The sequence below is a fragment of the Sarcophilus harrisii genome, chromosome 2 (assembly GCF_902635505.1).
Source record: "Sarcophilus harrisii chromosome 2, mSarHar1.11, whole genome shotgun sequence".
NCBI classification, from domain to species: Eukaryota; Metazoa; Chordata; class Mammalia; order Dasyuromorphia; family Dasyuridae; genus Sarcophilus; species Sarcophilus harrisii.
The window spans coordinates 209,945,236-210,017,324 of NC_045427.1; the positions used below are offsets into that span (position 1 = coordinate 209,945,236).

General features: G+C 35.6%; 1 long non-coding RNA gene across 1 annotated transcript; it reads left to right on the forward strand.

The window, feature by feature from the left end:
* The first annotated feature begins 11,603 nt into the window (after positions 1–11,603).
* LOC111718604 lies at positions 11,604–45,914 on the forward strand. The gene is made up of 4 exons (XR_004231870.1): positions 11,604–11,978; positions 31,403–31,515; positions 32,460–32,575; positions 45,789–45,914. It is a non-coding gene; the product is annotated as an uncharacterized LOC111718604 (long non-coding RNA).
* Positions 45,915–72,089: the final 26,175 nt, after the last annotated feature.

The following is a 72,089-nucleotide window of genomic DNA, read 5'->3' on the forward strand; positions in this document are numbered from 1 at the left end:
TAAGAACACAAAGGAGACAAGTGGTATAGAAAAATGTAAAAATCCCTAGATAGACTTCAAAATCTGGTTTTGGCACTTGTTACCTCCATGACCTTGGACAATTTATTTTATTTTTCTGAGTCTCATCTTATTCATATATTAAACTGAGCAATTTGGACTAGATGCTTTGCAAAATCTCCAAAACCCAGATATACCATCCTATGAAAAAATGAAATCTTGAATTATGCATTACATAGCATAGCCTATATATAACCATGGGTTCCAGGTTGAATCCCAACACAAAAGAATTCTTCACATTCCCAGATTGGGAAAGCAATCTGTCACCCTGTAGCTATGGTAACAACCATCTCCTAATAAATACAGCATGATTTCAGAAGGCTAGGGATGGACAGGGAAGTGCTCTATGGATGGATTGAGCTGGAAGGATTCATGGTCACTTACTTAGGCTTTGAATGTTCATTCCACCTTCCCACTCTTCCAAGTCCCTATGCAGCTATGAACTTTGGTCTGTTCTAGAGAAGCGATTTCTAAAATCAATTAGAGGCCATGTTTGCTCATGTTAGGAGGACTAGAAAAGCAGGAGAAATAATAGACTGGTAATTGAAGAAATTAGGAACTACTGAATATAAAAACTGTTCAGAAATCAGTGTTAAATTGTTAATTGTCTTCATCTTTTCTTTATCAAAATCTTTATATACTTGAGTGATCTTGAGCAAATCATTTGACCTCAGTGGGTCTAATTTTCCTCATTTACACAATGGGGGTGTAGACTAATTGGCCTCAAAAATCCCATGCTGCACTAAAAAAGGGAAGATATTAATAATTGCATCTATGTGAGTATTTAACTCTTTTTTTTTTTTCATTAAATTGCAAGCTCTTTGAAGGCAGGGATCACATAATCTATTCTCCATGATGCTTGACCCATAGTAGTGTGTGACTAGTAAGTGTGACTAGTCAGTTACCTTTGAAATCTCTTTGAACTCAATGTACCTTACCTGAAACTTAGCTTTACATCTACATTCTTACTCAGGCTTGCATCATTACCTGCCTGTTCTCATGGGAATGATGGCTAAAAATACAGCAGAAGAGTTGTTTGCAAGAGAACAAAGAATCTGAACATGGGAAAGATCCTAGAGAATTGGGGGTATTTTAGTAAGAGTTTAACAACTTGCTCTCTGGGAGGGAAATGTATATATCTATATGGAGAGGGGAGAAGAGAGAGAGTATATAATTTATAAATATTATGTTTATCTATTCCAGATATAGAAATGCATGTATTTACATATTTTATAAATATTATATATTTCAACTTATTGTATAACAAATATATATTCATGACACATTTTTAAGTTTAAGCCATATTGTTACATTTTCCATCACTTTCTTTAGTCTAGAAATCAACAGAATATTAAATAAACTCTGATTTGTTGTTTTTGCTGATGTCTGAATTTGCAAATGTTTACACTGAAATTTTATCATTTGGTTCTTAAAGCAGGCAGTAGTTGACTGAGAATATCAAGCTTCTCTATCAACTATAGAGAATGTAAGAAGGAATTGGTTTAGCAAAGTCTTCTGAACCATGTTGATTTTAACAGACTATGCTATGCTATTAAGTCACAAACTTATTAGGAGAAAGCTAGATTTTTACTGGTCAAAATATAGCATCAAAGAAAAGAGTCATTGTAACTGCGAGATACACATAAAAGCAAAAATGTAACTAGGTGGTGTTGTCTGTCCTTTGTTTTGGAAGAGGTTAATGATATCATGGGTGACATTTTGACTTGGGTGTGAATTGGATTAAAGTAAGGCAGAGTCAGACAAAGTCATCAGCTTCACTTTTCCTTACATGGCTAGATAGGTGATGAACAATTCTGGCTCAAATATATTTGCATTCTAAGTCTGTGAGATCCCTTAGGAATTCAAATTCTAAATTATCTGTAAATGATAGCCGAGATCTCCACCTAGGCACAGAGATAGAAGAAAAAAGACAATCTTAATCTAGGGGCACTCTTCCTAGCTTTTGTTCTGGATATGGTTAAAAGAATAGTTAATATGCCCTTAACAGAACCATTATTCCTTATTAGACTAGAGCTAAAATGGTTTACAAGTAATCCTGGAGAGATAAAACCCAGAAACTGGTAACAGAGAGCAACAGAATACCACCCAGCAACTACCAATAGAGCGATGTTCTGCTAAGTTTAAATGAAGCAGCCATGACAGCAATAGGGTCCATTGAAGCAACAAACCAATGAGAGAAACCATATCCAGAAAAGAGTAATCCTACTCAGAACAGCATGATGGAATTCCCATAACATATCAGGGGTCCTATAACATTGTGAACTGTCCCCCCATGTATTTGTCTTGACTGCAAATGTTCCCCACAAGTGTTGGTCCTTCATGTGTGATCCTTGCACATACTCATTCTCTCCACTGATATTGTTTCTTTTTTTGTTTGTTTGTTTGTTTTGTTTTGTTTTTTATTTTTTTTTATTTATTTTATTTTATTTTTTTTTAATTTTTTATTTTATTTTTTTTTTGTTTTTTTTTTCACTGATATTGTTTCAATGAGACAGTATGCTCCCACGTTACTAGGTTGTTAGTTGATATAATAAATAGAGTATTGGGCCTGGGAAAGACCTAAGTTCAACTCTGGTCTTGAACTTGCTAGCTGTGTGTCCAGGGTCACACGGTCCAGGGTCACACAGCCCTAGACAAGTCATTTAACTGCTGTCTGACTCAGTTTCCTTATTTGTTCTGTCATTCAATTGACTATGCTATTTCATGAAATCTCTTTCATGAAAGTGCTGTTTCACAACAGCCCCCCTTTCTCCTTGTTTCCCTGATCTTCCCTGTGTCCACATGCTGTTGTTTCAGTCATGTCCAACTTTTTATGACATCATTTATGGATTGTTGTTATTGGCAGATAATGGATTGGTTTTCCATTTCCTTTTTCAGCTCATTTTCTAGATGAGGAAATTGAGGTTAGTGGGAGTAAGTGACTTGCCCATAGTCATACAGCTTGTAAAGGCTTGCAGCTGGATTTGAACTTAGGTCTTCTTGTTATTGCTGTTGCTTGACTCCAGGCCCAGCACCCTATGCACTGTGCTATCTTGGTGAAAACAGATGGGTTTCAATGCAGACTCCCAGGCTACTTCCCCATAGTGATGAAATTTAACATAGTGCCTAGTAAATAGTAGGTGCTTAATAAATGCCAGGTGACTGACTGAAAACCCTGAACAACACAAATAACTCCTTTGAAAAAAGCAATCCTGTTTTTTTTATTTTATTAATAATAGCTCCTATTTTTCTGGTATGTTCAGTTTTTCAAATCACTTGCCTCACAAAACTCTGTAAATTCTATAATATGAACATCAAACCTGTTTTACAAATGAGGGAACTGCCTTGCCAAGACAAAATGACTTGCATGAACAAGAAATAGAAACCAAGGGATGCATTTAAATATGAAAAACAAACAGGCATCTGAGGGGAGTATGGAGTCCAGGAAGAAAAAGGAGTAAGTTTTTGCAGGTCAGAGTCATATAACAAGTTAGTGTCAGAGCAACATCTTCTAACTGAATCCCAGAATCACAGGAATCTTGATTTAAAGTCAAAAAGGGCCTTAGAATCTATTTAAACCTTCATTTTAAGGATGAGAAAACAGATCTAGAGAGCTTAAAATGACTTGTCAAAGATATCCACACAGTTAGTGACAATCAAATTCTCTGATCTAATAGTTTCCCCAAATCTTGTGGTTTCCCTCCACCATCTTCATCTCTTTTTCTATTACACTACCCATCTCCCTGAAAAGGTGAGAGCTCTGAGCCTCTTTTCCAGAGGCTGGTCATACCATTCCTTAAGCAATGAGAGGCAAGGAAGCTCTGGCAAAGGTAGGTTTCAAGAGGGGTGTCCAAGTTCAGAAAACTGGAATGGGGCCTCCAATTCCCCTTTGGCATAGTTTGTGTATCTTCCTGCTTCCTCCAAAACAAGTTATCCCAGCTGGATCATAAATAAGGGAACAATATAACTACATATTTATAGTCTCTGTGAATCACTAATGAGTGACTAATTTTTTCCCATTTTTGTCACCCTGAACAATTTTTTTCCTTGAAATTTTCAGTAGAGTGACGACATGAGCCAATCATTTGGATGAAAACACACATTTCAAGTTGCTTTTAAAAGTGCTGCTTCAATAAAGGACAGAGTCTACAGATCTGGACATAAACTGAAAGAAGGATGAAATTTTTTCATTAAAAATTATTTCATCTGCACTGGGCTCTAGAAGCACAAACTACATTTAACTTTTAAAACATAGAATCACTCTACTAGAAGAGAACTTCAGAAGGTATCCACACTAATTTCCCGCTCCTAGGTAAGATGCAAAACTATCCTAGACCAATGACAATATAGCCTATGGTCCAAAGTCCCATTAGCTCTGAAATCCCTTAGGGAGCTAGGTGGCCCAGTGGATAGAATGTCACAGCTGGAATCAGGGAAACTCAACTCCTGAGTTCAAATCTGTCCCAGACACTGCTGTGTAACCCTGGGCAAGGCACTTAACCCTGTATGCCTGTTTCCTCATCTGTAAAATGAGCTGGAGAAGAAATGATTAAACCACACCAGTATCTTTACCAAGAAATCCCTAAATGGGGTCATGAAGCATCAGATGTGACTCAACAACAATCTCTAATGAGGAAAGGAATGTAGAGACCTCATATTTTGAGAATCTGCTAAAGAAAAAGCAAATGTGTTAAGGTCAAACATCTCACAGCTTCAGCTACATTTTTTTTTTTAAAGATTAATCACTCTTTTAAAAATTAAATCTCTGGTTTGGTTTCTGTAGACTAAATTCCTTTGTTATCCTACCAAAAGACTCCATTGCTCATGTATTTCTCAGTTTATCTATTAATTTTCCCCAAAGAATTCATTTCTTGGTGTTAAAAAAAAAAAGGAAACAAAAACAAAACATAATCTAATTCCAGTATTTCTATAATTCACAAGTAGGGAAAGAAGAGAGAGAGGGAACTGGTGAAAGGGGGATCAGGGAGTTAGAGGTCATAAGGAAGGGAAGGTAAAAGGATTTGACAAGAAAGCAGGTTTTATGGATTTGCAGAGGCAATATGCTATGGTGATCTGTGCATTGGACTTGAAATCAGTAAGACCAGGGTTGAAATCTTACCTCAAATATTTATCCGTGTGACCCTAAACAAGTCACTTAATCCTGTTTACCTCAGTTTCCTCATCTATAAAATGAGGGGAAGAAGGAAATGGCAAACCTTTCCAATATCTTTCCCAAGAAAATCCCAAATGGGGTCAGACACAATGGAAATGACTAAACAACATGTGTGGAATGCTCTTCTAAATTTCTTCTGCTTCCCAGCTTCCTTAAAATCATAAATAAAATCGTATATTTTGCAAAAAACCTTTCAGATTCCCCTTAATCTGAGCACTTCTCTGAGATCACCTCCAAGTTATCCAAGTTTGTTTATATATGGGTGTTTGCATGTTGTCTTCCCCATTAGAGTGTAAGCTCTTAAAGGGTACAGACTGATTTTTTTCCTTTCTTTGTATCTCTAGCTCTTAATGCAGTATCTGGTACCTGGTAGGTGCTTAGTTAATAAATGCTTTTTGAATTAACTTTACAAATAAGAAACTCAAGATTGAGAGAAATCAAGTATCTTGCCTGGGTTGCATAGATTATCTCTGAGGTGGGTTTTAAACCAAAGTGCTCCTACTTCCAGGTCTAGCTGTCTGCCCTGGGTATTATGCTGCCTGTTGAATGGAACGATGTATCATCCTCATCTCCAATGTCATAAAAAATTCAGATATGAACACATAATTGTTGATGTAAAGTCTAAATTTTGCTAATCCTAGCTCTCTTAATTGAGCTAGAAGAGACCTTAGAGACCATTAATTCAGTTACCTCATATTGTAGGTGAGTAAACTGAGGCCTAGAGAAATGAGACAATTTGATGAAGGTCATCATAGCAGTTAGTGTCAACAGCAAAATTTGAACCTAGGACTTCTGATCCAAAATCTGGTGTTCTCTCTATTGTACTGGGCAGTTTCTCTTCAAATAGTTTATTGAAAAAAATGTCTCCTCAACAATTTTTAGCTCTTGGGGCTCTCAGTGATCAGGATTTCATCTAAACCACAAATAAAGATGAAAGACAATATTCTGAATTGACATTTCAGCTTTAGTATCCTTAAGTAATCATGCTGACTTGAACACTCAATTGTGCATAGCATAGGCTATTATATGGAGTCAAATAAATACCCTGACCCTGAGGACTTTAATATGGAGAACAGGCAACACCAGTGATGGGATGTGAGTCAATGGAGCAACTGAGTATTAGTAGAAAGAGAATGATTTAATTCTAGGGTGTATTTTTATCTCTCTTCACCAGTTGGTTGCCACAGCTCTCTAGAGACATTTATGACATTAACCTCTATGAGTCACATTCATTTGCTCTATAGAAGCATACTAGTTTTGTCACTTATTTTGGTAAATTAAAAAAGTTTATTAAGTAGTTATTAGATATAACACTTCAGAGGCACTTTGATAGATCTGTGGTCTCATCAAAAGGAATATTCCCCCCAATGGTACAAAAAAGCATCCCATTTATACTCTCTCACTCTGTGGGATTCTTCCACATGGCTTCTGATAAATCTTTCCCAGGAAAATCTACTGCCCTGCCTCTAGATCTCATGAGACACTTGGATGGCCCATAAATAGATCAATATGCAAGCCTTTATTAAGCACCTATTATGTACTAGCTACTGTGGTAAACAAGGGGATACAGAGACAACAATGAAATGGTCCTTGTATTCTATGTGCCAGATACTAGTGCTACAAATAGAAAAATAAAGCAGTCCCTTTTCTCTAGCCTCTGCTACCCCTTGTTCTAGCTATATAATTGGCCCACCTTTTTTTTCCCCCCATTATACATTTTCCTGAAGACATCTTTTATGTTGCTTTCCCTAGGGCAATTCTTTGTGAGTAATGAGTGGCAGACAACTTAGTCCTGCTATGGGCCTCAAAACTGTCCTTTACATGACCCTTACCTTTAATTCTCAAGATGATATACCCCTAGAAGAGTTCAACTTTAATATCTCATCTTTATGTGGAGTTAATGCAGGATTCTAAGAGGCTCTGCCAGTGAGGTGAAAGTTCTCATGATAAAGAGACTTTGAAATGGAGAGATTTCAACAACATCTTCCATCTGCTTTCCAAGGATGAGCCCAACTAAATACAAAGAGGACATTTGATGATGAAATATTTGGTCTTTGCAGGGCAGAAAACAAACAAATAAAAAGCACATATAAAATGGTCTTTGGTCCCATGCAGATTTTTTTTTGGCTTTTGAAGTAAAAAAGGCAAAGGATGCTAAGAATATCTATTTTAAAAAATTATCAGTTAGCAGTTGGTGCTCTAAATAAATGAGAGCCCAATGAATGAATGTGCTACAGGAGGAAATGAATTCTATTGATCTTGAAATTCTTGCTATAAATGAAACAGGAAGAAAAAAGGAAGTGGCAGCTAAATGGAAAGATAGTTCACAGGTAGTCTTTGGAGAAACGAGTCGATACATTTTTTTTTTTTTAATAATTTGAGAGGCAAATGGGAATATGCTTTCATGGGGCATTTGGTCATTTGGCATTGTAATGCTCATGATGAGTATTTGCAAAAATATCTCCACCAAAATAATTATAGTTCATTCAGGGCTATCTAGTTCAGAGGCTTAAGAAGTTGAAAAAGGTCCTGAGGACAAGGATAAAAATGGGTGCTTCTTTAGGTGAGGACATTTATAAAAGAGGACTTCTTAGGGACTGACAATAAATGGGAATTATTTAACATAGGATCATAGATCTAGAGTTGGAAGGGATCTCAGAAACCATTTAATATAAAGGCTTTATTTTACATATAAGGAAACTGATCCCAGGAAGTTAAATGTTTTGTCAAGGTCACTGGAAACACCAGAGGATAGATGTAAACTTACTCTCTCTTCTCTGTTGGCAATGTTCTTTCCATTGTTCTGCTTTGATCCCAGAATCAATTTAAGATCCCTTTTAGCTCTTAATACTGATTTGTAGGAAGAGTACACAGTCAAATCTCTAGTTTTTGTAAGACCTTAAACTCTTTCAGTTAGCAAAAAGCCAAGCCTAGGAGGCTAGATTATAGGAAAATTTTGCATATTTGTGTGAGTGGGCAGGAACATAAAAGATGAGTTTTAAAATGAGCAAGTACCAGGATATGTATTCAGATTAAAAATATGCAAGTTATTCATAGTCCTTCTCAAATGCCTCTGACAAGGAATAAGTCTGAGTTCTTAAAAGCTATGACCACAGAGTCTAAGCTCTGCTGGTCCTAACAGACAGGAAAGACTTTGAGGATGTAATCTGCATTGGCCCACTATCCCTCTGTCTCTGTCTGTCTCTGTTTCTTATTGTCTCTCTCTCTGTCTCTCTCTCTCTCTCTCTCTCTCTCTCTCTCTCTCTCTCTCTCTCCTTCTAAGGTTATGAAATAATTGGAATCCAGGATATTCAATCAGGAAGATCTAACAACTGGAGGAATCAGGAATGGCCTCTTGGAGGAAGAGACACTGAGATGTACTTTGAAGAAAGCTAGAGATTTTATGAAGAAGAAATTAGGAGAGAGAGCATTCCCAGCATTTGGGAATATATTGTATAAAGACTCACATGTGGTGGGTTTAGTATCATGTACAGGGAATAGAAAGCAGACCAGAGTTACAATGCAGAGTTTATGTACAATCTTTATAAACCAGAGTTTATGATGGGGACTAAAGAGCAAGCACAAGTCTGGAAAGATGGAGGCAGAGAAGTTTGTATTTTATCTCAGAGGCAATAGTGAGCCACTAAACTTCTTGAGTAGGGAATCAAAAAAGTAAGAAAATCAAATTGATTCCATTTTGTAATTGATTCTATTCTGTATCACTATCAACATGTTGTAAACTGGCCTAAATCATATTTCTGTGTTTTTGAGTTCTGGTTCAGTTTCCCTCTCCGAGTCATGTTGAAAAATTTAGCTACCCTCTAAATCAGGGGTCCTCAAACTATGGACCGAGGGCCAGATGCGGCAGCTGAGGACGTTTATCCCCCTCACTCAGGGCTATGAAGTTACTTTATTTAAAGGCCCACAAAACAAAGTTTTTATTTTTACTATACTCCAGTCCTCCAACAGTCTGAGGGAAGTTTGAGGACCCCTGTGTCTAAATCATTATAATTCAAAAAACTATATTACCTCTATACCTCTTACTGTCTATGTACAATGAAGGGAAATCTATTGTCTTACTATCAAGACTTGTAAGACATAGGTAGGTACCAGGAAGTCTATTATCTCTGCAATGCTGGCTGTCTTTAAAGAAAATCTGGTCCGTTACTAACTTGCCATGCAGGTGAACACCACCGATGAGCTTTTCATAGCAACAAGATGGAAGGAAGGGATTGTTGCTCGCTCTGTATTTTAGACTTCTATCCAATCATATTGTTTTTCATCTGTGATGAGTCCTTTTCTTTGTTCTCTGCTACTTCCCCAAACTCTGTAAAGGCTGGTAAGTTCCACCTCCTACTCTTTTGGCTGGCTGAGGAGCTGAGAGGATCACTTTCTTGGTAACTGCTGGCTTTACCAATAATGTGAACATGCTTGGAACTTTGTGCCTCAATTTATCTTAATTTCAATTGTGATAAGAGTCAGATTTGCATTTAAGTATACATAGATGTATTCATTTTAAGGATCTGTAATTTTGACAGGTTAGTTACTGCCTCCAGATCACATTTACTTAGTAAATTACCATTACCCTATTTCTCTAGTACTCTTTACTTAGTAGGTGTTTTCTTAAGAGTTGTTATTGCCTAAAAAATCATCCTTTGTCCAATCTGCAAAAAACAAGTGTACATATAATCCATAGTTATGTCCCTATCTGATGCCTTTCCAGAGTTTACATTCTGCTAAAACAGGCTTATGAATGTCCCATCTCCTTGTGTCTGAAGTCACTTCTTGTTGCCTTGGTTGTTTATGTCTTGATTGCTTACACTAGCTGCTTGATCTTTTTGATGTACAGTTCTCTCCATTTGGACTACTGTCAACTCACTTACCTGCTTATTACCTAGTGAACTGCTTGCTTGTCTTGACCTAAGCCAATGATACAATAGTTGTGAGGTGAGCTCCTTGTTCTCTGACTGTTGATAGGGACTGCCATTCTCTGCTAGTACTTGCTTCTATATTAGCTTTCTGCCCCTTCCTTCCTTCCTTCTTTCCTTCTTTCCTTCCTTCCTTCTAAAACTTTTATCTTGGATATTAAAGTCCTGTACCATGTAATTTGAAGCACTATTCTAGCCTTTGAGGAAGGAACAAGAAAAGGGATGATGCTCTGGACATGCGATTTCATTGGCATGGGGCACTTATGGTCTTGAAGAACTGTTAGCCCTGAGAGCCTAAATGACATGTTCACATAGCTAATATATGTCTGAAATTAAGATTCTATCCAGGCTTTCTTGATCCTAAGACTGGCCCTCTATATGTCATGCTGCCTCATTTCCCCACAATTTCTTATCTGAACCTTTACTCTCACTGAAATAATCATATCTTGGCCATGTCTTATACTTTTCTGCCTCTGTCATTGCATTTATCCTTTTCTTCCTTTGTGAAACAACTTCCCTTCCTTCTCTTATCTGAATTTTGTCTTACATTTGAGTTCTAGTCCCCATTTCAGTTCTTCTACAAGAATGTTTCTCTGTGTTTTCCTACCCTGATAGACAGAAGTTCTGGATCCAAGTCTACATTCACTTATGTCACAGAAAGCAAAGATAAAATGGTCTGTAAGAGTCAAGAGTTGGTGATTGTGTGTCTTCTCTTGAAAGGTCTGTCTCCATCTCAATCTCTTTGTCCCTCAGTTTCTCCTTCTGTTTCTGTCTGTCTCTTCTTTGTACTACATTAATTCCTTTAAATATATTAAGATGTTCCCTAGCCTTAAAAAACATTCTCCTGACCTTGCCACTCCTCAGGCTATCATTCAATATTGCTTCTGTTATATTCTCCTCAGCCTAGAAGACACATTTTATCTATTATCTATATTCTACATAAGTTAGTACATGGGGTACAATAAGTATGAATTTGGCTGAGCAGTCTAATCTCACAACAGAAACAAGGACATTTTGAAGCCTAGAACTCAGAAGGCTCCTTGGGTTTATATCTTCATGTCCTCCAAAGCTGAGATCTTCTCTTTCAGAACCTCTGGATCTTTGCCTCCCCTGCTGACACAGGATTATTGAATGAGTTGAAGAGACATTAGGAGCCACTAAGTCTAATCCCTTTATTTTAGCTATGAGGATTCTGAAGGTCAGAAAGTGGAAATAAGATGCTCAAATTCACATCTCACCTCTTTAAATAAAATAATTGCCTTAGGTTTATGGAAAAAGTGCACGGTCTTATAAGGAAACCAGAAAATAGTTCCAGAAATCAGGATTTCTAACCTTTCTTCTGACATCTCTATTGAGTTAGTGTCCTCCTCCTCCCCCATTTGATTTCTTTCCAAGGTCAAATGGCCTCACCGCACCAAATATTGGTTTTCTTTTAACAGATGCTACCCAACAACAACAACTCATTAGCTGTTCATTAACCACTGGCGAAGTTTTAACTGCTGCCTGATTGATCACTAGTCACCAGCAGGAAATCAGCTGCTGCCATCTTCCTGGATGCCTCTTGTTCACATCAATTCCATTATCGGGGTAGAGACGGCAAAGGACAAGAAACGTCAGAAGAGAGGTACTCTCTAATGTGTGTTGCTAGAAGGCTAATCTTTCTACAAGGTGACCCATAGCCAAGGAAACGAAGAAACAGCCCATCGCTCATAACATTCAAGGGATGACATGAAAGATGCCAGAGATTCTTTCCAAACCACAATTGATTCTGAGATGGGACTGTGAAATTGCCTGCTGGGGACCATAAACTCCTACCATGGGTATGCAAAAACAAGGAAAAATCTCAAACTTCAACACCAAGCTGGGGGAAAAACCTCTCTGCCCCCATAAACTTAAGAGCCTTGGAAAAATTAGCAACCCAATTCATAAACTGTTAATTGAGTCTCTGTTCTAGAAAAAAAAAGTCTAAAGCAAAATAATGAACCTAAATGCCAGAGAAACAGCTGTTAAAAAGCAGGGGGAGAATATCTTGGAAAAAGGATAACCATGTTTCTACATAACTACAGGAGTCATGTTGAAGGTTTCCATTAGTTCTCTTTGGTGTTGGTCAATTATCAGATATAAGGGGGGGGGGGGGTGTGGGCAAAGTTTCCTCAGGTGATTGAATATATCCTTCCACACATCAATGATGGGGATTCTAATCTTTTAGGATTGTACCTTTGGGGCACCCTAGATTTTAATCAATGGGTTATCATGGCTCTACTAGGCTAAAATCATTCAAAAGGTGTTTTTGATAAAAGGAAGTCCTTGAGGGATTTGCTATTTGTAGAAATTAGGGTTGGTTCACAATATTTTGTCCTTTCTAGCATTTTTTAAAATTTGTGAGCAGATCAATTCAACAAACAATTATTAATCATCTATAATGTCAAGGATCCTATAGTAGGTGCCACAATTCAAAAACAAAAGCAAAATAGTTCCTGCCCTAAGGAATTTATTTACATTCTACTGAGGAGAAGAATTACAAAATGTGCATGTGAGAAAATACAAACTTATTTCAAGAGGGAGAGGGTTCTTAAAGTGGAGACTTCAGGAAAGGTCTTGTTAAAGAGACTGAATACAACTTCTGAAGGAAGCTAGGAATTCAGCAAGGTGGAGGTGAGAATGGAATGCATTCCAGACATGGGGCGGGAATCATTTATGTGAAGGCAAAGAAGTGGGAGATGGAACAATGATTATGAGAAACAGCTGGCAGTATATTTGACTCTAATGGAAAGTATGTGAAGGGAAGTAATAAGTAATGAAACTGGAAAGGTATAGAGGAAACAGATTGTGGAGGGTTTAAAATGCCAGGCCCAGGATTTTGTATTTTATCCTACAGACTATAGGGAGCCATTGATTATTTTTAGGTGATGGGGTAACAGTACAATCTGTGTTTTAGGAATATTATATTGATAGCTGAGTGGAGGCTGGGCTAGAGTGGGGGAAAGCTGTAAGTATAAAGACCAATTAAGAGGCTATTTTTATAGTCTAGGTTAGACATGATGAAAGCCAGAACCAGAATGATGACTAGGTGAAAAGAAAAAAGGGAGAGATTTTGTTAAGGTGGGTTTGGGTTTGACAATAATTAGCAACTGATTGGATGTAGAGGCTAAGGAAGAATGAAAAGTCAAGAAAGACTCCAAATCTGAGAAAACTAGAATGGATTTTGGGGAAAATAGAATGAGTTTTTTGGAAATGCTGAGTTTTAAGCATGTATAGGATTGTGGCAGAGTCATTTCAAACTTGACTGTAAACACATTGGGGTTTAGTTGATGAAGAAATGGAAATGATTTGCCATTCCCTTCTCCAGCTCATTTTACAGATGAGGAAACTGAGGTAAACAGGTTTAAGTGACTTTCTTAAAGCCACAGAGCTAGTAGTTGTCTGAGGCTGGATTTGAAATCAAGTCTTCCCAACTCTGTGCCTGGTGCTCTATCGACCCTGATCAGGGTCAATACTGTCCACCTACTGTCTACCTATGGCTTAGTCAGGAGGATAAGTAAAGTAAGTAGATGGTAATGTCAAACTGGGATGTAGGAGAGAAATTGTCTTTCTCAGTAGAAAGTGAACTACTTGAGAACTGGGACAATTGTATCTCCACTTGTATCTCCAGTGCCTTGTTTAAGGTAGGCACTTAAAAAATATTTATTAAATGACTATTTGTAGTATATAATTTAAATTATGAAAACAACACATTTGAATGATATCCACTATTGAATTCAAGTATATCAGTGCATTGTTGGTAGAGTTGTGAATTGATCTAGCCATTCTGGAAAGCAATTTAAAACTCGGCTTTCAAAGTCACTAAACTATGCATAATTTTTGATCCAGAAATACTGCTAATAGGCTTTTACTCTAAAGAGTGGCAAAGTAAGAAAGCACTTTCATAGTGCTTTAAAGTTTGTGGAGTACTTTACAAAAGTTATCTAACTTGATCCTCACAACAACCCGGTGAAGGGGAGGTGCATTTTACTTTTTTTATGTTTTACATTATAATTTTACACATAAATTTAATGAGATTAAGTGATTTGCCTAGGTAACATAACTATCCTTTGGGTAACAGAGTCTGAGGCAAGATTTAAATTTAGGACTTCTTGATACCAAGGCCAGCACTTTATTTGCAAAGTATTTTTAAAAAATTGGAAAGTGAGAAGATAGCCATTAAACTGGAGAAGGGCTTAGCATATTATGAGATAGAAATGGAATGAAATACTATTATGCTACAAAAAATAATGAAGGGGATCATTTCAGAGAAATGTGGTAAGACTTGTGTGAACTAATCCAGAGTGAAGTAAACAGAACCAGATCATTTTCTACAATAACGACATGGTAAAAACCAATAACTTTGAAAGACGTAAGTATTCTGATGCAAAGAATAACTAACCATAATTCTAGAGAACTGAGAAGAAGAATGCTTCCTATGTCCAGAGAAAGTACTAAAGTACTAAATATGCTAACTGAAAAACTTTTTTGGGGGGATACTACCAATATGGGTATTTGCTTGGCTATGAATATTGATTATGAAAGTTTTTTTTTCCTTTTTTCCCTTAATGGGAAAACCCTAGGAAGAAGAGAAAATAAATTCTTATTAATTGAAAGAAGTTAATGCTGAATTCAAATACAAATTATTGCACATGTAGTAGGTTTTAGGATTGGCATCTTTATGTGTAACAGATGTGCTGATTTCTTCATGGACAAGGAAACCACAGTTCCACTCTAGCTCTCTCAGTACAGCTATTCAAGTCTTCCAAGAAGCCTCTTCAGAATTTCTTCTGCACTGTGCATATATTTTTCACAAGATAAAAATTATACTCAATTCTTTCAGAATGTCTCAAGTTTCTCTCAAATATTATAGCCAAGTTAGTCTTTCAAGAAAGACTATTAAAATAACACTTAACTGGTCCCCCTGAAACCTGTTTTTAACAGGTTTAACAGGTGTTTTTAACACCTGAAATGGGATATTCCCAAAAGAAGGAAGAGGGAGAAGTAAAAAGGCAATAGATTGCAGGTCAACTAAAGAGATTTCAATTTTTTTGTAAACAGAGGTGGTACATTTGTGGATAATGGCAAGATTAAAGGTATGACCATCTTTATGTATGACCATGGGAGATGAGTAGTTTAAGTATTTGAGTATTTAAGGTATTTGTAGCAGAATCAACTTCATGTTGACATCTCCTACTATGGGAGTAAGAGTTGGGAAGGAGAGAAAGATTGAAAGAAAAGTATCAAACTCACTGAGGAAGGAAGGGAAATGATGGAATCTGTAGACAGTAATATCAGGATTTGATTAACTGGTAGATAAGTATAATATGGACCTCAAGAGATTCTGAACACTCAGAGATTCCTGAGTGATGAAGGTAGAAGGAAAAGTTGGAAGGAAGCAAGGAGTATTTCTAAGTTTTCCATTTCAACTAGTGAGTCAAAAAAAATGAATGGAAGTTCAATCAGTACAGGATAGACTGGCCAGGGAAACTGTGTAATCAGAAGTCAAGTTTCAGTAAGAGAGAAGAATGAAGAGGAAAAATACTTAAGTTTAAGGTAAATTTATTGCCTATGGAACAGGTGTTCCAGAGAACATAGTAAGACTGGATGGAGTTAGTTTGAGACTTTGGGATGGGAGAATTGAGGGGAGATGGGAATGAAGAATCAGGTGGTTGGGGTAAGTATTGAGATTTGGATGATTTTATATATGTATGAGTTTAAAATAAATGGGATAGGAATAAATAGATTCATTTACTATGTTCCAAGCATAGTTCTAAGTGCTGATGTAAAAGAAAAAAAATGAAAGATGATTTGCTCACAGTTATCTCTAAAGTTCCTCTCCACTCCAAATCTATCATTAGCAATTGGACATACTCTCTTTTGAAAGTGTACTTTTTGAGCAGAAATCTAGGGGATAGCTGAATAGGAGTTACAAGATAGTTTCTAAGGTTCCTTCCAGTTCTAAATCTATAATCCATGAGAACATTTGGAGAGAACATTAAGGAATATGATTCAGAAATCCATATAAGACTATAATAAGTAATTTTTTAAATGAAAATAATTTTTGTTAATATTAAGTGGTAGGAAAGTCAAGGATTGAAAGTGGTCCTGAGGAACAAAGAGTATGTCAATTCCTTCTAGCTCTGTGTGCTGGGAATGGGAAAGGATGAGCAGCCAATCTTAAATGGAGTGCCTAGGGATATGGTTTCTTTAGGAGGATTCTAGGTTTCAAAAGATGGGAGAAATGTGGGAGGAAGAAAGCTAATATCATTGATATAGACATTTAGAAGATGGACTTTGGATGTCATCATGGCCCCCTCATGTTTCATTTTTGTCTTTGTACCATCAGCATCTTAGCAAAATGCCTGATACTTGGTAGGCATTTGATAAATGTTTGACAAGTGATTGGTTTTACTGATAAAGAAACTGAGACCCAGAGAAGTAGAGTGATTTGTCTTAAGTTATACAATTAATAAACAGAAGAAACACAATTGGAACTGAGGTCCTCTATATTCAGTGATCTTTTCACAAAAGAGAATCAGTAGAATGGGAGAAACAAGGGCAGAAGGGGAAAGTAAATTTTTATTTACCATGGAGAGAGTGAGATAGGGAGGAAAGGTAGCAGCCTGTGTGGTCAGCATTGCAAAGGACTTGATGACCACTGGCCTCTGGGAGAAAGAGTAGGGGGAGAGCATCATCAGGCAAAGTTGGAGGTTGGAGCCCTGGCGGTTCTGGGCTAGTTCCCATGGAGGGGAATGCATAATCTGGCTGGGAAAGCAAGAGACAGTACTTACAGGACACTCTGTGAGTACAGAAACAAGTGCATACCAGTCTAGTGAAAACAGAGTTCTTGCTGTGAGGGAAAATTGTGGTCCTTGACAGTTATAGCCAAGAGATTTGGAGTTTTATTAAGAATTCCAGGAAGGCAGAGGCTTTGCCTTAAAATGTGAATCAAAGGGAAGAAATCCACCGTGTGGGAGCTCAAAGCAAGCTCTGTTTAACACTGACAAGAGCTCTTGGAATTATTATTGCCTTACCTTAAGCTGGCCCTTTGTGATAAGGTAGCAAGGTTTAGTCAAAATGAAATCACTGAAGGTCTTGAGTATTGGAGTGGAGAATGTGCCTTTTCCCCTTGTTGACAGCTGAAAGCTTCTGACTCACCTTTTTCTCTCAGCTGTTTCTATTTCAGTTTTCCTGTTCAGACTGAGGGAGAGAAGGGTTGATCTCAGCAAAGTGCAATACTATTATACTCAGTATAGTTCCTTTACTTAAAGCATCTTTCAGGGCCTCGGGGAGCCATTGTATATATATCAACTTTGCCTATGAATCAACCTACTTATATTCTTTTCAATTCTCACTGAATAGATTCAATTACATAACAATGGGACATACTTTGGCAAGTGTGCTTTATTTGAACCCAAATTCAGGAAATGGCTAACTAGAAGTCATGAGACCCAGAATCCAGTCTCAGGTCTAGTAGTCTCCTTGTAGACCTAGGAGTCTTGGGAAAATTGCTTTTCTTATCTAGACTTCAAATTTCTTCTTTGGAAAAAAGTCAGACTAAATGATCTCTACAGTCCCTTCCAGTTCTAAAGATCCAAATTTAAATGCTGTTTTTGATCTTGAAAGTTGCTGATAATCATCATCCAATTTTTGTGATATATATGATACTTGGAAACATATTATACCTTATGTGACATGTTATACCAGAATGTAGGGAGAACCCCACTAATGATGACAGAACAAATCAGCAGGTGTGCTGCTTGCCAGTTGTCTGTTGAAAGACAAAGTGCCTTTCAATTATCCATTGAAGGAGTGCAATATCTTTCATGAAGAGGGATCCTCCTTGAATTACCAGTTCAATAACTACCTCATGTCTTTCCTAAACTCAAGTATGAACTTCCTAAAGGATGCACTATTCATACTGACCGCCAGAGGGCATAGACCCTACAAATCTCTAGATAGCTCTTATATTCTTGTTCTATGGTATTTAAATCCACCATGGAGGGGGTTCCGATTTAGTCAGGGGATGATAGACAATATTGCCCAAAATACCACAACCATGAACTCTTTTGCTTTTGAGCCACCCACCTTACACTTGGAATCTCTTCTTTCAGTCAATATTTCCCACTTTTACATTTGCAGAACATAGAGGCTCAATATACCCTAGCCATATATTTTTTGAACTTGTGAAAATGAAAGGAAAAATATTAAGGGCTCTTCTCACATGGAACCTTTTACCTCCAACCAGTTAGGGGAACAGACAGGTTAATAGTTCAGTGGATGGGGAAGATCTGCTCAAATTCAGCCTCAGGCACTTATTAGATAAGTAATCAAATGAAAACTGAGGATAATCATGGCACCTACACCCCAGAGTTATTGTGAAGATCAAATGAACACTATTTGTAAAGAGCTTGACACATACAGTTGCTTCTCAGCAAATGCTTATTCCTTTTCCTTTCTTCCACTTTCCCAAACTTTCTCCTGTTTGATCTCGGTTCTTTTGAATTATGGGTCGTCACTAAAATACATTCCCTGTCTCCCTCCCCAGTCCTACCACTTCCACACACATAATCCAGGGAAAGGAGCTAATGAAGGAGAGGTACACATGTCAAACCTCCCAAGTCTGTTTTTTGTTTGTGTCAAAGAAAAGCACACAAAGGCTTGAGAGAAATGGTCTGTCCCCAACCCCAACAGCTGGGCAGATGTTGGGCTGCCATTCTCTGCTGCTCAGTTCTCATCTCCACTTGAGCGTTGTACTTGTCTCTGCATCTCTGACATTCACAATCTCTACCACAGTCAGCTGCTTGGAACTGACCACCAAGGCAGCTGCTGCTCCAGCTGTCCCAGCCACTGAATCACCTCATGGAAACATTGTCAGTTTTAAGCTAACGCTGCTCACCTGCACAATGACCATCCAGCCCAGCTTTAGTGGTAGCCTCCAATTGCCTCCAGGTCCCTACAAGGCAGTCAATTCTCAGCCTTTCTATTCTGATGTGACTTCCTACTTGGTCAGAGCTGTTGCTTCCCAAGATTCTTCTAGAGAGCAGATAGGTTAAGATCCTTGGACTATCTTTCTGTATTATCATTATCCTAGATTCAGAGGTAAATAACAATTTGAAAGAAATGAGGGGATGGTGAGAGTACAGCTTTATTGTTACTTTGGTTTAGTTATTTTTCAGTCATAACTATTTGTGACTTTATTTGGAATTTTCTTGGCAAAAGATAGTGGAGTGTTTTGCTATTTCCTTCTCCAGCTTATTTTACAGATGAGGAAACTGAGGCAAATGGGGTAAAGTGGCTTGTCCAAGGTCATCTAGCTAGTAAATGTCTGAAGCTGGATTTGGATTCAGGTCTTCCTGATTATAGGCCTGGCCTCTAATCACTGGCCACCTAGTTTTATATATATTTATATATATGTATGTATGTATATAAATTGACCATATTTTGAAGAATTATGGAAAAGATAGCAGGACTACAAAGACCAAATGAGAAATCCTTTCTTGGTTTCAAATTGTGCAAACCATCTGTGTGGAAACCTCTAACTAATAAATCAATAATTTATTAAGTGACTACTACATTATAATAAAGGAAATAATAAAGAAACAAATCAACAAATAAGTAGATGAATATATAGGTTAATATATAAACACACATATATACTTATATATAGTTGTGAAATTATCTATACCAATGTTTGTTCTTTACATGTTTAATATACATATACACATATGTCTTTTGAACAGATATAAAATAAATATAAATGTTCATAATATTTATAAATTTTCTTATAGAAAATGTCCTACATATTCTATTTCTTTCTCAATATTTTAAAATATTCTATAAATATTATATTTTATATAAATATTTCTAGTATAAATATGTAGAATATTTATAAATATTTCTTAAATATATAAAATGCCAACCTAAACAGTCTCTGTATTCTATTTCTTTGCAAATATTTTAGAATATTCTATAAATATTCTATTTCTAATATAATTTTGTGGAATATTTATATACATATTTAAAATAAATATAAAATAAAGCCAAAGCAGTTCAATCAAAGATACCCTGGGAGGAGGGGAACTTGAAATTTGAGGAATCAAGAATGTCCATTAAAGGCACCATCCACATGTATCCTTTGTTTCCTCTGAAAAAAAAAATTGTGTCTTATTTTAAAAATAATAATGAATACCAATATAATTGAACTTCCTTAATGGCTATACATATGCAACTTAATTCATCTTAATGAATGAAAGGATAGGAACTTAATATGTTATTTCATTTTGATTGGGAACTACCAGATGAGGAAATTTTCTCTACCAGTGTAGGTCGGTATTCACCCTACAACTTATAGTCTTGGAGAATTGCCCAAAACTTTGAGAGGTAAAAGTGCCATGTCCAAGTTAATGAGGCAGTATGACTCAGGGGCAGAATTTGAATCCATATCTTCCTGATTCCAGGGTCAGATCTTGCCATAGTCATCCACACCACAAAAAAAAAAAAGCATTCTGAAATCTTTTTCAGTTACTCACTCCATGTTTGGAATACATTTTTTTTTTTTTTTTTTAATTAAAGAACAACTAATTGGGTTTATCATCTTTTGCCTTTACATTGCAGTTATTTCTGGAAAAAGATTATCCTTTAACCTCCTTATTCTAAGTCTATTTCTCTTTTGTAACAAAGAAAAACATCTGATCAAAACCACTCAATTTTATCCTTTGAATCTGTGGGTCATGAGGTGAGAGGGTTCTTCCATGCCTATGCTTTTTAGGAATTGTTATATAAGTCAATACTGTATTTGGTTAAAGATTTTTTCCTGTAACCTATTAAACTGATTATGTGAATTCGAGGGTGGATAACACTGTTCATATGATTTTACTAATTGTTTTTCTAATATTGAAACGTTCTTATAATCCAAATATCAATCCAATTTTTTTCATAATATTTTTTGTATATGTAGTTTTATTCTTTTTGTAAGGATTTAATTAAAAATTAATATCAATTAATGAAAATTTTTGTACAAAGAGTATGGGACTTAAAGTCAAGAAATCCTGAGTTCACATGCTCTCAGACACTTATTAGCTGTGTGATCCTGGACAAGCCCTAATTTCCTCCTCTGTAATATGTGATAATAATAATATCCCTTTTAGAGGGATATTATGAGAATCAAATGAGTTAACCCATCTAAAGTGCTATATAAATGTTATCTATTGTTATTAATAGCAATAGTAATGAATGCTCCTTTCTGAATGCTTTCTGAATTGCTTAATTGATTAATATCAACTGAAAATCATTGTGGGGGGGAACACTATTGGGGACTCATGAGCTACAGTATTTTAAAAGATAGTCCTTTTAAAAATTTTATATTCATTTAAAATTTTTTTCTTCCAAATTCTTTCCCTTCTCTATTCCCTCATTAAGAAATCAAGCAATTTCATATAGATTATATATATGAAGCTAGGACAGCTAGGTAGTACAGTGGCTAGAGTGCCAGTCCTGGAAGCAGGAGAGCCCCAACTTCAAATCTGACCTCAGATACTTACTAACTGCTTGACCTTAATCATGTAATCTAATTTGCTTCAGTTCCTCACCTGTAAAAAAAAAATAAAATAAATAAAAAGCTTGAGAAGGATATTGTAAATCATTCCAGTATCTTTGCCAAGAAGACTCCAGATGGGGTCACAGAAAATTAGACACAAGTGAAATAAATCATCATCATCAGCAACAAAATATGTGTGCAGTCACACCTATTACTCATATTATGAAAGAAAATACAGACCAAAAAAAAAAAAAAGAAAATTAAAAGTTTTTAAAAAAAGTATGTTTTGATAATGAAAAGAATATTCCTAAAGCCTTTTTAAGGTTTATCTTGAGGGAGTGATGCAGCTAGCCAGGCAAATAGGGACTAATTTGTCAGACTGATTTCCCAATCCCCATGAATTCTAGAGCTTTCCCTCAATTAATTATTTCTTCTTTATCCTGAATATAGTTCACTTTGTATATTTGTTTGCATGTTGTCTGCCTTGTTAGATGGTAAGCTCTTTACAAGCATGAACTGTCTTTTGCTTCTTTTTTTAACCCCATTACTTAGCACAGTTATTGGCAGATAGAAGGTACTTAATAAATGTTTATTGGTGAATTGAGCATCAGTGGGAGTAAGCATTGTGGGATGATTCTAGAGTCTATATATGAACTATACTTTGTATTATTTATATAATTGCATTATTATAATTTCATTGTAGTATTTTATTACATTACTATTACATTAATGTATTACATTTTATTTATTCACCAAATGTGAGACATTTACATTGCTTCCAATTTGGGCCATTTTTTCCCCTTTTTCACAATTAAGCATAAATACTGCTATGAAAATCTGTTAACAGATAGCTTTTTTTTCTGTCCTAGATATGACCTTAATTAGACAAGGCTTTTCAGAGGCAAAATTAACTCTCAATTCAGTAAAAATTCCCAAAGGCAAGATTGCCCTAACAAAAATTGAGAAGCTGGAGAAATTTTTGCTTTCCTGTCTACTATCTTTGTATTGGAGCCCTTTGTCCTTTTTAATTGCTCTGTCCAACTTCTCCTCCTCCCAAACATGTTCTCACCCCTTCTTGAATTTATTGGGATCAAAGCTTGGAACTGAAAGAGAAATATTTGACAATAGAATTTCAAGTCACTGTTTGAAAGGAGAAGAGGAGTGGAAAGGATCTTGGGGAAAATAATAGCCACCTGCAATTCTTCAATAAATATTTAGGAAGACAGCTGTCTATGAGGTTTGACCTGCCCAATGTAAAATCACTTTCATTCTGGCCACTGCTAAGAACTCCTCATCAAAGAGTTAAAACTTCCTGCAAATGACTAAGAATGTGTCTATGTTGAGGGTGGGGGAAAGTGCAGGGAAGGGGGAGTCGAGGGGAGTGTAGACCAGCCAAATGCTTGCTCACGAAGGATCTGACTCAGGGAGTATGGTGTGTGGTCCATCAGCAATATCCTGTTATTAAAGATGCTGCTCTCAGTTTCAGGGCTTCTTCCTCCGATCTTTAGGAGGATAAAGAAATTAGGTAAAGGGAAACAATAAAAATAATCTTCATTCTGGGTAGATTTTCACTTTGGGGTAAATCTTCCAGTTTGAGAGTTAGACAATAAGGAAACATAAGGGTCAATCTGATCTCCATATATCAAATGAATGATAACCTAGGCATAAAATAAAAATAGATCTACAAAGACTTTCTTTTAAAGTAGCTTTTCCTGACAGAGAGAAGTAGCTTCTTCCCATTTGAGCTGCTCAATGCCAATACCTCACCTCTCAGCTTCCAGTCAATTTCTCCTTTCCTTTTTATAAGCCTTTTTCCTCTTGGGGAAAGAACACCTTTTTTTATTATTATAGCTTTTTATTGACAGAACATATGCATGGGTAATTTTTCAACACTGACCCTTGCAAATACTTGTGTTCCAAATTTTCCCTTCCTTCCCTCCATCTTATTATCTGCAAAGAGTGATAATTTGGTTTCCTCATTACCTACTCTAATTCCTTTCATCTCTTTTTCTTCTCTTATTGTCAAAATTAGCATTTTTAATACAATATTGAATAGTGATAGTGATAGTGTGTGCTGTTCTCTTCTTTTCTAGAATATGATCGTTCTCTAGGAGCCGGTTTCTTGGGGGGCTTCTGGAGGCAGCCTTAGTTTCAGTTCCAAGTAATAATCACCTCAAATGCAGCCAGGTATTAAAGTAACAGTCCTTATTGTCTCTTCCAAAATAGCTCAGTTAGTTTTTTAGAGGCCTATCTCCCTCCTTGGTTCTAAGAGCTCTTGCAGCTTGTCTGCCAGCTTCAGCCTCCAGCTCTCTCTGAATCTTGGTTATACTCCTCTCAATTGATTCCAGAAGCTCCTTATATATGATTTCTTACAGGTGTGAACCCAAAGGTTGATTCCTCCTCTGAGAGAGTGGGTTTGTGGGAGGTGTAAACTTGTGAATCTCATACTGAATCCTGACTTGTGAATCTCCCAAACTTGTGAACTAATGTGTGAGCTAATGTGTGAACTCTTAAAAGTGTAAACATAAGCATTGTTTCTATCAATTCTAGTGACTTAACACCTTGTAAGGATTCTAACAATAGTGGGCAACCTTATTTCTTTTTTTTATTATTATTATAGCTTTTTATTTACAAGATATATGCATAGGTAATTTTTCAGCATTGACAGTTGCAAATCCTTTTCTTCCAACTTTTTCCCTCCTTCTCCCTACCCCTTCCCCAGATGGCAGGTTGACTAATACATGTTAAATATGTTAAAGTATAAGTTAAATATAATATATGTATACATGTTCAAACAGTTTTTTGCTGTATAAAAAGAGTCAGACTTTGAAATAGTGTAAAATTAGCCTGTGAAGGAAATAAAAAATGCAGGCCGACAAAAATAGAGTGATTGGGAATTCTATGTAGTGGTTCATAGTCATCTCCCAGAGTTCTTTCCTTGAGTGTAGCAGGTTCAGTTCATTACTGCTCTATTGGAACTAATTTGATTCATCTCATTGTTGAAAAGGGCCACATCCATCAGAATTGATCATCATATAGTATTGTTGATGAAGTATATAATGATCTTCTGGTCCTGTTCATTTCACTCAGCATCAGTTCATGTAAGTCTCTCCAGGCTTTTTTGAAATCACCCTCCTGGTCATTTCTTATAGAACAATAATATTCCATAATATTTATAATACTCAGTTTCCAGTTTCTGGCCACTACAAAGAGGGCTGCCACAAACATTCTTTGGGCAACCTTATTTCACCCCTGATCTTATTGGGAATGGTTCCAGTTTATACCCATTACATATGATGCTTGCTGATGATTTTAAATAGATGCTACTGACTATTTTAAGGAAAAATCCATTTATTCTTATACTCTCTAATGTTTTAATAGGAATTGGTGTTGGATTTTATCAAATGCCTTTTCTGTAGCTATTGAAACGATCATATGAATTTTGTTAATTTTGTTATTAATAGAGTCAATTATGCTAATAGTTTTCCTAATATTGAACCAGGAGGTCAGCATTTATACAACACAAAGTACACAGTTGAGTTGGAAATTTAGTGGTTTGTTATTAAGTTGGAGACTCTGAAAAGCAGCATGGCAGAGTGAAATAGGGACTGATTTTGGAGTTAGAGAAATGGGATTTATTTCCTGGCACTGTGATTTATTTCCTCTTCTTAAGGAAGTCTCTTCTCTCTGGGCTTTGATTTCCTAATTTGTTAAATGAAGGATTGGACTAGATCTGTAAAGTTTCTTTCAGTCTAAATCTATCATCCAAAGAGGCTTTAAAGATAGCAACATTGACTACAGACAAAAAAATTAGCTTTAATGAATTAATTATCTGATCTATTTAACCAGAGAATTTTCACTGATACTCTTTACATCCTACTCATGCAATCAACAGTACTCTCTGGGAAACCTTTTCTAAACCCCTATGAAATCATATATATTCTACAACCTTTCTATATCTTAAGTTGTATGATTCCTTAACATTCAGAGTAGTTAAGTTACTTGTCCATAGCACACTGTTTAGCAACACTCACTATGCTTGACACATAGTAGTTATTTAATAAATGCTTGTCAACAAGCATGGTTGTTAGTAATTGTCAGAAATAGATTTCAACCTAGGTTTTCCTGACTCCAGACCCAATATTTTGTCTATAATATAGTGTTGATATATATAAAATTATAAATTTAGATTTAGAAAGAATCTTTAAGTCTTCCAGTCTAATCCCCTTTATTTTACAGATGATTTTTCATAAGAAAAGTCACCCTGAATGATACACGATTTATCCAGTCCAAATTTCTGTCTGTAACATTTATGTCATGGGACCCATGGGTTAGTTTTATAACCATGATGTTTCCCATTCTCAAGGAGATATACCCTGTACATCTTTATCTTCCCTATAATAAGCCATAATGGATTTATCATCCATGAGACTAAACCTTTTCTAAACTTACTGATATTTTCAGTCTGTACTACTCTTGGGGATAATGAGTTCCATTTATTACCAACTCACTAGTTGTTTTTTTTAATAGCTCCTTCAAATTCGATACTACTCTGGATATAATGTTATTTTTCCAGATTCTACATGTCTTCTCTTTATACTGGCTGCCCCCATGACTGGAATGCATTCCATTCTCATCTTCATTCCTTACAATGTTTAGTTTTTCTTAATATTCAGTACTATTCAGCATGAAGATTTTTCTGATCCCTTTATTGGCTATCTCCTCCCCACAAAATCTTGTTTGTGTGTTATATATATACCAGTGCCAGAAAAGGGAGAGGGATATGGTGGAAGAAGTAGGTAATGATAAATAATTTTACCAAAAAGAGGTGAAAAAGACTTTTATTTAGCCATATTTTTTTACTTTTCTCACATGCACTCAAGGGACCAAAAAAACTGCTTGCTGTTCATCACATAGCATCCTCTAACTGCTATTTCCATTATTAGCTTTCCCTCGTGCCTGGAATTCACTGTTTCCTTAACTCTGGCTTGCTTCAAATCTCTGCTCATTTCCCTCAACTTTCTCCCATCTGTGGATACCTTCCCTTCAAAAGTTATTTTTTATTTATTATGTATGTATCTTGTTTTTATATAAGAAAATGACTTTGGAAGCTATTTAGTCATACATATCTAACCCCATTTTCTTTTTTTTAAGATGAAGAAACTGAGGTTCAGAGAGATTATTTAATCCAAGATCATTTAAGTAGTATGTTTCAGAGGTAAGATTTGAACTAAGTTCAGATTACAGAATTAATGCTTTTTTCTACCATACTGTGTTGCCTCCTGAAATAGAATATAAACTCCATGAAGGCAAGTACTCTCTGTTAGTCTTTTTTTGTTTTGTTTTGTTTTGTTTTTTGGTATTCTCAATACTTAGCATTGTATCAGTTACTTAGTAAGTTCTTAATAAGTGATTGTTGATTGATTGATTAAGAAACTGAGATCTATAGAATGCTGCACATACTCCTAAGAGAAATAATAGCTGTGGGGGGCAGGGGGAAAGGGGACGGCAAGGTAAAGGCAGGAGAAAGCCAAAGGAAAGGAAATGATTAGAAAATGCTTCAAGGACTAACTGTTCAAAATAAAGCACTGTCTAAGACACTGGAAGTATTTATTTTTCTTCCTAATTAGAGGCCATATTCTGCCTCCATCAAGGTCAGAATTTCAAAGTCTAAGACACTGAACCTAAACTGAAATTTCACTCACTCTGGCTGGAAATAGTAGAAAAGGATGTTCCAAGGAGTTCAATGTCCCCACCTCCCTATCTCCCATGGGTAGAAAAAGAAAAAAAAAATCTGGCTGATTTAAATCTTCAGGATTCACACATTCTTTCTACTTTGCCAATAAATAGTTGAAAAAATTCAAAATCAAGCCAGAATTTAGTTTTGTCATGTCAATAGGATTTTTAAGATTTTGGGGGGGCCAGGGTTTGGAAGTTTTACAAAAGAAAACAACTTATTTCACTCATCTCTTCTGTGACCCTCACTGCCCCTTGATTTCCAACTAAATTTTTGTTTTGAGCTGAAGCTTCACATTCAGCTGAACTTTGAAGGATGTTTCTTTGGAAAATGAACAGTTTCCCTCTTAGCCTTTCTCTAGCCCCTTTGATTTTGAACAGCTCAAGACATAGTGTAAGCATCTCTCTTCTACTTGAAATATTCCCAAAGGAAGCAGATGGGCAGGGTGATTTATTCATTGTAGGGATGAGGAAACCAGAGCTGAAAGAGAGCAAGTATGATTGGTGATTGTGACTTTGAGGTTCCACATTCCTGTTGCAGAGTGAACTCAGTATAGACAATAAAATTTAGCTCAATTATAGAGAAAGTTCTTATTTATTCCTAGGGAAATATGCTTGATAGAGTTCCTTCTCTGTAAACTAAATAGATTACACTGCATTATACTAGGGTCCAATCCAGATCTAATATTCTATGATTCCATAATACTGTAATTCATACCTGGCGTATTGCAGAGTGAGCTCAGTATAGACAATAAAATTTAGCTCAATTATAGAGAAAGTTCTTATTTATTCCTAGGGAAATATGCTTGATAGAGTTCCTTCTCTGTAAACTAAATAGAGTACACTGCATTATATTAAGGTCCAATCCAGATCTAATATTCTATGATTCCATAATACTGTAGTTCATACTTGGGGTACTACAAAGGGAAATGACAGATTAGATGACTATTGGAGAAACATTCTAGGTTGACCACTGAGTTTTATCTATCACTTATTTAGAAGAAATCTAGCTAACATCATTGTCCTCAAATGACATTATTATATGCTTAAATGTTAACTCTATCTTTCCATCCTTTGGGCCACAGACTAGAAAATGAAGAAGAAAAGATGAAGTTTTTGAGGACATTTCATTTTTGTCGTTGTATCTTTAGTACATTGGTACATTGCCTTGCAATATAATAAATGCTTAGTGTTGGATTGAAAGGAGGGGAGAGAGGATGGAAGCAGGGAGCAACCCTCTCTGTTCATTTCTGAGTACAGTTATTACCTGCATATTTTCTGTACACATAGCAGAGTAGCTCCTATCCATGAAGGTCATAAGGCCTTGAGCCATTCCTTGTGAGTTCAAATAAGCAGTAAGAAAGACCACTTGCTGAAGAATAATGAAAACTCACATTTACACTTATCATAAGTTTTACAAAGAATTTTTCTCACAGCCACCTTAGGAAGTGGGCTGGGTAAGCCTTATAATCCTTGTTTTTACAAAATTTTAGTGGTGAAAGGAACCTTTGATGACATTTAGTTCTGACCCATATCTCAAGAAGAAACTCCATTACATCATATCTGGCAAATGGTCATCTAACCCTATGGGAAAAACTCTGCTGAAGACAGCCTACTTCATCCTGAGGCAGACAGCCCATTCCATTTTCTAATAGATGTAATTTTTAAGAATCCCTTCCTTATCATAAACCTAAATTTGTTGCTTCTCTTCTTATATTCAACTCTTCTAGTACTGCCCTTTGGATTCAAATGTGTTAAATTTAATTAAGATCAACTTATCTTTTTTTTTTTTTTTTTTTTTACTTTTACATATCTTGTATGATTTTTTTCTATTCTACTTCTCAAAATTCCTTGTATGTGAAGTATTGTAGCCTATTCACCCCCCACTGTGTTACTTTCCTTTGTCTCCTGGCTGAATCTCATTTTCAGTTTTGCAGAGAATATAGTTTTCCCCAATTTACAACAACAGTGGAAGAACTTTGATATTAAAAAAGTGAAACTTTATTTCAGGGAGAAGTCAACAAAAAACAACTAAGATGAGATCGTGTATTCTTTCCTTCTTGTGGTCACTTGTGTGATGACAGTGATGTGGTCTACCATGAACATTTTTTTCCACTTCCTTATTTTTTAACTTAAAAAGTGTTATTGATGCTTTTTGTTTTTGCATCATAGTGATTTCTTTTCAAAATAAATTTTAGCAATATTTTTTGAATATTTTTACAGAATTATAACTTCTCTCTTAAGCTTTCCCTTTTTCTTCTCTCTCCTAGAGAACCATCTTATAGCAAATAATATTGCCTGTTTCCTTCTAATAGTCTCATCAAGGATACTTTTAATGTATGTAAATATTATCCTAATAAAGCTTTACAAATAGAAAAATAAGCATGATAGGTGACTAGTTATTGATATTTTCTTGGTTGCCTTTTTTTGAAGATGAAAAGTTCTGAGAATTTTACCACGGCTCTGGTGTTTACCCTTCCTTCAGATATCTTGAGAATTGACCCCTTATTAATGTCACAAATATGTTACTTTCAGTACCTTTTCTGGCGGCTGTAAGGAGACACAGTGTATGAATTCTGAGTTCAAATCCAGCCTCAAACACTTACTGAGTAACCTAGTCACTTAAACTTTATCTCAAGTTTCTTTAACTGTAAAGTGGGAATAATAATAGTACCTAACTCTCAGGATTATTGAGAGGATAATATTTCTAAAGCACTTAGCATAGTTCATGGCACATTGTAGGCACCTAATATAAATTTGTTCCTTTCTCTTCACCCCCTTCTTGATGACTTTGGTCTAGTTTTTACAATTTTAAAGTTATTTTTTTTTTTCTTTAATTCAATTTTTACTTATTCTAAAACACATTTAGTTACCATCTAAGTTTAGTGATTCCATTATCCTTGATTTTGAAAAAAGTTTTATTGCAAGAAATCTTTGCAGATCTTTTTCATTTGTGTGTGTGTGTGTATGTGTGTGTGTATGTGTAGTGTGTGTGTGTGTGTGTGTGTGTGCGCGTGCGCGCATTTGTTACCTTCCAATTTCATCCTTCAATGCCTTAGGGAAGATTTTGCTTATTGAGTTTTTTTTAACAAGCTTTCTATAAGCTAGTTTTTGATCTTTATTGTGTGTCATTGCTTTATGAAATTGCATTTCTAATCTACCATCACCTTTCTCCATGAGAGTTCAAAAATTAGTTTATAGTCTAAATTGGTAATGCCATTTGCTGCCATCTCTCTCTCTACTTGGGAAGTAAGTCAGGTATTCCCCAAGGTGGTTTTTAGATTCTTTTGGTTATCTTATTATGATAATTTATATTATAATTTTCTGTACAACAATTTGTGATGTTGTGTATGAAATTTTTATCAGTAAATATGTCTTTCTTCCATCCATGTCTCATGTTTTCACATCAATAAGATGTTTAAATATTTCAAATTTTAGTGGTTTTCATTGCATACTTTTTCTCATTTTTATTTGTATAACTTTTTATTAATCTTGATATTTTTTCTAACAGTTGGTCTAAACTATATAGAAAAATGATTTATGAAGTGACTCCCACATCAGTAATGATTTGTTTCTTTTTTGTTAAAATATGATCACCTTCATTTTTAAAGAAATGATAAGGTCTTTTGATTCCTTTGTCAAAGAGAGTATTCATGGTACATTATTGTGAGACTTCTGGATAATCCTCAAATCACTGTTCTCTTTCATTCCTTATTTCTGATTTATATTTTCCACCATACTTGTTTTTGTCATGCTTGCCTATTCCCATGCTTACATTAAAGTTACCAAGCAAAAGAAGTATATGTTGATTTAATTTGGAGGGATTTTTTGAGTTCTTTGCATAATTTCTCTATCTCTTCATTCTCTGTAACAGATGTTGGAACTTAAACTGCAATTATTTTCATGTTATTTTTTTTCTTTTTTCAAATTCCATGAACACTGCAGAACAGAATGTCTTTGACTGAAAATAAAAGCTCTTGCTCTTGGGGGAAGAGAGCAAAGAAGTAAGAGGGGATATGTCTGTGATCTCCAGTGCTTAGAACAATATTTGGCAAATAGTAAGTAGATAATACATGTGTATGTTTTTCATTCCTTCACCAATCAATAAACATTTATTAAGCACCAACTGTGTTCTAGGCACTATACTAAATACTGAGAATAATTATTCCTTCCATATTGAAAGGGTTAGGAGCATGGTATTTCTACATCCCTAGCCCCTTACCATATGCCCATCTAATCTGAGTAAATTATTTTGGCTCTTCCATAGTACCAGAGAAGTCCAATTTTTTTCTTTTTCTTTTATGGGATATTTTATATTACCTTATTGTAAAATTCTGGTTAAATATTTGGTCATAGGCCTTGTACTATCTTCTGACTTTTATGTGTCATCTGCAAATTCTGCAAAACTCCCCCAAAAGTCCCATTTAATTTTTGATGCTGACCCTTCAATATAACAAAACCACAGTGGGGAAAGTTAATATATGGGAAGAACAGTTGTATACAAAAAGAGGCAAAAGACAGTACTGTATTTAAGGAGCTTACAATCTGATGGGCTGATAACAAGAAATCAAATATACACAAATAGACTGTATACATGATAAGCATAGGGAATGAACTGGAATTAAGAGGGATTAGGGAAGGCTTCATATAACAACATGGGGTTTGGTTGAGATTTAAAGGAAGTCAGGGAGAACAGTAGTCCCAGAGAAAGGATAGTGTTCCAGGAATGCAGGTCATCCAGAAAAAAAAAAAATCTGGAAGTCAAGAGGGAGAATGTCTTATTTGTGGAACAACAAGGAGGCCAGTATCACTAGGTCAAGTTTTCTAGGCCATTTTGCATTTTGCATTTTATCATAGGTCATAATTGCCAAAGAATTCATCACCAAATGATCACACTATTGATGATTAGGTTGGTTAACAGAAAGTAAATAGTTTGCCACTGGAGTCACATACAATCTGAAGCCCTTGAAGAATCTCCTGAAATTTGCTTGTGTTCTATTAGCCTAATCTTCCAGAACTCAAGGTCACCTGCCTGCCATGAAGATGCATTGGAGTCAACTGACTGCTTAATTCAGCATGACATTTATCAAGTACTCATCCTGCACAACTTTATACAAGGTGAAAAAGATTCTTAATTCAAATTGAATAACTAGGAGAATTTCTTTAGTCTGTTGGAAGGCTAATAGTTTCAATTTTTTTTTTTTTTTTTGTATATTCTTTGCTTTTGGCTGTGGCTGTACAGGGCCAAAGGGAAATCTTGCTAGCAAATGCAACCAGAATTGCCATATCCCTAGAGCTCTTTTGATGGTGTCTCTTCACATGAAACAGAATATGGAGAATTGTACTGGTATTTGTAATGAAATTGCCTTGAAGATACTTTGGAATATTCATCGATGTTCTTTAATTGGTTCTGGTCTGGTAACAACATCATGTCTTTGGTTTCAGATGCAAAAATGGAACTATGGCCACCTTCAGAAAACTTTGGTTGGTCTGGGACATGCTCTTTTGTTGAATTCCCTTAGCTGTTTCTGTTGGTTTGATTTCTTCACTGACATGCTATAAGAGGGGAAATCTTGGGCTTACTCTCCTTGCAGCCCTGTAAAATAAGCCTGAGTTTTTTGCCTCTGTTTATCCTTTCGTGTTTTGAGTGAAGGGACTGGGGATTCTGTCCTTGTGAATTTTGAAAAGTCAAGAGAGAAATCCTTCCTGTATCTCAGATTTCAGTGTCCTAGCATCCTGGCTAGGTGAGTTCAAATATAGGACAGAAAAGACTTTATTGGAACAGGCAACTAACACTGAAGGTTCATTCCTTCATCAGGACTGGCTGAATTCAAAAGACATTCAGGAATAGCCTAGTCTAGAAGTCACAGATCAAGTTTATCAGCATGAAGCATTCTCCCCATCAGCCAACTCTATAGCATTTTTCAGATTTGCACCAAAATGAACTTCTCAAGAAACACTTAATTCATCTCTGATTCTGAGAGCTTGAAATTCACCCAAGCTTCATATTTCAAATTCCTATAAAGGAAGAGGTTGGAATAGATGGTTAGGCATGTTTCTAGCTCTCTTACACTTAAAGTTCTAGGAGCAATGGATTGCACTTAATTACAGCTCACTTACATATGGTAGTTTATTTTATTTCATTTGTACCTCATAACTCTTTGAGGTAGGTGCTATTATAATTCTTTTCTGGGCTTGGGCTTACTCAGACCATTTCTCTGGCAGTTTAGAGCAGATATTAAAATAAAATGAGATACTTGTAGACAATAAACAGTTAACAAGATGAGCTTTTACTTACCTATCAAAGACGAAGGATATTCAACAAAGATATGAAGTAAGGACACTATAAGCAGATGGAGTGAATTTCTCCTGCCCATGAATTGAATGTGATGGTTCTTCCATCAAACAGAATTTGATAACAAAGTTCCCAAGTGGATGTTTGTATTCTACAAATGAGAAAGTGATGTCAACAGGGTGAGCATTTAGTCACCCAGGTCAATTAACTCTTGAGGGTGGTTTTAATTGACTTTAAGGAAAAACTGGCTTTACTTGAAGGGGACAGAGGGTTAACATATTGTTCCCACCATATACACCCATTTTACAGATAAGGATACTGAAGCTAATGAGAAGGTAAATGATTTGCCTCGTGTCATGTAGTAAGTGAGGGTTTGGGTCAGGCTTCAAACAATACAGATCTTCTTCATTCAAAGCTGTCTCTTATCATTAAATAGATGTAAGAAGTGTCTCACATCCCATTGCCAATAAATGTAACTACTAAGATGCTCTATGTCCTGATACTTTTATCTAGTAAGAATCAGTCATTGTTCAAAGAGAGAGTGCTTGAGTCATTAAATGAAAGCTGATGACTAACATTATAACTAAATACAACTTCAGACCCTACTTCCAGAGAAGTAGATTCTAACAACTGCTTTAAAGAAATACTTGGAGGAGCCAAATTCATGAGCTAGAACCAGAGTAGTAAAATGGAACTGAGATTAAGAGGGAATCTGACACTCCCCTTCCTCTAACCTTTGACCGTGTCATCAGGGAGTAACAAATAATATATCTTGGGAGGAACTGAGAAAGGACAAACTGGACATATTGAGGAGTTGCCTCTTTTGAGTCAGCTTCTAAACTCTATGGGGACATAAACCCTCAGAGCTAAGCTGAGAGCAACACTCACATAAGAAAAGGAATTAACACACTGAGAGAGAAGGACTTTAGAAACCAGATCTATGAATTGCTCTTTTGTAAAATGTGCCTTCTAAACATGAATTTATTTCCTTTGCACTTGTATATACTTGTAAAGGAGTGTTGCATAGACTTTTGGGAGAGATGTTTTTGTACTAAATTTTATTTTTATACTCTGTCAATAAAACCTTTTTTAAAAGCTAAATAACTCTGGATGTCTAATGGGAATGGACAGCACACCTGATGGGGAATCATGAGTATTAACATTAGACATAATCATGAACATTAACACTAAAAATCAACCCTACATCTTAAATGATATTAAAAAACTGAGGGAAAATAGATAACTATCTACCTTCTGTAGACCAGATTTATGAGTAGATGGAGAGTGAGCCCAGAGCAGGATGTTTGTTACAAGTTTATCACCATCAAGTCCTTTTTGATCATTAAAGCATTAAGATAATTGGGAGAAAATCAGTCAAGATGCATTTATTAAGTCCCTAATAATGCTAGGAACTGTGCTAAATACTGGGAACTGATCTATTAGAAGCTATTTCAACCCATTTAATGGTCTGTTTGCCAATGAAGGCTTTCCTCATCTCCTTTTCTCTCCAAATATGGGTTTTCAAGTAGCTTCTTCGATTACTTATATTCAGGCTAACCTTTCCAATAGTTTTGGTACCTCCCCATCATAATTTGTTTGATTTTTGCCAGTTCCATCAGTTTTTAAGTCTTTCAGGCTTCAGTGACTGATAACCAACTCAGGATGGGAGCCATCAGGGCTGTGAATGAGAAATCACTAATTTGGTATTATTGTTAGTGAAGAGTAGCCTAAATCCAATCAATGGGTACCCTTGTAAGTAGGGTTTTGCATGGGGGAGAAGAAACAGTTCTTTCCATTTTCTAGATAGGTAACTCCAGGTTATCTTCAGAGAGGTAGTTAAAGAAAATTTTAATAGCTCCAACAAAGGCAATCCATATGTGCCTCTCTCTGACTTTTTTTTTAGCCATAATTCTGCTAGCCTAATATCTACTAACTATGGATCAGAAAGGCAAGGCTTTATCTGGAATAATTTTAACAAGATGGCTGATGATGAGCTTTCCAGTTCTAAAATTCTTGTTGACTGTCTAGTACATGATCACAGGTTTAAATAGGAAGTGATCTTAGAGGCTATGGAATACAAATTCTCCAACTGGGAGTTTGGCTGGAAGACAATGAAACAGAATATGAAAGTCACTTGTCCAGGGTTGTGAAGACCGAGTTAGCACCCTGGATGCCTTAGAATCAGCCAGAGTCAGGATAAGCAAAAGTCCTTGGTCTTTATTCTTGGTCTTTAGGGGTAGAAGTGAACAGGATAGATGCAGGATCTCCACGACTTTTCTTCTCTTTGTCTACCGCCAAAGTGACCCTGCTTTATCTTATTCCACTCCCTAATCCTTCCCACAATTCTCTATATACACCAAAAGATTGAACCAGCACAGAATAGTGGGAAGGGCCATTTTCCAAGCATATGCTAATAGAGTATTGTGCAATCAGTAATTAGCCTTAAGTGCTTGGTTGTCCGACCTCAGTGCATCAACTCAGACTTTCAGCCCTTTACACAGGGTCATATAGAAAGTAAGTGTCCAAGGAACAATTTTATTTCATTTTATTATTTATTAAATAGTATTTTATTTTCCCCAGTTGCACATAAAGACAGTTTTCAACATTCTTTGTAAGATTTTGAGCTCCAAAATTTTCTCCCTTCCCTTCCTCTTCCTCAAAACAGCAAGCAATCTGATATAAATTGTACATATATAATCATATTAAACACATTTCCACATTAGTCATGTTGTGAAAGAAGACCAAGAACAAAAGGAAAAAACCAGGATAAAGAAAGAAACAAAAAAAAAGTGAAAATGATATGCTGTAATCCATATATTCAGTCTGCATTTTTCTTTCTCTAGATGTGGTCAATATTTTTCTTTCCAAGTCCCCAAGGAACAGTTTTAATCCACATCTTCTTGATTTAACTTCTATTCACTATACCATATTGCCTTTCATAGTAATAATCCTCACCATGTATTTTTATTTTTATTTTACTAGCATCCAATTTTTTTTAACGACTCCAGGTCATTACTTCCTATAAAATTTTTTTTAAAGGCCTTTTCTTCTCTTCTTCCTTCTTAATATCTCCTGTTTCTTCTATTATTCTATATTTCCTTCTTTCTTATGGCTACCAAAACCAAACTGCCAAAAACTACTTAGTTTAGAATGGGATAAGGGGAAGGAGAATGGTTCCCAATATAGAGTGTAGATATTGTATTAATCCATTGAATAATCTGAATTGGAAAAAAAGAAACTGTTCTAGAAACTTTCCAGGCCCTATCTTGGGGCTCTCTGAAATCCCAATGAGTGTTTTTCTTGTATCCTTCACAATATCCCTAATCCTAATGGGGCTCTCATGTCTTTTTCTTATAAAGATTTTTTTTAGAAGGAGAAATAACATGATTAGAAATACATTAAGAATTAATCTGGCAGCAGTGCGTAGGATGGCTTGGAGGAGGGAGAAATCATGGGTGAAGAAAGAACTCATTTCCTGTGAATAAGAACTTGGCAGGGAAGAAATTTGTTCTCACACAACAATTTAGATGACTAAAAAAGTCATTTCTGTCTGTCTGATTATAATCTTGAACTCTTCTAATACAAAACTCTACAAAGATCATTTGGCTGATCCTCAGAGTACATGGACAGTCTCAGTTCCAACCAGATCTCCCATTTTCATGCCTTTGTACAAGCTATTCCTCTGACTAAAATGAACTCCTTTCCATAAAGGGACAGTTATACTTTTGTCTTCATGATACCAACATCTAGGATAGGTACTGAATGTTGAAAGAAGAAAAATTGCTAATGTTAGAACAGCTGCAGGAATACAAGTACATTAATATGCTTTTGGTGAATCTCTTGATTGGTCTGGCTAGTATGGAAATCTACTTGAAAATATGCCTCCAAAATTTCTGAACTATGTATACTCTTTGACCTAGTGATAATACTATTAGCCCATGCCCCCCCAAAAATCAAAGAGGGAATGGATGCACATGTATAAAAATAGTCATAACATTATTTTCTATTGTGGCGAAGAATTGGAAACAGAGGGAGAAGGGTACCTATCAATGGCTAGATGAATTATATATTATGTATGTGACAAAATATCATTAGGCTATAAGACATGATGAAAGAAATAATAGTTTCAGAGAAAACTTGGATGACTCATATGAATTGAGACAGAGTAAAGTAAGCAAAACCAGGAAAACAATTCATATATTAACAACATTGTAAAGACAAAAAGTTTTAAAAGACTTGAGAATTCTGTTCAACTCAACCAATCACCATCCCAAATGATCAGTGATGAAGCATTTTACTCACTTCCTGAGAAAAAAATTATGGATTAATTTTTTTAATTTTAATTTTCAATTACAAATTCTCCCCCCTCCCTCCAGCCATTTCCCCCACTTATTGACAAGGCAAGAAATACATTATGCATATAAGGTTAGACAAAACATTTCTACATTATTCACATCATGATGGGGAGGGAAGGGAGAAAAGAAAGAAAACTGGAGAAAGGGGAAAAATGTGTTTCAATTTAAACTCAGGGTTCATCAGTTCTCTCTCTGTAGGATAATATTTTTCACCATGACTTCTTTGAAATTGTCATGAATCATCATATTGATCAGAGTAGCTAGCCTTTCACAGTTGATTATTGTTACAATATTCCTGTTACAGTGTACAATATTCTCCTGGTTCTGCTCACTTCACTTTGTATTAGCTCATATAAGACATAATTTTTGGACATGTTTAATGTGAGAATTTGTTTTTCTTGACTAATATTTGTTACAAGAGTTTTCTTTTTCTTTTCCATTGGGAGAAAAAGAAAATAGATTTTTGTTCCTTGGTGGGGGGAAATTAAATTTTAAAAAGATATAAATACATCTTTATTGATTAATTAATTGGAAATGGGGATTCACTTATTTGTTGTTGTTTGTGTGGCATACACTCTAAAGACCCTTCCCAAATTTAAATGTATGATCCTAAACCTATGTCTCCATTATCTTCTTTATAGAGATTACCTACAGAATGAAAGCATAGATTAGGTCAGCAGATGTATGCCCAGTAATAGCTGCTAAAAGTTTGTCTTGAATTTTGTAGAACTCAAAGGCATGTATTAAGGCCAAATTAATTTATTAATTCACTCTTTCCTTTGTTTCCTTTTGTTTATTCCTTCGTTAAGCACTAACACATGGGATATAAAGATAAATAAGATATTCCTAGACCTCAAATGAAATAATGTTAGTGAAAATATTTTGAAAGGTCTCTAGCACTGGGGCATATTTGATAATTTAAGTATATCCAGGGATCATTAAAGTTCAGCTCCAAACCAGAAGGCCTATATAGTTCTGAAAAGAGGGGGAAGGCCACTGAAGTACTAAAAGCAAAGAGACTATCTTGAAGACAAACAACAAACAGAAAAATGGAAGTTAGCCTTAATAGTTCCCTATGTGCCCAAGAGCTCCCCTACCTTTAAAATTCACCATCTAATGACAAAAATAATTTTGGACTTTCTGGAGTATCCTGTCTTTTTTCTTTCAAAAATAACAATCATTTGCTCTTTCTTCTCCTACCCTCAATTCTCAGCGTCCAGAAAATTCTTGGTCAAAAATTTAGATTTAGAATGTGATTCTAGAACATCCTTGGCTAAGTGGAAGACAGAGTAAACTCAAAGGGCAATTTTAGTCATTATTGTGTTATTTTTTATTAATATTTTCATGCAGTTCCTTTTAAATTTTTCGTTTTTATGAACGTGATAAATATAAACAAATATGAACTTTCTCCTAATGAAAGAAAAGAAAAGGAGAACTGTTTATGAAGCCATGAATCTCTATTAGATAAAGTTGGTTTTGTTTTGTTTTTCAAAGCACATGTCAAATATAACATGGTGATTTCAATACACCGTTCTTGTTTGTATTATCACATGATATAGATGTGATACACACATGTACATGCGTACATGTGCATATACAAACACACATACACATACATATAATCACTGCTGTGACACCTCCTGATCACCAGAGGTCAGTGCACAATCAATCCAGAGGACATCCTCCTTTTAAGCTGCATCAACAACCAACATTTCTGTAATTTCTTCTCTTTTCTGAGGTTGTTCTCAACTTCTGCTAGGACACTGTGTTAGTTGTGGTCATTAGTTACACCCCTTCTGTAGCTCTCCTAGAGAATTATTGACGACGGTGTTGATTTACTTGGAACAAACATTATTTAAAATCTATTTCCCACTTTGCAAAATGTTTAGAAGGTGTCAAAAAGGAGGAAGGTGAAAAGTTAGAGATCATTTTAAGTGAAGATTCTCAAAAGTACTTTTGTGCAAAAAAAAAAAAAATTCTGGAAGGACAGATGAGTCAAAATATCAAAGAAATAGACAAGGAGAGTAGAATAAATATTTCTGTACTCAAAGGGATCTCTGAGCTCATTTATATCAATATTTCCTTCAATTCATTCATGCCAGCCTATTTTGTGAAACCCATATTTTCATCACAAGACCAACATTCTGGGAATCTTCCCCAATTGCTCTTTGACAGTGTCGTTGCTTGGCATAGTGTTTGGCACATAATAACTGTTTCCTACTAGATTGTAAGCTCCTTGAGGTCAGGGACTGGTTTTTTTTTTGTCTCTTTGTTCATCCCCAGTGCTTATCACAGTATCTGGCATATGGTACTTGCTTCAGATTGATAAATGGTTGTTGATTGATCGACATCTTGAGAATAACAATGTAGTTCGTGGCCTGTTCGTTGCATATTCATAATTCTGGATAGTTACCCAATTCATCTTTTTCTGTCCATATATTTCTTTGTAGTCATCCTTTTTCAATCCCTTTACCCATGTTATTCCTTATATTGCAGCCTATTCAAGCTGACCACTGGCTTCTCTATTATACTGGGTGATACATTTAAATTTTTCAGAAATTGTGGTATTTATTCATTGACTGCCATAAAACAATGCTGGAAAGACACGGGTACCAGCAAACTGGATACATGTCTTAGAGAGAAGTTTGGGTTATTAGAAGGAATTTTATAATTTTCCAATGGTAATCCAATTTACTTTCTCCTTCTTTTTCAATTTTGAGCCATGTAAAATAATTATACTGATGGATAAACTCCATAGGTTGGCCATTTAATTGCATGTTATAGTTTTATAGTCTTTTGGTCATAGTTTCAAATTGCTCTCTAGAACTGTTGGATCACTGCACAACTCCACTAACGTTGCATTAATGTTCCAATTTTCCTAAACCCTCTCCAAAATTTATGATTTTCCTTTTTTGCCATATTATCCAATCTGATTGGTATGAGGAGGTACCTCAAAGTTGTTTTAATTTGCATTTCTCTAATCAATGGAAATTTAGAACCAAATGTCTCCATTTTAAAAAATAGCAAGGAAAAGATAGATAATAGGACAGTAAGTTTGACTTTTATTCCTGGGAAAATTCTAGAATAGATTATTAAGCAACTGGTTAGTTAATACATTTTTAAATCATGATTATAAAGAACTTGAATGACTTCATTCTAGACAGGTCATTTCAGACAAACTTTATTTTCTTTTTTGCACTGATAGACAAGGAGCATGCTATTCTAGCTTTTAGCAAAGCATATCACAGAACTTTTCTGAAAATGACACAGGTGAAGTTTAGTTCCTAGCTATACAACAACAACTAGAAGAATGCTGGTATTAATTTTTTTAATTCTTTTTTTTTTTAAGAGGGAGAGTCTGTAGCAGGTTACCAATGATGTTACTGTGATAGAGCCTGTTCAATTAAGACTTCATTAGAATGTTGAGAACTATCTTTGCATATATTTTGAAAATAAAAAGTTATTATTTAAAAAAAGAAAAAAGAGAAAAATATTGTCAATATGAAATGACAGTCTGGAAGGGATAGAGATTCTTGGGATATTTCACTACAGATAAGAAACAGAAAAAATCAGTAAAAATAATTTTATTAACTATTTAAAAAAAAAAACACTAGAAGCAGCTGGCAGTATAGTTGATAGAGAACTAGGCTTCAAGTCAAGAAGACCTGTGTTCAAATGTGACTTCAGAAACTTGCTGTGTGATGCAGGGTGAATCACTTAACATTCATTTTCCTCAGTTTCCTCATTTGTGAAAATGAAGACAATAATAGCACCTACTATGCAAGATAATGAGGATTAAATGAGATAATATTTGAAAAAAGTACTTAACATTTTGATTGACAAATAGTGTGCTATATAAATGTTTATTCCCTTCCCCTAAAATGCTGTCATTTATGGTGTTGAGTAACTGAAATGTAATTGGAGTATAAGGCAAGAAAAAAGGGTGACAGAGCCAGAGAAAAACATTGAAGACAGCATTTATAATAGAAATTACTGACTGGCAAGAATAAGCTGAAGGAAGCGAAAAGAAGAAATGATTTTATACTCTGATGAGTCCATAGTTTCCTAACTATGAGACCGAAAGAAGCTGCAACATAATCGAATGGCCATAACTACTCCCTGGTTTCAGAAAAGAGTCTTCATCCTATCCCTAGGTTTTCACAATGTTGGTTCAGGGATGAAATCTTTATTTCTTCAGTAGTAAATGAGATTGTTTTGGTGCTAATTGTTTTAGTTCCAATTAAATTCCTTGCTTTTAAAAAGGCATGTTTTTTGACATGTTCTGCCATTAAAATATTTGCATTTTTAACATCTTGGAGGTTATCATCTCTAGGATAGGAGTCCAAGCTATTGTGATCAAATTATTCCTTCAGTGACCCCAGTAATTTGTCAAAAATTCAGATGGAGAGGAAAATAGGCTAAACATATAATACGAAATTTGAAACCTGAGTAAACAACTGACCACTATTGCTGCCCTACTAGCTCCTCAGAGGATAGCTATGGTCAGACAACTTTCTTGTAGAAAAATCAGGAGGCCCTCAACTTGTATTTTCATAAGGAGACTCCAGAGAAATCATATAGGATGTGAGTTAATTAGATGTAGCACCAGTAGTCAAATATTGTCTTTCTGATAAAGAAAAGAGGTAATTAAAAAAAAAAAAAGTGATGCCTTTGTAGGCTCTAGAGGGAAAGTTTACAGGCAATACAAAGTATTATTAGAAATGGCACTGGAGATATGAATTGCTCACAGCACTACATGTAAGGAATGTAGAATGTTTCAGCCAGACTTGAGTTAAGTGATGATTAAAAGCTGTTGAAAATTGGAGGCACAAATTTGTGCCCAGTTAGTGATAAAAAAAAAAATCCAAATCATCTCTTAAAATTCAATATGTAAAAATAGGTAATTTTTTCTTAGACACTATTATACTGTATCACTACTTTAATAAATAAACTATGTGTATGTATACACATGTGCATATATATGTAATGTGTATAGATACACATGTGTATATTAATCGATACATGTGCATGTATCTATTTGTATATGTATGTGTGTAGAGAAAAACATTGATTATGAGAGTATATGCTTTTTAATTTCACTCTAAGTTATATATGCTTAGAGAAGAGTTGAATGAGAATTGCTTGGTCTGTGTTTTGTAAATCAAGGTATCACAATTTATTCAGTGTCAGCTGTTAATCTAATATAGTGGGAAGACAAATGGGAATTAGAGCTAAAAGATTTGATGAAAGCCTCAGGTTCATCCCTTCAGGAGAGTTAGTGTGGTGTCATGGAAAATACTTTGGTTCCAAATCTAATTGAAATTAGCTGTGTGAATTTGGACAAGTCACTGCTTTTCTTTGAGTTTTCTTTTAGGTTTTTAAAATGAGTGGGTTAGATTTGGTGACCTCTGAACTCTTTCAGCTGTAACACTAAATGATTCTAATGTGTTCATTGACAGACTTCCTCTCCTCCCTCTTATTGTCTCTCCAAGGCTAGCTGACATATAGAAGACTCTAAAATTTGGAAAGTGCATTATATACCTTATTTCAACCTCAAGGAACATCTGGGAGGTAATTTCCATTGAGTTATCATTGACCCCATATCACAAATGAGGTCTCAAGCTCAGAGCTAGAAAAGAAATCAGAGGCCACCCATTCATTTTTACAAATGAGAAAACTGAGGCTCTGCCAGAGAGCCTCAATATTGTATAATTAGGAAGTTTAAGGAACAGGATTTGAATGACAGCTCCTCCTGACTTCAATTCCAGAAGTCTTTCTAGTACATTGTGCTGCCACTTAATATTAACTATTAATATTATTAACTAATATTAACAATGACTAATAATATAAACTAATTGTGTTATAATATATTATATTAATATAATACATTATAATTATATAATATGATATACTATATTAATAATTTTAACTATTAAGAAAGATTCTAATTAGTTTATTTGACAAGAATCATTGCGGTATATTGGATAAAGTGTTGACCTGGGAGTCAGAGAAACCTGGGATTAGGTTGAGCTTCTGACATATAAAAACTTTATGACCCTGAGAAAGGCATTCAATCTCATTTTATGACAAGTGAGTATGTCAGGCCATTGATTGACTGTAGTTTATTCCTGGTATATATCCTGATGAAAGGGGCAAAGAGAAAGAGCTGGTTTAAAAGAAAAAGGCAGGACAAACTGATTCCAATTGAGTCACAATGTGCCTGGAAACTCTGTGAAGATAAATTTCAGAATAGGTATCAATCTTTACTGGTAAATGGTTTTTTATCACTTAGAGTTCCCTATGCCACTGAAACTTCAGGTCCAATACTCTCCAAAATAGATTTATAGGTAGAAAAGAATGAAAACTTCGCTTTGGTTAAAACTATAAATTTAGGTGCAAAATAAATATGTCTACCAAGGCCTATTGCCTAGTCCCTGTGTTTTTTGAAACTTTCACAAATAAGTATAGCAAATAATAATAGCTAATATGCAGATAAATGCTTTGAGATAGGATTCTTAATAATCCTGGGAATTATCATTCCCATTATACAGATGGGAAAACTGGGGCTGAGAGACATTAGACCAGAGTCACACAGCTGGTCAGTCTTTTTTCCTGTGTTGGAAACACAATTCAATTGGAATTAGTCTGTTCCAGTCTTTGTCTTTTAAACCAGCTTTTTCTTCCCCCTCTTTCCCCAGGATGGTCACCAAAAGTAAACACAGTTAATCAATGGTCTGATATACTCACCTGTCATAAATCATTACACACAGCACAAAGCACAGGATATCAGCAAAGCCAGGACACACTGAGGTGTTTAAAGCTGTGTCTACAACTGGCAGCAGGAAGTTTGGAACTTCCAATTCTGGATCCCAGCCTTGCTCTTTAACCTTAAGTCAGTCACTTCCTCTCTTGGGTCCCCAGTTTTGCTAACTGCCTAAATGGGAACGGAACATGACCTATTTCACAAGCTCATGGTGAGAACCCATTTAAACTAGGAAATTGTTTGCATCCTTTTATAGCTGCTGGATAGAATGAGATGGAACTTATCACGTCCCCTACCAAACTCTTCATATTTCCCCAAACCTGGTCCTTCTGACTTTCTTATTAGTAGCTTCTGCCTTCACTATCCTCCCCTCCTAGGCTGGAGACTCATGGTTCTTCATGCTCACTCCTCAGTCAACTAATTAATAAGTTTTGTCAGTTCTGCCTAACTAATAATTTTTCCCCTCCATTCTCACTGCCATGACTTTAATTTAATCTTTTCTTCCATTCACAGTCTTACCATCTTCCATTTTATCACCTTACTTGCATTCTTGCTGCAATCTTACCAAATCCTATTCATTCTCCTTACATGTCAGTTTAATCCTCCTAAAAAAATATTCTGTGTCACCCCCCCAGGCAGAATTAAATAGAGACATTGCAGACCTTTTAATTGGACATTCAAGACTTTTTATTTAAACTATTTATGAATCACCCTTTTCCATCTCTGTATGTTGGTCATGCTATTTCTGGACCTTGAATGCTTTCCTCTCTCACCTTGATTTATTAAAATTCTACCTTGTCTTTTAAAATCTTGTTGATTGATGAAATGTCATCTCCTCTATGAAACCTTTGCTGAACCCTTCTTTCATAAAGTGCCTTTCATTCCTCTGATCTATCTTCTCTCTCTGTTCCTTTTCAGGTCACCTTATTCATACCTATCTCATGCACAGGGATACTGCGTGGTAGAGTGGGATAGAATGCTAGAATTGGAATCAGGAAGATTCATCTTTCTGAGTTCAAATCCAGCCTCAGACACTTGACCTTGGACAAGTCGCTCAACCCTGTTTGCTTCAGTACCTCATCTGTAAAATGAGCTGGAGAAGGAAATGGCAAATCATTTCAGTATTTTTGCCAAGAAAACAAAAATAAATGGGGTCATGAACCCCAAATGAACAACAAAAATCTCATAGCATATTCTAATGGGTTTTTAATTCCTTGAAAATAGACATTTAATATTTAATATCTCCTGCAGTGCCTAGCATAGTGCTTAGTGCAAAATTAGGGGCCTAATAAATGTTGGTTGAATTGAAAATTGAGTTTTTTCTTGAATTCTTATTACCTGTATCTTATCCTCTTTATCAGATTAAGTTCCATCAACAGTAGAGACTGGACCTTATTTAAATTTTTCATCTTATCACCTAGAATAGTGCTTTGCACAGAGTAGGTGTTTAATGTTTGTTACATGAACATCAAATGAAGGAAAACTTCAACTACATGTGGGTATTCCTCACAATAATCTGTTCCAAAGTTCATCATTGAGAAATCATCCTGACAATGGATACCATCCAAAGTCAACAGTCACTGAATTGACTATTATTTTAATAACATATTTATAAGGTGCTTTGAGGTTTGTAAAGTGCTTTTCTCATGTAACAACTGATTGCATAAGAACCTGGATTTTACCTTTCATTTTTCATTAGGCACCAAAGAAGCATGAGTGAAAGTAAAATGATGTAACTCTTCTAACCTGAATGATCATGGGATTCCAACAGGAATTTTAAAGGCTAGCATGCTTTAAAGTTATGAAAAGCACTTCACATATATTTAATTTGTTCCTCACAACAATCTGTAAGGTAAGTGCTATTATTATCTATATTTTATAGATAATATACATTGTACCTGCACATTGGTACAGAACACTTTCCTTATTGGAGAAGATTAAGGCCTTGGCCACAAGGACTGGAGGAGAGTTGATAAGATTCAAGAATTTCCTAATTTGTCCTTCACTTTGCTATTTTCCAAGCAAGAGTTTTCTTTAACCCATCATCAAGCTGGTTTCCAGCTTCCAAAAAGAAGATGGAAGAATCTAATCTCACTTCAGGGTGCTGAAGAAGAAGATTTTGGGGAGACATGAGAACAGCAGGAAGTCTTCATCATGTTCCTACATGCAGCTTATTACTCTAGAGACTTTGGGGAGAATTCTTTTGTGATAGATCCAGAACACTCTTTCCTAGCTGAGCTGAGTTATCTCACTTCCAATGTGTGAACTCCTTTATTCTGTGTTGTTTGGTACATATTCTTCTATGTGTACCTTCTCTGATGTCTAATTTCCTATGATTTATTTAAATTGATTTCTTTGCTATTTTCTATGTGTACTCATTGTAAAATTGGTATTGGGGGAAAAGGAAAAGAGTCAAGTCTTGGAAAAAGATCTTGAAGTCCCCTTTCCCCCCAAAATGATGAAGCCATCAAAAGTTACATAGAATCCAATTATATTCCCTAAATGAATAATATTTAAAGAAAAAGATAGATACATTTCTAGTCTGGCAACTTCCCTCTCTGAGAAGAGCAGAGTGATGGCTTTTAGCTACAACCTCCTATCTCCTCTCCTGGCAGGAATAAAGATATCCCTAAGAGGAGGAGGAGAGAAAAAAAGGGCTAGAGACATTGCTTTTGCCTTCTTCTATCATTTCTATCATTACATAGAGATGGAAAAAGACTTCCAGATGTTAATTTCTTTCCCAGGGTCACATAGCTTTTAAATATCTGTGGTAAGATTGGAATTAAGGTTTTACTGACTCCAAGTCCAACATTCTAGCCACTGTCATCCTTTTTATTTTCTTCTTAGGATAATATAAATGACATAGCATTTTCTCCTTTTATCTGGTCCTAGCTTTTTGTCTTATTCTACTTATGGAGATTCTGCCTCCTGGGAATCCATAGGCTGGAGCAAGTAGTTTGAAAGTTGTTGATATAGTCTCAGGGCCTGGATTGGCAGGGATGCTGAAAAGTTGTTGAAGATCTGGAGAGAAACATGAAAGATGCCACCTGACAGCATTCCCTGGGATAACCAACAGCTTCTCAGTGGGAGGTTTTCATAACTGGCAAGAGTTGAAAGTTGAAGGAGTGGCATGATAGTGAGATGTCTTTTTTTTTTCCTCTGAGACTTGAAAGTGGAGTGCTGAAAAGTACTGATCCAGTGATACTTATCTCCTTTTTATTCCTGCTACAAAACATTTTGTCTCTTCACAATGGGTATTCTCACTGGCTGCCCCCCATTCAAGGAATTTTTGTCTTCCTCATCTCTCCCTCCTGGATTCTCTCACTATGGTCAGGGCTCAGCTTTTGCAATAACCCTTTCCTCCCATAACGCTAGTGCCTTCATTTAAGATTATTTCCAATATACTATATTTATCTCTTCGTTCATAGTTGTTTCCATGTTGTCTCCTCCATTAGATTATTGGCTCCTTAAGAGTGCAGAATGTTTTAAATTTTATTTATATCCTCAGTGCTAACAAATAAAGATTTGATGACCTCATTTGTCTCCCTAAAAAGTTGGTAGGAGGAAGTTTAGATTTCAGATCTTACAAGAAGGAGTAGTGTGTGTATTAGGAATCTTTTTTTTAATATCATTTTTAAAATTATAATAACTTTTTATTGACAGAACTCATGCCAGGGTAATTTTTTACATTATCCCTTGCACTCGCTTCTGTTCCGATTTTGCCCCTCTCTCCCTCCACCCCCTTCCCTATATGTGTGTGCAGAACCAAACAGTTCTCTTGTTGCTCAGGGAGAATTGGATTCAGAAGGTAAAAATATCTCGGGAAGAAAAACAAAAATGCAAACAGTTTACATTCATTTTTGAGTGTTCTTTCTTTAGGTGAGGCTGCTTCTGTCCATCATTGATCAACTGAAACTGAATTAGGTCTCTTTGTCAAAGAAATCCACTCCATCAGAATACATCCTCATACAGTATCATTGTTGAAGTATATAATGATCTCCTGGTTCTGCTCATTTAACTTAGCACCAGTTCATGTAAGTCTCTCCAAGCCTCTCTGTATTCATTCTGCTGGTCATTTTTTTTTACAGAACAATAATATTCCATAACATTCATATACCACAATTTACCCAACCATTCCCCAATTGATGGGTATCTAGTCATTTTCCAGTTTCTTGCCACTACAAACCAGGGCTGCCACAAACATTTTGGCACATATAGGTCCCTTTCCCTTCTTTAGTCTCTCTTTGGGGTATAAGCCCAGTAACAGCACTGCTGGTCAAAGGGTATGCACAGTTTGATAACTTTTTGGGCATAATTCCAGACTGCTCTCCAGAATGGTTGGATTTGTTTACAACTTCACCAACAATGCATCAGTGTTCCAGTTTTCCTGCATCCCCTTTAACATTCAGCATTATTTTTTCCTGTCATCTTAGCCAATCTGACAGGTGTGTAATGGTATCTCAGAGTTATCTTAATTTGCATTTCTATGATTAATAGTGATTTGTGTATCAGGAATCTTAAAGTCAACTTTGTTGATTTCATTTTCCATCAAAATTTATAATACTATACCTTTCACTTTTGATTTCCTAAATTATGAATTTTTGTTACAAGTCTTTATATTATTGTTGTGGTTGTTCAGTCATTTCAGTCACTCTTCATGACCTCATGGAGTTTTTCTTGGGAAAGATATTGGAATGATTTGCCATTTCCTTCTGCAACTCATTTGACTGATTAGGAAACTGTGGTCATCTAGAAAAGCCCATACTCAAAAAAGGATTAACATGGGAGCACACCAGACAAAGATTATCACCTGGTCTTTGCTTAAAGATCTCCAATGGGGGAAACTTACCACTGGCTAGAGGTACACCCATTCCACTTTGACATGGCTTTAAGTGTTGAGGGAAAACTTCGTTGTTCTACAGTTTTTCTTATTATCCACTATCATTTTCAAACAACTCTCCTATGCCATCACAGCTTTTCTAGTTCTAAACTCCATTCAGCCTTATTCTTGATCTGTTCATACAAGTCCTGATTGCACAGCCAAAGCCCCGAGCTCTGCTTCATATCATGTGAACACACATACTGACTTGCTCACTGTTGTTGATGAGTTGTTCTGTTGAGTCTGACTCTTTGTGAATCCGTGAACCAATGGACCAATACTGTCCATGGAGTTTTCTTGACAAAGATATTGAAATGATTTGCCACTTCCTTCTCCAATGGATTAAGACAAGCAGGTTTATGTGACTTGACCAGAGTCACACAGCCTGGAAGTGCCTGAAGCTAGATTTAAAAGAAAGTTAAAAAACAATGATCTCAACCTATAATATAATGAGATAAAACGTGTAAATGACTAGATACACAAAAAATGTGTAGATGTAAGGTAATCTGAAAGGAGAAGAGATTACCACCTGAAGGGATACCAGCCAACTTCTGCATTCTCTACCTACCATACCACAGAATTTCATACTATTTCTCTTGATCAGTGGGAATTTAAAAAGAGGAATAGGTAGTCTGTGGATATCTTAAATTGTTCCTCCTCAGGCATGAGCTATCCCTGTGTATTGCTTTTAGTAAGCCATTCCTTGTTATTTCCTGGTAGAAGTTAGCTCATTCCTAAAATCAGAGAATGATGGGTTTACAATATAAAATGGCTCTTTTACAAATGAAGCCCCCAAAAGTTTTCTGATTATCCCAAAGTCAAGAAGTAGTAGAGTCAGCATACCCCATGTCATTTGATGCTCAATGCAGTGACCTTTACATTATACTATGCTGAGCATCTTTTTCACACAGGGATAAAACTAAATGAAAGAAGGGGAAAAATTGGTAGAAGAAAGTAAATAGGATCAATATATTCCCCTAAAACATAGAAACTCTTCATTACTACATAACTCTTAGAAAACTCTTAATTGCCACTACCCAAGAGGTCATAGATTTAAAGCTAAATTTACATATGGAGAAACTGAGGCTCATATATTTGCCCAACATTACACAGGTAATGAGTGGCAGAGTTAGGATTTAAACCCTCTCTGAATCCAGTTCCAGTGTCCCTTCACTTTGTGAAGACTTTCTCCTCTTGAGATTACTTCCAAGATACTACAGACTCTCCCTTCACTTTTCTCTTTTATCCTTTTTTTCATCAGGCTCCCTAGCATGGCATAGTTAGCTCATCATTTAGGAAAAAAAAAATTATTCTGTTGAGAACCTGAATAGCAAATATGAATTAAGAGTGGATGATGACACACACAATTTCCTTGCTCAGTTAACTTTTACTCAGATTAATATCTTTTCACTGAGCCTTTCATTTCTACATCAACCATATTTATTAAATATCTACTATATGCAGATCATTGTGTACATTGGGAATGGAAGTTGCAAGTTAGTAGGAGGATAATGTGTACAAAAGCAGCATGGTGGAGGGAGTTCTAAACTGAGAATCATGAGACCTGAATTGAAATTCTAAGTCTACTGGGTGGGAGAAGGGAAACTTTGGGATGAATTATTTATTTTCTGAGCCTCTCTTCCCTTATCTATAAAATGGATGAGTTAGAGAGTAGATTCTTAGATTCCTTATATCTTCCTTATTCCAGGCCTGGTGCTCTATTTGCAGCATCACCTAGATGCTTCCAAAATATATGTATGAAGAGCAATCCAAGTACTATTGGAGATCAGAGACTGGTGAGGAAACTGGTAACTGTGGTAGTAGGAATGGAGGGGAGGGAAGAGATGCAAGGATGTAGCAGGAAGAGAAACAGCAGACCTTGACACAACACATCTAAGATGGAATTCATCTTTCCTCCAAAGTCATCTCTCTTCTGAACATCCTTGTCTCTACATTGAGAAGACAAACATTGGAGTTGTCCCAAACTCCCCAAATCACTTTCAGTGCTTATATCTGATCACCTGCTGAATATGGTCCATTCCTCTTCCACTGCTTCTCTCAGATTTGTCTTCTCTCCACTCACTCCAACTGGCTTTCTTGCTGTCCCTCACTTGTGACACTCTGAATATCACCTGTGTGCATTTGCACAGGAACTCTCATCCGGCACATTTAAAACATACCTCCTCTGCACTTCTCCATTTGTTATAACTACTAAGAAATCATCAATTTAGAGCTGAGGACCTTTAGAGACAAGCTGGTTCACTCCTTTCATTTTATAGATGGGGAAGCAAAAGCCCATACACCTGTCTGACATCACACAGGTAATAAGTGGCAGAGCCAGAATTTGAACTCAGGTCTCTGAATCTAAATCCAGTCATCTCTTTCTGACTCTTTAGTTTCCTTCAAAGCTTATTTCAATTGTTACCCCCAACAAAAGACCTTTCTTTGCCTGTGTCCCCCACAAAAAGAAAACAACAATAAAAATTCTACTTTGTTTTTGTATCCATTATTCTCCTCCTATAGTGTCCTTTATTTTTTGTCTTTTTTTGTAAAATGCCTTCCATAGTGCCTATTATGTAGTGGGTGCTTAATAAATGCTTGAATGTAGGAGTTGAGAGATAGAGGGGAAATATTAAGGAAAAGACTGAACTTTAACACATAGGGGACTGGATGAAAAGAGGTATCACTGATGGAGATCTGGGAGTGTCCAAGTTCCTTTTGCAGCAGAGATTCTATTGGCTGTTCCCTGAAATCCCAAATGCAAACAACTCATTTTTTATCTGCTCTCTAAAACGTGTAAGTGTGATGGACTAGAGGAAAGGAGACTTGTATCTCTGTGTGTAATATATATATTTATGTAGATATACTTGTATGTCTATATAGTTATGTGTATACATATATATACACACATATATATGTATATATATATTCTATTCCTGACATTTATTAGATGTGTGACATTGAGTAAGTGATTGCTTCTTTTAGATTCAGTTTCCCTATCTGAAAAATGAGAAGATTGAACAAAATGACATCTAAAGTGCTTTTATTTTTTTTTTATTTTCCTGATTTTCCTAAAATACAAATCTGACCACATCATTCCCTTACTTACAAAAATAATAATCACAATAAACACCCAATAACCTCTAGGATTAAATATAAACTCTTCAGTATGGCATTTAAAGCCCATCACCATCTAGTCTCAGTGTTCCTTTGTAGCCTTATTACACATACTTCTTTCTATTCACACTATGGGCTAGTCAAACTGACCTATTTACTTTTTTTTTTTTTTTCATTTTATTTGATTTTCAATTAATTTTTTCTCTCCCTCCTTCCCATCTTCAATTTAAAAGAAAAATAAAAACAAAATCACTGTAACAAATATTCATAGTTGAGAAAACAAATTGCTACCTTGATCATGTCCAAAAATACACATCTCACTCTGCATCTTGAATCCATCACTTCTCTGTCAGGAGAGAAGCAGCATAGCTATTCATCAGCATACTTTTCCTCATGAATGATACTCTATGTCCTCTCTGTGCCTTTGGACTGCTTGTCCCCAATGTCTGGAATGTACTCACTCTACAATTTCACTTCTTAGAATTCCCAGTTTCTTTTAAAACTATCTGAAATATCACCCTTTATGTGAAGGTGACTTTTATTCCTTCAATTGCTAGTGCCCTTCCTCTTCTATCCCCTAATTACTTTGCATGTGTGTATATACATATGTGGTCTCCACAGGTTTTTACCCATACCCACATCACATATATAAGGTATAAAGTAGTGTGCATGTGTGTTATTTATAAGTACACAAACACACATATAATTGTGTGTTTATATATATATATATATAATATATGTATGCAGGTATAGGTACCTTTATATATCTTATCTCCCCCAATAAACTATCAACATCTTGTGAGCAAGGATGTCATGTTTTCTTTGTAGTTTCAGATCTTAGCATAGTGCCTGGCATTTAATAGGTACATAATAAAGGCTTATCCATTGCTTAGCTAAATCTCTGATTCTTTGCTCCTATAGGAATACTGCCTGATCTCCATCTAAATCATTAATCCTTCCTATCTCAGGCCTCAAATAGCATTTTGTTTGCTTGTCTTATGACCTTGTTTCTCAGATGTATATAGGATTAGTACTTACTAAAGTTGTTGTGAAAATCAAATGAGATAATGTATGTAAAATTCTTTACAAACTTAAAAAAACTTTACAAACAAGTGCTATATAAATGCCAAGTATTATTGATATCATTATTAAAACTTAAATCAACTAATGCTGTTTCTTTTTCTTCCCAATAAGTCTAAATAGATTTCTTTTTTGTAACTCTGGATTCTGATTTTGTCATTTCTCTAAATGTTTCCTTTTCTCTTTTCATTCTGTCCTTCTCTCCCATGTTCTCTCCTCTGGGTTTTTACTGAAAGGTTTATCACATTGGTGATCTGCCAAAAATTTTTCACAGCATAAACATTACCATATATAACCCCCACATTTACTAATTGCTCCTGTTCTTTTGACCAGGGGCATACTCAGATCCACAAATATTTCAAGGTGGAAGTATTTCAAATATTTCCCACTGAGGGAAAAAAAAAGGGCAGGAATCTTTTTTTTTTCCTTAGTGCCCTGGGAAGAAGGAAAGAATCAAAGTCAATATTATTCATAAATGCCTTTTCCTTTGGGGACTTCACTGTTCAATTATGGATAGAAATATTTCAAGTATCTGTGATTTCACCAATGTGAGTTCTCTCTACGCTGCTACATATTACAATGCTCACCCTGTGACTTTTGAGAAGTCAGAAAAGATCATTAATTGGTATCCAACCTTAGAAGGTTCCTCTGTGAATGTAGGGAGGCAGATTCCTGAGCTATACAGTCCTTCAACAGCCTCAGCTTGGCAGGAAGATCTTATCAGATGTCACAGAAATGTAGAAACATAGCCTTGGAAAACTCATAGTCATCTCCACTATCCATAATCGGAAAAGGACTTTAGTAGAAAGTAATGAATGACAAATGCTAGTATAAATTCCCTTTATTAACTTAAAGAAACTGACCTGGAGAGGGTCAATACAGTAAGCCACATTAGTTGAATCATTCTGACCTTCATTAGGTTGTAATTATATCTTCATCTAAATCATCTCAAATGATCTATGGGGGTGAATAACTTAAGTGGAAGAAAGCCTATGAGAAAAAGAGGCTTTCCAGGAAATGGGTGTTAATAGCCCTTATCATCTTACACAGCTGGTACCTGACCTAGATATATAGAGAGCTATTATAAAAAAATTTGAAGAATATGGAACGTATTTCTTATCAGACTTATGGATAGTTGAATAATTTATGAATAAACAAAAGAAAGCAGAGTGAGGTATAATATTCATAATTTCAATTACATTAAATTTAAAAGTTCTTATACAAATAGAACAAATATAGCCAAGATCAGAAGGAAAGCAGAAAACGGGGTGGGAGGAATTTACAGACAGTTTTTCAGATAAAAGTCTCACATCTCAAGTATATTAAGGAAGTTTGTCAAATCTATAAGAACTCATCATTCCTCAACTGATAAATATTCAAAGTATATGAGTAGGCAGTTTTCTGATTAAGAAAGCACACCTGACTTTGTAGTGTTCTTGTTGGTTTTCTGGAGGTTTTTGGAGCAGCCTTCTTTTCAGTCAGAGTAATCACCACGAGTCTAATGAAGATGGGATTAATCTCTCTCCTTGGCTCAGAGAGCTTGAGTTCCCGCCTCCAGTCCTCTTATCTTCTCTGGCTCTGTCTCGAAGCTCTCTGAGTCTCTCTCTGGCTCTGACCCTGACTTATATGCTCTACACTGAATAAAAACCAATCATTATGTCACTAGGAAAAGATTATATGTTGTAAAATTAAATCAATCATACTGAACTTAGAGAACTATTAATCACCATCCTAAACTAGATAACCATTGTCTTTATCAATTCCACTGACTTAACACCTTGTAAGATTGCTTGTTTCAGAGTTCTGCCCCATAACACTTCTTAAGATGCCCTGAAGCAAAAACTGTACTAACCTTTTACTATGCTACTTAGCGGCTCATTCCCCTTATTTATCTAATTTTGAGTTTTAAAAGAAGGTTACAGGAGTATAATTGGCAAAAGGAACACCAAAAATAGATTTAAATAATTTAAATAGTGAGTTTAACTAAATGAATTTAAATAGCTTAAATACACATATACACTTTTATATACACATATAATATGCACATGATATAATATATATACACATAATATGCACATATAGTACACGTAAAATTATATAAATATAAAAGCTTAAAATTTATACATAAACTTAAAGCTCAAACACACATGTATACATATGTGCACAACAAAACATATATGCACAAAATGCCTGCACACATACACATATATGCATTTATATAAATAACATGTGTTTGTGTGTATACACTCTGAAAAATGGCCATCAATAACAAACTCTCTCTTTCACATCAGTTTCACCCCATCTACTCTGCACCGTGGGAGGAAAAAAAAAATCTCTTCCTGTTAGATTTTGGCTTCTTTCTCAATACTGCTTTCCATATTTATAGTAAGATAAACTACCATGAGCTTTTTAATAACAGCTTCAAATAACGTAGAAATGGGACTAGGCAACAAAGCAATAAAACCTCTAAATTTCAACTGTTTTGGCTGTTGTCAAGGAAGGATGAAAAGTTTTTCTGCCCCCAAGCACCTTTATTCCCACTAGGTCAGTAAGAAAACAGCTTTGGCTAGATAGGTAAATGGAGGATGGATTCTCTGATTCAGGTTAAGGAGAGAAGAAAGAGCATGTGGTTCAGTTTTGTGCATCTCATCAGCCCATGATGTGTTGATTTTACCCACTCTTCTTTATATACACATCTGGTCCCTGTCTTGGCCCTGTCTCATCATGGTTCTTACTTGGTCATTTTCTCAGATCTGGTACTCTTTTTACTATTGTATGTTTCTTTCCCTTGTGCATCTTGGCTAGCGTGGAGGTACCCTTGATGAGATTAGATTCAGGGTATCAAAATGAAACCTCTTGACCACCAGGAATTGAGACCACTCAAATGGCATCACCTGTATAACACAGATGCTACCATCCTCTTTCTCTTTTCTTAGTCTGTCAATCTGGCTTCCTAAGCTTCTTTATGGAAATCCTCTCAAGGTTAAAAGCTATAGGTACTTGAGGAACTCTTGGGAATCCCTGCCTGCCCATTGTCAGACATTTGAGGCCCACCAATTCTCCATGATGACAACTCTAGGGGAAAAAAATTCATGACCAGACAAGGACTATAACCAAAAAAAGAGAAGTGGTATAGTCTGGGGCATTGGTTACAGATAAAACAAAACAAAAAAAAAAAAAATGGATTCCCCCCCTCCCCCATGTCTGTCAATAACTTATTACGGGATGTGAGAGATTGTATGGTCTTTTTTTGGGTTTCAATGAACTTGTTTGTAAGATGAAGATAACAATCCTTAGCCCCTCTAAGCTCTTAAGTGAATTCAAGTAAAATGATGTATGTAAAGATTCTACAGAGATGGACCCCATTCAGATTCTGGGTGCTAGAATTCTTAGGGCCAAGTTCTCTATCAAATTGAAATGGGATCCTCAGACTGACCAGCATTGGTTTGGCAGAAATGAGGCTGCAGAGTTTGTTTTAACTGTTTTCTTTTTCACCTCATTGTTTCCATAGGATGCTTGCCTACCCAAAATAGCAACAGGGGCATTCCAGGTAAACCTAACATCCGACCAAAATCCCCTCTCAGCAACAAGTGGGAATGGCTCCAGTTTTCCATTGTTTTCCTCTCTTCCTACAATCACTCAGTCTGAGAAGGTGGGGGTGGTGGGGTGAAGGGGGGATGGGAAATATTGGCTCATTTCCTTTTCTGCTCTACAAGTGAATATAGCAATTAGCATGGAATAATGTGAAGAGCTTGGGAATCAGAATTGGACTCTAAAGTCCCTTCTTTTAATTCTAAGGACTATGATTCTTCTCTCTGTTGAGCTTTAAGCCAAAGGGAATGACAGCCAGAACTGCCTCCTAGAGTATTCAACTTATCTTGACACCCTGTAGTTTTAGAGAAACACACTTCTTTTGTCTACTCTATGTTTTCTCATATACTTCTGAGTATAAAAGATTTCTTTCTTGCAAGACAGATACATGAAGACTGGGAAAGCTGAAATGGGAAACTGAAGGTGAGATTAACATTTTTCTTTATTCTTAAAGGTACCATGGAAACACATAACACTGGTCTGCTTGGGGTACAGATGGAAAAGCAGCTACTTTCTCCAACTGTTTTTGAGATTCTTACTTATAAAATCTTAGAGGCAGAAAGTACTTTAGAGGTTAACCACATCACCTGCCCATACTGAAACAGGAGTCTCTGGCAAGTTGTCATTCAGCTTCTGTTTGAACATTTCTGTTTGGGAAGTTCAGTGGTTCACAAAGTAATACATTCCATTTTTTGAGGTTCCAATGACCAAGTTCTTCCTTATATTGAGGTAAAATCTATTTCACTCTAACTTTCAGCCAATGGTAGTGGTTCTAAACTCAATAGCTATTTAGAGTAAGTATATTCACTCTTTCACATCACAGTGGAAAACAAATAAGCAATGATCAGGTATGCTAAGTCTTTTCCAGGCTAACCATTTTCTATTTCTTTAACAATTCTTCATATAAAATAGTTTTTAATCCTATAACTTATTCTAGACCTGATTCTCCTCCAAACATCCATTATCCCTGGTAAAATTTGGTGCCCCCAAAATATTAACTAATAATAATAGCATATATATATATATATATATATATATATATATATTATAGCATTTTAAGGTTTGCAAAATGCTATACATAATAATTCCCATAACAACTCCTAAAATAAATTCTATTATTATCCACATTTTAAAGATAAGGAAACTGAGAAAGAGTTAGTCAAAAAATACTTATGAAGTCTCTATTGGTACCAGTTCCAGGGCTAAGCACGAAATGCAAAGAGATTCAAAAGATAATCCCTCCCCTCAAGAAGGGAAGACAATGGAGAAGACAACAAGTAAACATTCAAGAACAAACTACATACAAGAAAAATAGAAAGTAATTAAGAAGGAAGATGCTAGAATTGAGAGGCTTCATATAGAAGATGACATTTTGCTTGGACATTGAAGGAAGATAGGGAAGGTAATAGGAGGAGATAAGAAGGGAAAACGTTCTAGGAATGGGGTTAGAAAGATAAAATTCCCAGAACTAAGAGATAAAGTGTTTTCTTTAAGTAACATCAGAGGCCAATATCACTGCATGGAAGAGTATTTGATGGGGAAAAAAAAAAGGTGTAAGGAGACTAGAAGACTGGCATGAGATGTGGGGTGGGGGACAGAGATAGTATATGAAAGAGTTTTAATATCAAATAAATGATTTTTTATTTGATCCTGGAGGTGATAGGAAGGCATTGGAGTTTATTGAAGGTTTGTGTGTGTGTGTGTGTGTGTGTGTGTGTGTGTGTAATATGGTCAGAACCATCCTTTAAGAAAATCACTTTGATAAGCTTAATGGATAGATTGGAACAGGAACATACTTGAGGCAAGCTGTCCCACCAACAGGCTGTGGCAACAAATGAAGTATGAAGTGATACAGACTTGCCGTAAAAGGCTGGCAGAGGAGAGAAGGAGGCTTTTTGGAAAGATGTTGCAGAGCTGAAATTGACAGGCCTTGGCAACAGTTACTACATGGAGATAGTGAGGAATCCAGGATGATAAGTGATAGAGTAGAAATGAGAGGAGGCCATCTGATGGAGGAAATGGGATAGAATGGGATATCCTTGTGCAGGTGGAGGTTTGATAGACAGTAAAACCATCTCTTCATCTGAGACAACTGTGAAGGAGGAGAGTGGCAAAAAGCACTTGAGTAACATGAGATAAAGAAGGAATTCAGGTGAATGTTTCAGTTTTTTTCTGTAAAATATAAGGTAAGAGAGTCAGTTGAGTTGGGGGGGAAGCTATGGAAAGTTTGAGAAAGGATAAAAAGGTCTGGAATAGTTGGTGTGGAGAATGGGATAGTGAGCTGGTAAAGGAGGAATGGTGAGATTACCTAGAAACAACAAAAGCCTAGTTGAAATCATATAACATAAATGAGTAGTCAAGCAAGTTAGAATAGTTGAATTTTTTCTCTACCTCCTTTTAGCAGTCTCTGTGGAGGACTGAAGGAGCTGAATGGTAGGAGTCATCCAAAACTTAGTAGGGCACAATTTTCAATAATGACAAAAGGACCCTTGAGAGAAAAAATGGGGTAAAATTGAGCTAATTCACCAAAGGGTCAAGATAGGGAAAAAAAGACAAAGTAGCCAGGGCAGTTAACGGTGAGAGAATCAAGGGATAGTAGCACAGTACAGAAAAAGAGCAGAGTTTGTTAAGAAAAGGCAGAGAGGGAAATGGAAAATCAAGAGATTATGATTAGATAAGGGGATTTAAGAATTTTTTAAATATGGAGGTTGTGCCTTTGTGGGTGACAGCCAGATCAAGGATGTGACCATCTTTCTGTGTGGATGATATGGTATGGATGAATAGATCATGGGACATGTCTGCTCAAGAACTGGGTGATTAGGATGTTTAGGGTGATTTGGATGTGTGTATATTAAAATCCCATTATATGAGAATTGGTGTTGGGAAAGAGAGAAAAATTGAGAGTCAAGTATTGAACTCATTGAGGAAGGAAGAAGAGAGAATGCCTTGTGAATTTGTAGATAGCAGCTGCCTGGATTTTGATTAAGTGGTAGAATAGTATGTATGTCAAAGAAGTAGAGGTGACTAGTGATAGAGATAGGGGAAGAAACTGGAAACAGCAAGGGACTTGACCAGGATCACATAGCTAGCAACTACGGTTTCAGGAAGGTAGGTGACACAGTGTATAGAGTGTCAGGAAGATTCATCTTTATGAGTTCAAATGTGACCTCAGATATTTACTAGCCAAGTCAATTAACTCTATTTGCCTCAGTTTCTTCATCTGTAAAATGAGCTGGTAAAGGAAATGGCAAAACCACTCCATTATCTCTGCCAAGAAAACCTCAAATAGGGTCACAAAGAGTCAGACATAATTGAATAACAACATTTCTAAGGCATGATTCAAACTCTAGTATTCCTGACTCCAAAGTCTAGCATTCTATACACTGTGTGACCTAGATGTCTTTTTCAAAAGTGAAAACATTACTCCAGATGCAGCCTGACAATAGCCCAGGACATTGGGTACATTATATTCCTTGCTCTCAATGTTCTACTTACATTAATGTATTAGATTTGGAGGGACTATTTTTTGGCTTCTATTATATTAGGCTTGAGGTTTTTTTTTTTTTTACATCAATTACCACCACATCCTATTGTCCTTTATTCTGTAATTATACAGTTGGATTTTTGAACCTAACTTTATAGCTTTACCTCTATGGTTATTAAATATCATCTTGTGGAGATTTAAAAAAAAACTGCCAATAAAGCATCAAAAAATATACAAAAAAAAGAGTAGAAGGAATTTTAGAAGACAGGGAAGCAGAATGGTATTGGTACTAGCATGTTAGATTTAATATACATTTTTAAAACTTCATAATGGAAGCTTTTAATTTCTTATATAACCCCTTTTTCTATTCTTCTTTGTCTATGCTCATGTTTGTTCATAGTTGATAAATTCATGTATAAAAAAAGAAAATTTAAAAATTTTCATCTTGTTAGATCTGCTCTCTCATTCTCATTTTTAAGAACTTTATGAATCCTGATTATGTAATTTCCTTATCTATCCCTTTTAGTCCTATGTCATTTGAAAACTTAATAGTATACTGAGTCTTCATCCAGGTCACTAATAAATCTTTTGAACAAAATCTGACTAAAAATGAAACCTTGTGGCCTGCCACTAGAGACCTTTTGCCACAAACTAATTATTATACTTTGGGCCTGTTATTTTAAACAGTTCTGAATTTGCCTAGTTGAAATAAGATTAAGCTCACACATCTCTGTCTTGTTCACCAGAATATCACAAATAACTTTGTCAAATGTCTTGTTAAAATGGAAGTATGTCTACAACATTTCCCTAATCAACCAGTCTAGTAACTTCATCAAAAAAGGCTATTACTTTAGTCTGGCTTGATCATATTCTAATATTTCATTCTGGTCACTGGTGATCTCTATAATCTTTTGAAAGTATATACAAATCACCACATTGGTAATTTGTTCTAGAATTGTTCTATGGATTGACCTCAAGTTTAATGGTCTATTGCTTTTTGATATCTGCCTATCTTTCCTTTTTCAAAAGGTGAGCTAGGTGGTACAGTAGAAAAAGTGCTGAAATACTAGCTGAACAATTCAATTCATCTCAGTTTCCTCAACTAGAAAATGAAGATAATAATAGCATCTACTTACTAAAGACATGAGAATCAAATGAGAATATTTACAAGGTACTTAGCACTGTTTGCCTGGCAAATAGTATTATTTCTCTTCCCTTTCAAAATAGGAAAAGTTTTTCCATTCTCTAATTTTTAGGTACTTCTCCATCTTTCCTTAAGAGTAGGTTCATTAATCTCATTTTAAAGTTCTTGGTGCCCTGGGATTAATTTATCTGGGCCTATAGTCTTAAATTCTTTTAGAGCTAGTTGGTGCTATGTCACTATCTTCCAGTCCAATCACTCTCAAGCATATTTGTTCTTCCCTTTTTTAGTTCAAAGATAATTTTTCTTGAAAGAGGGCAAATACAAAAGAAAGTTATTTTGCTTTTTTTCCTCTTATTTGTCAATATTTTAGCATCTATTCTGAGCAGTTGGCTTATCCCTTCCTTATTCTTCCTTTTTACATATCCAAAATAATCTCTTTCTTTGCTGTTAAGCATCTTCTGCTCTAAAAATTGGAGATTATCCTGAATTGCCATTCTTCCAAAAACCTTTATTCTTGTGCTATGATCTCCTGTATTTTGTATATCTCCTTCTTAGTTCTTAATTCTTTGAAGAACTCTTTGTATACAGCTAACTTCTTTAGCTATTCCCTTTTTTATCACTTTGGTGGAATAATCTGTGATTAAATGGCTAAAATTTCACTTTTGAAAGTTGTGCTCTTGAATGACCTTTCCTTTTGGGATCTCAGATCATACAATCATATCTATCAAGGCTTTTACTTTATTGTAAACTTACATCTTAAATTTAATGCTGAATCATAGGATTTTGAGCTAGAAGTGACCCTAGAGTTGAATACTCTAATTTTATATGTGAGGAAAGTGAGGTCCAAGGAGATCATTCCTAACTCTTTACTTCAGCTCACCTTGAATATCAATTCTTATTGCCAGATCTTTGTTTCTCCCTTTATGACATTTTTTGATATATATATCTCCACTCCACTTTCACAGCTTCCACTTACAGTAGGTCCTTGTCACCTTATTATTGTAAGAGCCTACTAGTTAATTGACTTGTTTCAAATCTTCCCATTTATCTTCTTTTTTTTTTATAATAGTTTTTTTTATTTTCAAAATATGCAAAGATAGTTTTCAACATTCACCCTAGCAAAACCTGTGTTCCAAATTTTTCTCCTTCCCTTCCCTGACCCTCTCCTCTAGACAGCAAGTAATCTAATATATATTAAGCATGTGCAATTCTTCTATACATATTTCCACAATTATGCTACACAAGAAAAATCAGATCAAGAAAAAAATGAGAAAGAAAACAAAAAGCAATCAAACAACAACAAAAAAAATTGAAAACACCATGTTATGATCTACATTGAGTCCCCACAGGTCCCTCTCTGGGTGCAGGTGGCTATCTCCATAAGAAGTCTATTGGAATTGACTGGAATCACCTCATTGTTGAAAAGAACCATGTCCATCAAAATTTATCATCATATAATCTTGTTGCTGTGTAACTATTATTCTCTTGGTTCTATTCACTTCATTAGAATCATTTCACATATGTCTCTACAGCTCTTTCTGAAATCATCCTCCTGATCATTTCTTACAAAACAATAATATTTCATAACATTCATATATCATAACTTATTCATCCATTCCCCAAATGATGGGCATTCACTCAGTTTTCAGTTTCTTGCCACTACCAAAAGGGCCACCACAAACATTTTTGCACATATGAGACCTTTCCCTTTTTAAAAATGATCTCTTTGGGATACAAGTCCAGAAAAGACAATGATGGATCAAAGGATATGCACAGTTTGATAATTTTTTGAGCATAGTTTTAAACTAGTCTCCAGAATGGTTGGATTAGTTCACAATTCTACCAACAATGCATCAGTGTCCTAATTTTCCTACATTCCCTCCAATATTCATCATTTTCTTTTCCTGTCATCTTAGCCAATCTGAGAGGTGTGTACCCACTCATCTTCCTAAAACTCAGGTCTGACTATGTCACTCTCACTCCCACCCATACCTAATAAACTCTGGCAGTACCTTATTGCTTCCAGGAAAAAATATTAAATCCTACCCAACCTCTTTACAACCTGGCCCTTCATGAGAATATAAACTCCTTTAAGACAGGGACTAATTTTTTTTTTTGGTTTTTTTTTTTTTTTTTTAATATTTCCAGCACTTAACATAGTGCCTACAGTTAATAAATGCTTCTTCCAAGTTTTCCAGTCTTCTTCTTTTATTCCTCTTAGGCACTCTATCATCCATCACATTGGTCTTGTTATTCTCCTTACTTCTATCTCCTGATTTTCCTAATTTCCTTCAAGACTGAGTTAAAATCCCATTTTTTTTGAGAGGTCTTTCTCTGTCCCATCTCCCTATTCTAGTGGAAAAGATAGTGCTTTTTCCCTCTGAGACTACCTCCCAATTATATCATATCTAACTTGCATGTGGCACTAAATGGTATAGTGGGTAAAATGCTGGGCCTGGAGTCAAGACTCATCTTCCTGAGTTCAAATCTGACCTCAGACTTTTATTATCTGTGTGACCCTTGGGCAAGTCACTTAACCCTACTTGCTTCAGTTTCCTCATCTATAAAATGAGCTGAGAAGGAAATGGCAAATCAACTCCAGTATATTTATTTTAAAAAAACCCTTCAAATGGGGTTACAAAGAGTTGGATATGACTGAAACAACTGAATAACAACAACAAATCTGGCATGTATTTAATTGTCTGCCTGCAACCTCTACTATTAGAAGAAGAGTACCTTGAGGACCACAATTCATGTTGATTTTGTTTAGCTTTTTCCCTTCCTCTTTTTTTTTTTTGTTTTGTTTTGTTTTGTTTTGTTTCTTTAGTGCTTGGCACAGTGAATAGTACATAGTAAGTGCTTATGATGATGATAATGATGATTCCCAAGGTCACATGATAGTAAATGGCAGAGACAGAATTTGAACCAAGATTCTTTGATTTTACATCTAGTATTCTGAAAATTCAACCACTCACACATACATCATACTATTCCCTTAACTATTAGGTACTCTCTGATGATGTGACTATTTTCTTCCAAGGTTTCTGTGGCTGTGGCTTTCCTAATTACTTATTCCTTCTTGGTCAAAATAATACTTAGTGTAACAATTCCCCTCTTACCTCAATTCCTTTATCTTCAGAGGGATGAAATAGTGAGAATAAACAACATCATGTGCTTTCTGTTTAACAGAAAAACACATCTAGTCTAAAATGGAAGAGTTTGAAATCTCCTATCACTATTAGGACTTGAAATCACTTGAATCTTCAAGATTTAGACTATTAGGTATTTATTATTGTCTATTTAATCCCAGTAGCTTATGAAACTATCATCAAGAGATGGAGAAGTTGTGATTTGCAAGAAAAGAGGCAACATCCACATTGATGAAGTCACAGCTATTTTAAAGCTTGTTAAAATCTCAAGTTCATAAAATTTGTAGAGGGTTTCTTTACCCTTTAAAAAGTGTGTGTATTTTTTTAACCCACATTCAAGGCATCAGTATATATATATATATATATATATATATATATATATATATATATCTCCAAGTCCATAAATAGTGTTCTTGATCCTCTCCTTACTTATTTCTAATTTCATTTTTTTTTAAATTTATGGAATGAAATAAGCATTTTTAACACTATATAATAAAAAAGATAAGTATTATGTATAACTTGCTAACATAGAGAAAAGCCCATTCTCATTGTCATACTCTTCAGAGCTGCACTGCTTTGTCTTGAAGATATTTTACTGGGCTGGCTTGGTAGGTGAGATGTCACAGTGGATATAGTATTGGGCTAAGTCAGGAAAATCGGAGTTCAAATTCTGCCCTTGATACCTACTAACTGTTTAACTCTGAGGAAATCCTTAACATCTCTGTGTCCCAATTTCTGTATCTGTAAAATGGAGGTAACAGTATTATCTCACAGGCTTTTTGTGAAAAACATATATATATAGTATTTTGTAAATACTAAAAGCTACACATACTAGTTGTTGCTGTTGTTATTATTATCAGTTTGTTCTTCTATCAATATGTACAATAAAATAAGTCAACCTGAAAAGTAGCCTAGAAACTCAGGTTCTCCGTACTTTTACCAACTACAGGAAGGTAGGTTTGTTGGGTCATTGGCAGCAGCTGCTGTCTTCATTTCTTACATATTAACTGTCTTGCCTTTCTGATTATGACCTTTTTTCCTCCTTTTTTTCTTGCTCTTCCTTTTCCTCTTTCTTATCCTCTTTTTCCTATTCCTCTTCTTTTTCATCTCCTCCCTTTTTTCCTTTCCCTTCTTCCCTTCTTTCTCTTCCTCTTTCTTCTTTGACTAAATATTTTCCACCTTATTGCCAATTGTCAATTAATGATTATTCTTTAAATCTCATAATTCAAATTCTTCTAAATCCAAATAACTGGAATAACATCCAGACAAAGTTTCTACAAATCAATCACATAACTCCTTTTCTTTCTTTCTTTTTTTTTTTTGTATATTCTTTTGTTTTTCCCAATTATATGTAATGACAATTTTTAACATTCATTTTTACAAATTTTTTAGTTTCACATTTTTTCCCTCCCTTCCTCCTTCCCCTTTTCCTAAAATGGTGAACAATTTTATTTAGATTATATATGCACGATCACATAAAACATACTTCCATATCAGTCATATTATGAAAGAAGAAAAAAACCAAAAGAAAAAAAAAACATGAAAAAAATAAAGAAAATGAAAACAGTGTGCTTTGATCTTCATTCAGAGTCCATCAGTTCTTTCTCTGGAGACGGATATCACTTTCTGTCATAAGTCTTTTAGAACTGTCTTGGATCATTGTTTTGCTGAGAAGAACTAAATCTTTCATAGTTGATCGTTACACAATGTTCCTATTACTGTGTACAGTGAAATAACTCCTTTCAATGACCTTCTAATTATTCATGTAAAAGGCATAGAACAGGGAGATAATCATGGTTTATATAATAATTTTTCACTTTTCCTCTTTCAGAAGACAGTCTACATCAGTGGCATCAATCTCAAATGGAAAAGAAGCCTCTAAACAATACCTGCAGGCTTCATGTTAATTTAGAAAACCACAATTTAACATTATTCATATTCTCTTGTATTGTTAATATTTCCCAATTACACTATCATCTTTTTCTGGAACACTGGAAATGTTTGGAAAGTCTTTGTAGCTGCAGTGTCATCTGGCTCTGAATGAAAGCAAAGAGAGGCTCTTTTTTGCTGTCCCAGTCCTGCTGATGAGGTCTGGGGTATTAAGGTGGGAGTTTGCAGGGAAAACCTGAAGCACTGAAAGATTACACTCTTTGAGGCAATCAGAGAAGGGCACTGATGGGGTCAGCTCTGCTTTAAGTGAACCTTTTGCTCTTAAATAGGTCCTTTATTCAAATGGACTTTCCATTATAATCCAACCCCAATGGAAATCCTTAGAAACCCCAATTTACATTATCCAGTCAGAAAGTCAAATTATGATGTCAACTCTCTCCCCCAGATTAAATTTCCCCCATAAATTTGCCCATCTCTATCAGCCATCTTGGCTAAAATCCCTTTTTAACTGTCATAGCATCCCTCTTCATGGTGTCTTTCTCCTTGCATAGCTCTAAAGCTATACTCTTTTAGGGTGCTAATTTCCTTTTAAGGTTAGCAGTCAATGATGTAATCCTCTTCCCTTGCTAATCCCTTTTGGGGTTAGTCTATTAAACTCTATGGATTTAGCCTGCCAGTCAATGGCCTCATCCTGGTATACTCCCTTTCTTCTGATTAATTGTTGGTTCCACTAGGGAACTTGTTTTCTCCCTTGTTGTTTATTTTAGATTGTTAAAGTCTCTTTCCTTGCTAACTATAATATTCTTTCTACTGCTCTCCCAAATCTATTTCACATTTACCATTCCTGGTGTCTATTTTATCTCTCCATCTTGTCCATAACCTCTTCTCCTAAATAAAGGTATCTTTTGGCAAAGAAAAGGCCATTGTGAATTCTTTACATATGTTTTGCACCTTGCACCTCATATTTTGAAGTAGAGATTGCTACCCCAACCTCCATTACTCCTTCTATTTATGTTCCTTTAATTTATTCTGTTAAAGACTACCTTTGCTATATTTAATATTATTTCTATAATTACCTGTGACCAACCATATTTTTATGTCACTGAGTGTTCAATTATTTGTGGCATGAAGATACACAGGAAAGAGGGGCTCTTTCTAGCAGGAGGATGGTATTTCAACTCCCAGGCATTTTTAAACTCTAACTGGGAGTATAAGTATGAATTATTTCATAACTACCCTTGGAAGTGCAGAATCATTATATGTTTAGGCCCAATTGAATAAATCTACCCCATAGATATTTGACACATGTCAAAGTTACAAGAGCATTTTCAGTTGAAGGGTGAGGTTAGAAGTCAGATAGAAGGATTTGAGAACTTAGAAGGAGGACAGAAAGTAGAGGAAATAAATAAAAATAGTATTTTGTACAAGTTTAGACTTGAAAGAAAGGAGAAAATAAAAATGGTAGTTAGAATTGAGAATAAAAGTAAATGAAAGAGGGCAGCTAGATGGCACAGTGAGTAGTCAGGAGGACCTGAGTTCAAATCTAGCCTCAGACACTTAACACTTTCTATCTGTGTGACTTGGGCAAGTCACTTAACCCCAATTGCCTCAGTAAAAAAAAAAAAAAAAAAAAAAAAAGGTAAATGAAAACTCATTAAGAATGAGGGAGATCTGAAGAATAAGGAAATGGTAATAGTGAATATATAATCAGTGAATAAAGTGAGATTGAAACTTTGTGAAAGACAAGGAATGATCAAAAAGGCAAACAACCAGAGGAGGTCAAAATAGATGCAATCATTTACTTGGTCCAAAGAACTCAATTAGTATTTCTACCACTTCTATAATGCCTTAAAGTTTTGCAGAATGCTTTCTTTCCAACTACTTTGTGAAATAATGGGCAAAAATTATCGTTTTCAAATTATAGATAAGGAAATTTTCCTTTGTGAGGAGTATGATAAATTAGGTTTCCATAGATATTGTCAAAATAGGATGAAGGAAGGAACGAAATATCTTATTAAGATATCTCCAACCAATCACTATGTGAGTTGAGGAACTGACTAAACAACAAAAAAAGACCCAAACTTAAACCAGCCCAAACTGGTTAGAGTCGATGACAGGACATAAATCTTTTGACATTGGAATGGGCAGATAAAGAGGATCATAGATCCAATTGTAATTCAAATTGTAAATCCCACCAAATTATAACTAACTCTGATTGTAAATCTGACCAATCCAAACTTTCAGGGGAGGGGTAAGGATCTGAACCAACAGTATTAAGCTTGCTCCTTCTGTATTCAGTGTATTTCTGGCCTCTGAGCAGAGAATTGCTGAGATATTTCATGAGAATTGCTGAATAAAGGATTTTCTCTCACTCTAAAAGAGCATTAGTTATAATGCTATTCCTGGACTAGCTTGCAACTAGGGAAGCAGTGAGCAATGGCAACTCATCCTGGGCTTACTCTCCAATGCTGCTGAGATCCATGGGGTCTTTAGACTTTTGACTTTTCTGAATTCCAATTAGCCTCAGCCAAATGACTATGTTAATCTCTATTTACCTCAGTTGTTGCTTCAACCATAAAATGAGGATAATAATAGCACCTGCTTCAAAGGATTGTTAGGAAGATCAAATGAAATAATATTTGTAAAGCACTTAACATAGTACCTGACACATTTAATAGAAATTATATAAATGTTTCCTTCATCCCTCCCTTACTCTATCGCTCCCTCTACAAAAAGACATGTTACATCTATGAAAACATATGCCATAGTAAATAAATAAACTTGTAACACAAATCCATAACAAATCATCCATATCCCTCCATTGATTTGCACAAAGATCAAGAATCAGGTGGCAGCTCTTCAATAATGAGACTAACCAAATCAGCTCCAATAGAGCAGTAATGAACTGAACCAGCAACACCCAGCGAAAGAACTCTGGGAGATGAATATGAACCACTACATAGAATTCCCAATCCCTCTATTTTTGTCCGCCTGCATTTTTGTTTTCCTCCACAGGTTAATTGTACACTATTTCAAAATCCGATTCTTTTTGTACAGCAAAATAACTATATGGACATGTATACATATATTGTATTTAACTTATACTTTAACATATTTAACATGTATTGATCAACCTGCCATCTGGGGGAGGGGGTAGGGGGAAGGAGGGGAAAAATTGTAATAAAAGGTTTTGCAATTGTCAATGCTGAAAAATTACCCATGCATATATCTTGTAAATAAAAAGCTATAAAAAACAAACAAACAAAAAAAAAAAAGAATCAGGTGGCAGGAGTGGAGAGGATGAAGGATGGGAAACAGAGACAATAAACTAACTAGAAAGGGCTGAGATTCTTTTGGGAACTGCTTCTCCTGCAGAGTTGAGTCTGGAGCCCAGTTTTGCCTGAAGGAAGGGCTGTAGTCCAAGGAGAAGCAGACACCCTAAAGGTGATCCAACTGCCATTTTTTATTCTGGTTATTTCAAACTTTATTAAATCATTGTGCAAGTGGATTTAAGAAATTTTGGATTAATGAGAAAAAAAAGGTTTTTCTAAACAATATAACTGAGTTCCAGCCTAGTTTGTATTGATTGAGCCTTCATATTTTAGCAAATTAAATCTAATTAAATCAACAGAAATTAATTTATGAATGGCACTGTGCTAGGTGTTCAGGGGAATGTGAAGAAATATAAGAAATGGGGCCTTCCCCCATGAAGCTAGGGATCCTATCTGTCACTGTTACAATACTCCTTTATATATATGTGTGTGTCTGGTCAAGTCACTGTTCTGCACACACACACACACACACACACACACACACAAATTAATAGTTTTGATGACATTTGGTGCAGGGCAGAGAGTTGTGGGAACCCTTTCTGGTCAGCATGAAGAAATTCATGAACTTGAAAAGTTAGACTGACAAAAAGAAGTTTAATGTTGTCCCTGAGAAGTCACTCTTTGTTAGGAGACTGACTGCCTCAGTGACAAGGTCCCAACAGAGAGAGATAAAGTTCTTAGCAGAGAAATCTTGGCAAAGAGAGATAAACAAAGGTTGTAGAGAAATCCTGGCAGAAAGATAAAGAGGGGTGTAAATACTGAGAAGAGGGAGTCTTTTCACAGTAGGTAGGGGGTCCTTGCAGCAGAGCAATCTGCTTTCGGCCTTCTGCCAGGTCCTGACAGAGAAGTAGGTGAGAGAGATAAAGAGGGTTAACGCTGAAAAGAGAATGTCTTTTCAGTGGGCAGGAGGTCCTTGCAGGCAGCTATGCCAAGGGAGGTCCCTTGGCCTGTCATGTCCCTGCTTTGGGGCTCTGCAAAGAATTGAGGGAGCAGGTGCCTATTTTATCTTGGCTGAGAGCTGGGGGTAATTTCAGTTGAAATCAGACCAAGATCTTCGGATTGAATAGAAGTTTCAATTCAATGAAATTACTGCACCCAGGCCTAGATTTCCAGTAGAATGGGACAGTTTACTGGGAGTGGTCCAGCCAATTTTCAACTCAATAGAGATCAATAGAAATCTAGATTTCCAGCTTGGGCTAAGTAGGGGTGGTCCTGGACTCAACTAGTCCCACCAAGATAACAGAATGAAACCACTTTATCTTGATTCCCTGGGGTAGGTCCTTTGCAGAGGCAAGAGTTCAAGGAGAATTCCTCCCCTTCAAGGAATTTCTCAAGTGTTTTACCTCATGGTTCCCCTCCCAAGTCAGGACAGTATCAGGGTTCCTCCATCCTTTCCTCATTGCCTAGCAGCCAAGTTCATATTTCTTTCCTTGGTATTCCAGATCTTCCATCTCTTCATTTAGATAAATTATGCTCAGGCCAAACTGTTCAAATCTAATACCTGTTGATCTGGCTTATAATGTGTGTATCCTCCTGATGAGGTCTAGATATGG